This window comes from Aythya ferina, assembly GCF_964211825.1.
Source record: "Aythya ferina genome assembly, chromosome: Z".
NCBI lineage: Eukaryota > Metazoa > Chordata > Aves > Anseriformes > Anatidae > Aythya > Aythya ferina.
The window spans coordinates 60824264-60896352 of NC_140299.1; the positions used below are offsets into that span (position 1 = coordinate 60824264).

Consider the following 72089-nt stretch of genomic DNA (forward strand, 5'->3'; position numbering starts at 1 on the left):
GAATTTATTTCATAAGTTGTAGGTACCTGGAAATGTGAGACTGGGCTTATTGGTCTTTTTAAGTGTTTTCAGCTTCACTGTTAATGGACCTGTGAGCAAAACAGAAACTGTAGAAGTAACTTAAGTAGACAAAAATCACATAATTTACAAGTATATAATCTTACTTTGCTGCAGTGTGGCAGAAGATGAATCTTTTGCTTTATACAAAATAAAAACTTTTTTGGGGATAAAGTTGCACAGAATGTAAAAATGTGGCTGTCTCTGTCTGTTCACAAGGCTTACAGTAACTAAAGTGTGTGAATAAAGAAAATTAGAAGCTATTGTGTGCATGTGTAAGTGCCATTCTTAGACCACTTTCTACTCATAACTTCGGTTCAGTTTTACTCCATCTAAGAGTAGAATAATCTTGCAACTGTATTTAGTATCAATGTTTGAAGTGTAGTGAAAGGAAAACGATCAGTTGGCCATTTCTGAAGTTTCTCTTTTGCTAGATTGGAGGGATATGTACGAAATTACCTACTTAAAATTTAGCACTCATGTTCTTTGCTTAAAGTCTCTGATGAATTAGATATTTTGTGAAGCAGAATTCAGTCTGTTCATGTGCAAGCAACTACTGAAATGTAACATTTTTGCACTCTTCACCTAGTAAAAAAAAATAAAAATAAATCAGTCTGAAAATGAGTTTTGATCATTCTAAATAACTTATTTGTTGGTTTTGTCAGTGAATATAATGAAAAGTGTTGCAGGGGGGTGTGATTTTAGCAAATAAAGCAGGCATGTGGACAGTCACTTTTAAATTATATGAGAGGCTGTTGCCTTATTCACACTTCCCTGTAGTAAGTCTTTATCTTCAAATACTGTAAATTGATGTGCATTTAATCTTTAAACATTGTATAGTAGCTACCATTTATGGAAAGAAATAATGGCAAAACAGTGAAAGTGTTGCTGTTCATAAGCTCTGACTTGAAATCATGTGCAAGTCTGCTTTACTATTAAAGTAACTTTCATGTTCTTTTTAAATACATAAGCATTGAAATTGAAAGTGTAGTGATCTTGGGAACTTGTTTTGGAATATTGTTAATGGAAAATTTAGTGTATAGAATGCAAGCAATCAAATAAAGTGAGAATCCACTGTAAAAATTTTGAAGTAATTCACTGAAGAGGCACCCAAAGGAAACCTGGTTTGTATGTTATGCTTTGTTGTATATACTTCATAATGGCTTTTTCAAATTCCTCAACCTTCCTAAGTGCAAGACCATGTTGAATTAAAACTACATGCAAGAACATGGGTAAAATACTTGTTTCTTTTTTTTTTTTTTTTTAACTTTTCAAAAGTTTCTGTAAGTATGAAGAATGAGCCATATCTGAGAATCATCCAGTTTGGAAAGGATTTTGGCAGGTCATCTACTTCAAATTCCTCCTCTAAGCAAGGACGTCATTGACTTCAGACTAGATTGTGCAGGCTCTTCTCTGTTTTTTAATTCTGCCTTTTAATACGTAAAAACAGCCTTTTTGAAGTTAAATTAAACTGATGCCAACTAGAGTTGCATTGAAGAAGTAACTAGGTACATGTTGGAGACCAACAATTCAGATGTTTCTGTGAAATGGGGCAATAATATTTTTCAAGGAAAAAAAATCTAGGGAAGGCATTTTGTTGAATGAAATGGAGGACATGCTATTATATGTTCTGCGAGAGGGAAGATAGCAAGTTCTCAGAACATTACTATATATCTAATATAGCCTATTATATCAAATACTTATGCTTTCATTGCCAAGAGTTCACAGCTCTAGTTCACATTGTCAGGCTGAGATCTGTAAGCAGGGTGAGAAAGAGTGCTGTCAACTTTCTGCAGCTGTACTGTGGTGGCAAAGCAATTTGCTTTAGGCTATTATTTTTGGTCTTCTTCCCATCAATTAGAATTAACATATTTTGATCCTTCATGTGTATGTGCTTTAGCTTCCAAAAAACCTAATTCATTATGTTGTCAAAGTTGCAATTCTTGCCCGTGCTAAAAAGAAAAATGAATGGGGGGAGTCTCTTTTAGCCTTTTAATCATAAGTATTTTATAAATGTATTTCTATTTTCATTTGGTTCTGAAATCTAGGTTTAATAGAACAGGTAAACAGTTCTAATCTCAAATGAGTAGACATGTCAGTGGCTTTATCAGGATTTATTACTGAAAACTATAAAAAATTATAAAATACTGAATTGCTGTTGGAATTAAGCTTTTAAGTTTCATGAATTTGAAAATTTTGTGTGTATTGTCTTCTTTCTGATACAAACAATTACTTTTTTTTGTATATTATTTTTCTTCATTTTTTTTTGAAGTGCTGATTTCAAGAAGATGAATACTTCTGAAGAATGACTCAATGTTCCCACCCAGTGAAGAATTACTTGGCTTCTTACCTATACATCTTAAAAAGCAAATTTTGTTGTGAGGTAACAGATAATAGATCAGGCAGGAAATTTCAGAGGTTACGCCTGCTGGAAACCATTTTCTGTGTTGTTTCACAAACTGCCTTACTGATCAGCCTTAATTTTTGGCTTTGTTAGAACAGAGCTTTTTATATGTAGTTTAGATGCTGGTACTACAAGTCATGGAAAAATACTGTATTCTTCAGCAAGGTTTCAGCTAAATTCAATCCTTTTAGCAGATCTATTTTGCTGCATGTATGAGTTGATATAGCTCTGTGTCCAATTTCTAGTACTTGAGATGTGGAGCATGTTTTACAGACCTGCAGAATTTGAGACCATCAGATTATATACTTCTTTTAGCTCTTTTGGATCTAGTAGGAGGTTAATGGAAAGTACAAAACAAGTATGTAAGCTAATGTTATTTTTGCTGCTTGTTCCGTCTGAGATGGTCCTTAAGTTGCATACAGTATTTCAGCTATTACATGAAAGTGCAGATAAGGCTTTTTTTGCATTGCTATACAATTTCTTGTGTCCAGTAAGATTTTTGTTGATATAATTAAGGGCTAGCAGTGGTCATTTTCAAACTGTTTATCCTTTTTGTGAGTTTTAAGGAGAAGTCACACTAAATTTTCAGACAAAGTATTTGTGCTGCTCTTGAAACTCAGCAATATAATGGCAGCATTCCTTCCTCTGTACAGGAAAAAAAGTTGCAAAACCTGAATAAACCATTTGTATTATGTCTCCTAAAACAGAACAAGACAAATCTCCAGCAGGAATAGAAGAAGGTGAAGTCTTTATTTAATAATCAAGGACTGCTATCATCTGTGTTTTAAAAGCAAATCTGATTTTAAGGAGTTGGGTAAGACTTCATACTTTCCAACTACTTTCTGATGGCATAAAAACTATTTGCTCTTCATTCCTGTCTCTTCATAGACAGTTTGACAGACGATGAAAAAGCTTAAGGGTGGGAAAGGTGCAAAGTTGAAAATGGAATGTGGATATTGCACAAAAATGCTGATTTAAGATGGTTGAAAATCAATGTTTACAGTTTCACCAAATTAATAAAAAGTAGAAATGTCCAATGTCTGTTTCTTTAAAGTTTTAAGTTAAAATCACAGAACATTTTAAGCCCAACGTGCCTTTTTTTCCATGGTGGAAAAAGTTGAAATAACTGGCTTTTCCATATGAAACAGGCATCTACATTTTCCCTTATAATCAATGCACCCTTTCAGTGAATGTAAATACCAACATACAACAGTATGTCAGTCTAATACTGCAGTTGTTGTGTTTTGCAGCTTATTCTGGATGAGATATTTTAAGTGTTCCCTCCCTACTTTGAAAGCAGGAGAAAATATGACCTGTGCCCACCAACGTAATAACAGCTGCACAATCCTTCATGATTTTATCTGAAGTTCTGTCTCTTGCTCTTATTTCAACCTCACACTTTGAAATAAAATGTGTCCTGGATGAAAGGACATGTTGGGCAGGACTTTACTCCTTTCTCATCTCTTTCTCATCTGTGGCCTTACATCTTTGCCCATGCAATTTTTGCAAGTATCAGTCAGGCTGTAGTGTGTGTGTGTGGCAAGGCTTGGGTAGTGGGCAGCCACAGGTGTGGCTTCTGTGAGAAAAATCCAGAAGCTGCCCCATGGCAGATAAGGGGCCTACTGCTGCCAGAGCTGAGCCAATAAGCTATGTTGTTTGTGCCTCTTGGAGAGCAGATTTAAGAAAGGGAAAAAAATGCAGTGGAACAGCAGCTAGGAGAGCAAGTAGTAAGAGACATCCTTGCAGACTCCAAGGCAGGTGCAGAAGGAGGGAGGGCAGGAGGTGCTGCAGGCAGGCAGCAGCAGTTCCCCTGCGGGCTGTGCAGGGAGAGGCCCCTGGTGGAGCAGGCTGTCCCCCTGCAGCCCATGGGTCCCACATGGAGCAGATCTCCACGCTGCAGCCCCCCCATGGGTGGAGGAGCCCCTGGTGGAGCAGGTGGATGTGGCCTGGAGGAGGCTGCGGCCCCCGCAGGAGCAGGCCCCGGGCCGGAGCTGCAGCCCGTGGAGAGGAGCCCACGCAGGAGCAGGGGGTCTGGGGGGAGCTGCTGCCCACCCGTGGGGGACCCATGCTGGAGCAGTTTGCTCCTGCAGGATGGATGGATGGACCCCCCGCAGGCTCAGCTGGGGAAGGACGACATCCCTGGGAGGGACCCCACGGCGAGCAGGGGCAGAGAGGGACTGTGAGGGAGCAGTGGAGGCAAAGTGCTGTAGACTGACTGCAGCCCCCATTCCATGTTCCCCTGCACTGCTCAGCAGGAGGAAGTAGAAGAGGTAGAAGAGTGTGGATGGGGGGAAGGTGTCATTATTTTCTTTGTTTCTCACGTCTCTAGCTTGTTAGGAATAGGCAGTACATTTTACTATCTCCCTACTCTGTTTTTCCTGTCACAATAATTGTTGAGCAATCTTCCCTTCCTTATCTCAAAGTTTGAGCCCTTTGCATCGTATTTTCTCCCCCTTTCTCTTTGAGGAGGTGGAGTGAGAGAGCAGTTGTGGGCTCAGCTGCCCACCCGAGTAAAACCACCATACAGACTTAAAAATTTTTATTCCTTGTTCTTGATTTTAGGGTTCATCCAGAAAAGCAGTAAACTTGCACTTACTGCAGCACTGAGTATAATTCACTGAAATATTTGATCCCTGAAATGGATCTTGAATTTGTGTATTCAATATATGAGCTTTCAAGCAGATAATGGAGAAACAGTTAGGTGCCTTGGGTTGAGTTCCAGAAGCACCAATATGCACAGTTGCCCTAATTCCTGGCTCCTAGCTGACATTAGTCATATTCAGTGCTATTCAAAGTCTGTGTGACACATTTGTTGTCCATTCAGATGTGTTTTGTAGGCTGTACAGGCAAGGTAATTAGTCCTAAGAAACAAACACAGTTGGACTTTTAGAGAGCCTTATCCATAGCCTAACTTTATGTATACAAAATGAGACAAGGGACAAAACAAACATGAAAGGACTCCAAAAATTAACTGTATGCTTACCAACGTGAGCACCTTAACAAGGATGTACATGTAACTTTAAGTCATTAGCACATAGTGGAGGAAGGAGGCAACTTCTCATGTAGCTACATGTTTCAGGAACTTAAATATTCCTTCAGTGTTTTCTTTCCAGTTATCCGAAGATCCAGATGAAGTCAAGTGCATGCAGTGAAACCACGTGGTGGAAGTCTGCATGAAGCACATCATTGCCATATGCCAAGTCATTGGCAGTAATGACCTAGAAAGAGGGACAGTGAGTAAATTGAGTGGCCAACTCAGAAAATATGAACTGTCTCTCTTCCTCCCTACAGACCTGCATGTCAATTGTAGAGAAACTGGTTCAGCAGCTTGGAGGGAGAGTAAGTTTACTCCTCTACCCATAAAGGCCAGTGTCTAAGCTATTAGTAGTAAGTGTTCCTCTGGTCAAGAGAGAGGATATAGTAAGTACACACAGTGTGCAACTGTGTGGTTTTATCTATTTGGTCATAGGGAGGATATGAGGATGGAAAATCTACCTCAATGCTAGAGGCACAGGTACATGAGTTGCAAGGAAAAACAAGGGTAAGAAGAGGTTCTTCCAGGAAAATGGCTGCTCTAGTTTCCAGTGAGAGGTTCTACAGAGAGAGAGTAGGTGGGCTGATCTTTCTGACCTTAATGAAGGGATGTCTGATTCACACTTACAAGAATTGAGTAATGAATTTGAATGCAATGAAGAGGACTAGAGGAGCAGTGCCTCCAGCCAAGTGGAGGTAAGGCACAACCAGGTTTATTGAACTGTGTGGATTTGATGGCCTGGCACATAAGACATACAGGCTCTAGTGGATACCTGTGCACAATGTATCCTGATGCCATCAAGCTGTAAAGGGGCAGAACACATCTGTATTTCTGGAGTGGCAGGGAGATCCCAACAACTAACTTAGTTTGATACTGGAGGTCAAAGTAAGCCGAAGTGGGAATGAGCAGTAGAAGCAGCACATGGTGACTGGCCTGGAGGCTCTGTGTATCCTTGGCATAGACTGCCTCAGGAGAAGTTGCTTCAAGGACGCAGAAGTGTACCAGCAGGCTCTTGGCATTGCTTCCGTGTACATGGAGGGAATCACACAGCTGTCTACCTTGTTGTGTCTCTCAGAGGACCCTTCTGTTGTGGGCTGCTGAGGGTTGAAAAATCGCAGGTGCCAATCACTCCCACAACAGTATGCTGCTGGCAATACTGCACCATCCGAGACTGCCTGATTCCCACCTATGAGCTGGTTCATGACACAGACAGTCAAGGAGTGATCAGCAAGACTCACTCAACCTTTAATAATCCCATACAGCCAGTGTGAAACTAATGGAGAGTGGAGGCTAACAGTGGGCTATCACGGCCTGAATGAAGACATGCCACCATTAAGTGCTGTCATGCCAGATGGGCTAGAACTTCACTATAAGCTGAAGTCAAAGGCAGCCAAGTGTTATGCCAGGACTGACATCACTAATGCATTTTTCTCAAACCCTTTGACAGCAGCATGCAGGCCACTGCTTGCTTTCACTTGAAGGGGCATCCAGTTGCCATTCCAGGCATACACCTGGAATCTACTGCCCCAGGGTTGGACGCACAGACCTACCATTTGCCATGGACTGATCAGTCTATTTTGGAAAGGGGGGAAGTTCCTGAACACCTGCAGTATGTTGATGATATATGTGGGGTGACACAACAAAACTGTTTGAGAAGGGGAAGATAGTAGTCTAAATCCTTCTGATAGCCAGATTTTTCACAAAACAAAGTAAGCTCAAGGGACATGCACACAAGATCCAGTTTTAGGAATAAAATGGCAAGACAGACATCATCAGATGCCAGTGGATGTGATCAACAAAGTAGCAGCTAAGTTTCCACCAGCTAACGAAAAGGAAATGGAAACTTTCTTAGGCATTGTCAGCCTTTGGGGAGTGCACATTCCAAATTACAATCTGATTGTAAGCCTGCTCTGCCAAGTGACCTGGAAGAAGAATGATTTCAAATGGGGCTCTGAGCAACAACAAGCCTTTGAACAAATTAAATAGGAAATAGTTCATGCAGTTCATGGGCCAGTTCAGGCATGACAAGATGTAAAAACGTGCTCTGCAGGTAGCCTGTGCTCTGTGGAGAATGGCTCTACCTGGAGCCTTGGCAGAAAGCACTTGGAGACACTGAACATCAGCCCCTAAAGGTTTAGAGTTTGGGATACAGAGTATCCAAGCCCTGCTATACTCCAACCGAAAACGAGACAATGGCAACATATGAAGGGGTTTGAGCTGCTTCAGAAGTGGTTGGCACTGAAGCACTGCTCCTCCTGGCAGCCTGACTGTTAGGGCCAGGCTGGATGTTCAAAAGGAGGGTCTCCTCTATATACCATGCAATTGGTGCTACGTGGAGTAAGCAGGTCACTCCGATCACACAACAGGCTCGAATAGGAAACCCCAGTCACCCAGGAGTCTTGGAAGTGATGGTGGACTGGCCAGAAGGCAAATATTTTGGAGTATCACCAGAGGAGAAGGTAATGCCTGGTGAAGAGGCCCCCCTGTAAAACAAGCTACCAGAAAACGAGAAGCAATATGCCCTGTTCACTGATGGGTCCTGCCGCATTGTGGGAAAGCATCAGAGGTAGAAGGCTGCTGCATAGAGTCCTACACAAGTTACAGAAACTGCAGGAGGAGAAGGTGAAACAAGACAATGTGTAGAAGCAAAAAGCAGTCTGGATGGCTTTAGATAGCGCTGAATGGGAAAAGTGGCCAGTGCTCTCTCTATATACGGACTCATGGATGGTGGCAAATGCCCTGTGGAGGTGGTTACAGCAATGGAAGCACAGCAACTGGCAATGCAGGGGCAAACCCATCTGGGCTGCCACATTGTGGCATGATATTGTCACCTGGGTAGAGAACCTGGCTGTAAAAGTACGCTACGTAGATGCTCACATACCCAAGAATCAGGCCACTGAAGAACATCAAAGCAACCAGCAGGTGGATCAGGCTGCTAAGACTGAAGTGGCTCAAGTCACCTTTTCAGAGGAGCCCTTCCTAATTCTTCTGGGATAATTCACAGATATTTCCCTCTTGCTTCCTAAAATGCGGTGATCCCAGGTTCACTTCCATCACTCAGAGGTACAAACCCTTCCCCCACCACCTAGTTTAAATCCCTGTTAATAAGCCCAGCCAGCTTGCTGCCCAGAACACTCTTGCCCCACCTGGTCAGGTGCTCCCCATCTGGTGTCAGCATGCCCAGTCTCTCAAAAGCTCATCTGAGATCATAGAACCCCAAAAATCCTGAGTGAGGCACCAGCTGCACAGCCACTCATTGAGCTGATCTGTTTGTCTCTTTCTTCTCTGGTCCCAGTCTCCAGCTGGGAGGATGGTTGGACCAGATGATCTTGGAGGTCTTTTCCAACCTTTATGATTCTATGATAAAGGAGAGCACTATCTGCATTTCCAACCCTTTCAACATCTTTCTGAGGGATATAAAGTCCCTTTTGATATTTTGGAGTTTCTTTGTTGCAGGCTCATTTGACCCTACATGAAAGAGTAGGAATGGGTGGTAGTTTCTGGCCCCACCAGCCTTGTTAGCCTCTTCATGATAGCACAAATGCAGACCCAAGGCAGGCAGCAAACCTCTCTGGAGAGATTACCTGTATGGCAATGGGCGCCTCAGTGCCTCTCAGCAAGGAGTCTCCAATTACTAACGCCCTACCTTTTTTTGGTTTTTGTTTTTTTTTTGTTTTCTTTTTGATGGGGATAAAGTCCTTGTAGTACATGTAAAGAACATGAAAGGGAAGATAGTCTAGGTTATTCTTGCCTCAAGCAAAGGCAAACCTATCTGTGGGACTGCTTCTGCTCAAGGACCTGGGAGCATTTGGTGGATAATGCAGAAGGATGGGGAAGTGTGATGTGTGGATTGGATGAAGTCCAATTGTCCTGATTGTCCTGGTTCTGGCTGAGATAGTTAATTTTCTCCTTAGTGGTTTGTATGTTAATGTATTTTGGATTTAAGAGAAAAATAATGCTGATAACACACCAATGTATTTAGATGTTGCAGAACAGTGCTTGCATAGAGCCAAGGCCTTTTTAGCTTCTGGTGCTGCCCTGACACTGAGGAGGCTGGGGGTGCACCAGGAACTGGGAGGGGAGACACCTAGGATAAGTGACCCAAAGAGTCCAAAGGGATGTCCCATACCACGTGGCATCATGCTGAATAATAAAAAGGGGAGGAGGGCAGAGCTTAGGGATGGGCTGTGCATCAGTTGGCCCGTGGTGATCAAGTGCATTGTGCATTACTTGTTTTGCATATATATTATTATTTTTATTATCTCTTCCTTTTCTGTCCTATTAAACTGTCTTTGTCTTAACCAACAACTCCTTCCTTTTCTTTCCCTTTCCCTTTCCCTTTCCCTTTCCCTTTCCCTTTCCCTTTCCCTTTCCCTTTCCCTTTCCCTTTCCCTTTCCCTTTCCCTTTCCCTTTCCCTTTCCCTTTCCCTTTCCCTTTCCCTTTCCCTTTCCCTTTCCCTTTCCCTTTCCCTTTCCCTTTCCCTTTCCCTTTCCTCTCTCACATCCTACTGTGGAGGAGTGAGCAAATGGAGCAAATGGTTGTGTGTTGCTTAGCTGCCTGCAGGGTTAAACCACAACACTTTCCACTGCAAGAAAAAACCTGGCAAAACGGCTGCTATTGTAGAGATAATTGTTGTGTAACCAATCTGACATGCTTTGAAATGTACTGAATTACTTTTGGTTTGGCTAGTATAAAGAGAAGCAACTACACATCAACTTTATGAAGCCTGCTATTACCAAGAAAATGAATGTGTCATGCCAACATGTATATTCTGTGGAAATTTACTTGCATGTTTTCCCCTAATGTTTGTGTCTGATAAATATTCTCTAATAATGGTGTTTTCTTTGTTATGCCTTTCAGCCTTCAGAAATAGACTGCCACTGAAAAGTGTCTCTCTGGTTACTCCGTAAAAATGAAAATAGTTGTGTATTTTATACCAGCTTCAGCACTTCTCAGTGGAAATGGTAACTGACCCTGCTTGGGAAATTAATGCTACTGCTTCTACAGTAAGAGAAGCATAAGCAATGTGGTCATCTCATGCATGGAGGCAAAAATAAACCCTGACTATGATGCTGTGGAGCATGCCTGCCTTTGTATTCTCTAGCTGCAAGTTTTCAGTCTCCTTGTCAGTTTGTTTGTTTGTTTGTTTGTTTGTTTTGTGTGTGTGTGTTTCCTTCTCTTTTAAATGAAATGTCAATAGCTACTTTCCAAATTTTCAGATTATAAGTAGACTGTAGGGAGTTAGCAGATCAGTTATTTCACATTTAATAATTATCTGGAGAATGATGTAAGGTGAAAGGGAGAGATTTCCTGAGATTGTTACAAAGTTGTGGAGTACAGTAGATGAGGTGGGTGCCAACATTTCCAACATTCTGTGTAGAAAGTCTCAGATTTATTGAACTACAGACTTCAAGTAATTCTTTTGAAGGGAGTAATTTATACTTCACAGGAGACAGTTTTCACACAGAAGTGTTTTTCTTCCTTTTCTGGGATTACTTTTTCATTTCCTGCCTGATTTTTTATACCATTTCTGTGCTTATTTATTTAGCATCTTGTCTACCTTCTATTTTAGTTCATACCTACCACCTTCTCCTCTATCCTGTCTTTTCTTTCTCTTTATGTTTTTTATATCTGCCTTGTCATTTATGTCTTCTGTGAGATCTCCAGCCCTCCGCTCCAAGTGTTACATTTTCTTTGTGCTTTCTTAGCCATGAAATGTCTCACCTGTGTTGTATGAACAAATAGCTGAACATCATTCTGGGTACTCAAACATTTTCATAATGCTGTCCATCACATGCATAGAGTACATGCCAAAATTTATCACCAGAAGATACAAATTGGACTTTACATTGAGACAGTAACATATGCTTTGCACTGGTGAACTCACAGGGTGAGGAATCTTCTCTTACCAGATCAGATGGATGAGTTTGAAAGTTATGTAGCTCTGAGATATTGCTCTGTTGGCAGCTCTTGTTACATTTTTAACATACATATATATATATATGTATATATAAATATATAAATTATAACAGACATTTTGTAGAAATATAGCCTCTGTATAGGGATAGGTGTGCAGATGGTCAGACTTAAAATGTTTGTTTCCCGTTCTTTGTAGTTCATGAAGCAATTTTCTAAAAGGTGCCCAGCTTTATATTTACACAGCTTTTCTGTGATAGTTTTTACTTTCAGCGCTGACGCTAATGAACCATTCATTAGGAAAGGAATTAGCATTTCAAGAACTGGCTCACAGCCATCAAAGCTTCTCATCTGGGTTTATTAAGATTTGACTGTGGTATAGAAATACTTGCTGTGCCTAAGTGACAAAGGTTCTCATCTGCCAAAAGTTGTTATACTAGCATTTTATTCTTAAGATCAACAGAAAGGTGAGAAGTTACCTTTTGTGTGACTGCACCTGTGAAAAACAAGCATATGGAATGGAGTTAGAATGCTAAGTTTTTGTTTTGTTTTGTTTTGTTTTTGGTCTGTAGTTGCTTTTTCAGATCTACATGAATTTCCTACAAGGGTGTCTTTGCAATGCCTTTGTACTTAGTACAGAGTCTCTTTTGGCTTACTGCAGCTGGCAGGGTGTTCATGCATCTCTTACATTCTTGGCTTTGCTGAAGCAGTGTTTTCTGTCCTCTGTGTCCATTTCACTTTTTCCCACTGTTGCTGAACACCTTACAGCTGGCTACTTTTCAAGTACCAGAAGCAGTGTCTCTCCATTAACAGAGCACTTTGTCCAGGCTCAGTCACTGCTGGAGAATTACCAGGGCAACTATAATAGTATAATCAAATTAGGTTATTAGGCTAAGCAGAGCAATGTTGCAATGCTGCTACACTGATAATTTTTGGCAACTGTTTCTGGCTAATTATAACATGACTAATAATTAAATTTAAAAGTGATTTAGCCTTGGTAATTGGTTTGTTACATAGCTAGTAATAAATTATCAATGCTAAAATTGAGTAAGATGAAATGTTACTTTTTTGTTTAAAAAAAAAAATTATGCAACGACTATATAACAGGGTAATTTTGCATTATGAGAAAGAATGTTTCATTGCTAAGTTAACTCCAAGCTCTTCAATGTTTCATTAATATAAAGTTTATGTGCATCCAGTATGTGTGTGGTACTGCTTTGCTCAATTCTCTAGAATGCATGGGTGAGAAAGGACCTTAAAGATTATCTAACTCCACCCCCCCTGCCATAGACAGGGATGCCACCCACTAGATCAGGTTGGCCAAGGCCCCATCCGGCCTGGCCTTGAACACATCCAGGGATGGGGCATCCACAGCTTCTCTGGGCAACCTGTACCAGTGACTAGCTACTCTCTGAGTAAAGAATTTCCTCCTAATGTCTAGTCTAAATCCATTCTCTTTTAGTTTAAGACCATTCCCCCTTGTCCTATCAAAAGCTGTCACTTTAACTGGGTTTCAAAATTTCTATCAGAGATCTTTGAACTGAGGCTAGCACTGGCAGACTCCTGCTCAGATTACCCGTGAGAGAAGAAAAAAACTTTTTCTGGGAAAATCTTGACTGCTTTAGGAGACTGTGACCTGCTTTAATGATCTTAATTTGGATGTGCTCTTGCTGGTGATTCCTAGGGAGAGGAATTGTGATGCTACCTTGACCTTTCTTTAACAGTTTAAAGAGTGAGTTCAGATCTTAGGCTGCTAGATGCAAAGTGATCAGGTATGTTGCAGATTTTTCTGGTTAATCCTTTTTGCATTTCTCCTCAATAATAAACTGAGAAGGATATATCTCAGTATTCCCTCTCTCTAATGTTCAGAATGGGCGCTCAACTGCATTATAGGGATATTGCCTGGGTCTACTTGTCTACTAAAACTGCATCTCATGTCCCTCCTCCTTGGTCTCTTACGCACAATTGGACTTCTCCTACATGTCAAGACTGACTCTATACTTCACGATGCTAGGTAGGCAGAGCAAGCAGGCAAAGCTGGAAGTGGTGACCTCGACGGTAAAGTGAAGAGCACAGATAAATTTCCAGACAGTTGTTTTGTGTTCATCATTTTTTTGGTCTTTATGCTCTCAAATGCTTGGAGAGAGAGTCTGAAGTGGTGTAGTCCTGCTTGTTGAAATTACATCTTCATTTTAGGTCTGCATTTTCTTGATTATCCTGTAACTAGATTCAAAAAGAGATTGAGACAACTGCTTTGTGATGCCAATCTGTTGCCCTCGGCTGAGCAGATAATTTCATTTTCTTTCTGCTAAAGTGCCAGTTTGTGTGGCTACATTTTACAGAATGACAACAGCATGAGTAATCACCTGGGAGCACTTTCTTGTAGCCATACCTCTCTTTACGAGACCCTGCATCAGGAATCAGATCCAGCTGTCACATAACCATGACCCCAAGAAGATCAGTGTATGCTCATCTCCATCCAAAACAGATATATTTTCCAGCATAGAACAGTTTCTGAGCTATCAATATACCTTCAAATACATGTGTACTGGTGCTTTGCCTTTCCCTCACTAAGCCTAGCCATAAACAAAGTACTAACTAGTTAGATATCAACTGATATCAACTCTTTTGTTGTTTTTTTTTTGTTTGTTTGTTTGTTTGCTTGTTTTTTGTTTGTTTGTTTGTTGTTTTTTTTTAATGAAAGTGAACAGGATGGAAGCTTCCTTTTCTGTTCTTTGTTTATGCGTAGAACCTTGACAAAATCTGCGGACAGCACACTAAACAGGTAACATGCTGATGATCTGAATACGATTCATATTAAAGCATGGATGGGCAGTCAGGTATTTACAGCCATGTCTTGCTGCAGGATGAATGAGAACAGCTGTAACAGAAACAGCCCCGGGGAATGACTATTTGTTGCTCTAGAAACACGTTCAGAGTCAGCAGCTAGGTGGAGAGCAGAGCTGCCAGCACTTGCCTGGAAGGGAGACAATGACAAAGGATACATGCAAGACAGCTTCATGTAGGTCCTTCTTTATCAGCATAGGGAGCAGCAGCTGATCAAAGATCAGCAATCCACAAAGTTTGTTCCATGACAGGTGATTGTCTGGTGCCACAAGGAATACTCATCACCTGGTAGGTACCATGTTACCTTTCTGCTTCAACAGAGGAAAAAGTGTCTCTGATATGTTTGGTTGCTGTTTTTTGTTTGTTTGTATGTTTGATTGACTTTGTTTTTGTTTTGTACTGGTAGAGGGGAAGAGGCAGGCACTGGTGTGACAGTCTGTGTGGAAGTGAGGAAAGTGCTTTTTTAGATGCAAGAGAATAGGAGTGGCATCTGCTTTTATGCGAGAGCAGCAGCACGCTATCTCAGAGGTTGTTTTGCATTCTTATATTGCTGCTCTGAATTTATCAAAATAAATTCTTCCATGATCAGCTTCTCAAAGTGACATGATGAGATTCATAGTTCAAGTTATCTCTTCAGTCTTATATGTATGGAAAATACTATTCTATATGTCCGGGCAAGCCATTTTGAAATAAATCAAACTAATAACTCCTCCACTCTTACAGCCCCTTTCTCTTTCCAGCCCAATACGAGCACTAGTCTTCTTCCTTATATGCCATTTCCCACATATGTAAGGAAGAGCACCAGTCTATACCTATATTCAGGCAGGTGCTTCCTACTTTGCTTGGAAAAGGACTGTAGCATTATGATTAGCACAGCTTTGTGGTTCTGTCTTCTTGGCACTGGAATATTCAAAGCGACTCTATCATACTGTATTATACTGATACCTTCTTGTCAGTAGCTGTATAATTCTTGACTTTCAGTGTGAGGGTGTTATTTAATGGAGGAACAGCAAAAGCATAGGAAGGACTCCTAAGACCACTGTTAGAGAGAAAATTTGTCCTCCAGCTTTTTGCAACACATGAATAGGCAATCACAGAGAAAGATATGCTGACTTGCCAATTTCCTCCAGAGACTATGATGAAATTTGATGTTTTAGCTTTGGCATTTAGGTAATTTATAAAATTTGCAAAAGCCGACTGCAGCATGGTCTTCAGAGGATGCTGAGGGAGGGTTTCCAGACAACTGTCTGGTCTGTTATGACTGTTGGCCAGTGCAATTCGTGAAAAGGGAGGCTGAAAACAACCATCAGTGCTCCAAGAGATGAAATGGCCTCAGCATCACTCTAGTGGGACCTGAATGCAATACCAGCTGCACAGGCCTGAGCAGTGAGAGCATGAGCCTGCTCTAGCAAGACAGGGTCAGACAGGAGGCTGAAGCAGGGAGTGCTGTCTGAGTCCTGGTCACCAGCCTGGCAGCCTGGCATCAGGGGGACAGCCGAAACCTCCTGCGTGGGAGCGACACCCAGCTTCTGCAGGGATAAAGCTGCACCGTGCACATAGGTGGTGGGCTTGTCTCTGCTTACCATTGTGTGGGATTTGCAGATACTACAGAGCAAGCTGTACTGCCTGTCTTCTGACTTTTCTTTTTTTCTGCATTAGGCTTCTCTGCTTCCCTCTATGGTCATTTTGACCCCTGAATTTGTTTTGCAGGTGAATTGTTTTCGTTGACATATTCTGGAAACAACTAAATCAGCAAAGGAAGATCAGGTTTTCCCAAGTCACAACTGACTCAAATAGCTCTTTGCTATGTTAAGGGAAAACCCTACCTTGATTCCTGCTCTCTGTGGACATCAATACTTGTAGACACAGGCACTTACATTGTGCTGGATGGCATTCATTCTCTGGATTCCCTGACCAGACAGTAGTGTGTCTTTGTTTGTAAAACTTGATGGTACAATTAGTGGTAGATCATTTTGGAATTAATTTTTTAATAATTTGGAATCAATAAAATGGGAATTGAGAAGGTCCCCAAAATAGACCTAATAGGTGCTGAGGATATACCCAGAGACTTGTATTATTTTGGAAACATTGATGGTAACGTTATATAGGTCAGTAGCATCTTTCTTTAGTAAGAACTAGAAAAACTGCATACTCATAGGTACCTATGTGATTACCTATGGATGTAAGAATAGTTTCACAGTTCATCAGAATGTATGGGTAAAATACAAAAGTAAGTCCTAGTAAGGACTAGCTTTTTCACAGATATCTTTGATAAGGCAGCTCCTTACCCTCTGATATTCTTGAAGAATGCCCTTGAACTTCAGTAATCTTGAACAGAGATTCAATTGATTGTCTCCAACAGAAATCTGCAGCTTGCATCCTGTGTTGATGTTTAGGCTGTGGCCTCTAGCGAGTACAATAGTTTGAGAAACAAAACTGTATGGTATTCTCAAGGCCTTTTGAACCAGGCTGTTGTTATGGCAGTTTCTGAAAAGTATGAGTACCAGGCATGTCTCAAAAGGCAGCCAAGAGCAGGTGCTCAGGGGAGAATGGGGCAAGTGTTACTGATAAGTATTTTCCAATACTTAACTTCCAGCAAGTATTTTCTCAACTTCTATCAATTACTAATTCTGGTTCTGCCTAAGCCACGAGTGACTTCTGTGTATGTCTTAACCTTTTATGAACTTCTCTGCCATGGGCTAGTCTGTCACTTTGCATGTATGTACAATGGCATATTCTTATTGTCACTCCACATGCCATTTTTCAATTACATCCTGTTCCGAGACAATCTCTGAATGTACTGATAAAGATCATGGGCTTGAAGGACAGAATATCTGTGGAAGAATCTGTCAAAACTTCAAGATGAGCCCATGTAGATGCCAATGTACAACTTTTCTGTAGAGTTTTGCAACACCTTAAAAAATAATAGTAACGAATAAAAAAAGAGATATTGTGAATTTTATAGGAAGTGTCTGGCCTCTACACTGGCAAAGCATACTGCTTGCAAGAACTGTTCAGTGCTCAGTCAAAACTCATAGAAATAATTTGCAAGTATAGTTCTTAAAAGAAAACCCACAAATAACTACTAGAAATTTTACAAGTTTGCTTAATTTTTGAACTGTAAGTTAAACATATATATACATAGATATATATATTTATTTAATAATAAATATTTAAGTGGTTCTGTCTGATTCTATTTACAAAGCAGTCCAAGATTTCTAGGGAAAAACAAATAAACAAACAAAAGAATTTCTTTTGTAAGATAATATTTTTCTAACTTGGAAAAGCAAGTAAGTCAGTAACATCTTAAAATATAGTCTAATTATCTTAATGTTCCTAAATAAACTGATGAAAATAATGATACGGCAAACAGTTTATAGTGTATTGATTAATGTTAAGTCAACATGCTCTCATGGGTTTCTTACCTAGTGAAGGTCATATGATTTCAAAAGCAAAATTCCAAATGTAAATGCTACAGAAATCATCAGTCTGATATTGAATTGCTAAGGCAATTGACATACTTCCCTCTGTTCCCACTCCTACCTATTCTAAAAAGCTTACTGAGTTAGCAGCATGCCGACTGATACAGATGATATTAAAGGAATTAGAAGCTAGAATCACCCTGAAAATCAACAATAAAAATATGAAAATGTAGATATATATATATTAAATAGGTATTTCATGCATTTGCCCAAACTTTTGCTAAAAATCATATTAGCATAATAATTTCCAGACAGTCAAGGACTGATAAGAAATTGGAAAGTTGAATATGACTACTATGTATACTCTTTCCTTAAGGTTTCTGTGAGCCAGAGTGCAGCTATTTCTCTCCCTCTCTCTCTCTCTCCCTCTATCTATCTCTTTCTCTCTCTGTCTTACTCATTGTATTCACATAAAGCAATTGCTCAAGCTCCTCAGATTTTTTTCATTTCTCGTTTGACAAATGCTTCTCTCCAAGATATGTAGAGATAAACTTTGTTTACTTAAAGTAATATACCTTATTAAACTTACTAGTAATTCAAGAAAAGGATCTCAAAGTTTGAGTGTAGTGGATATTAAAGGGAACAAAATTTGAATGTGCAAGTATTTGCTAAAAAAATCTTCTCTTTCCATCAAAGATCAGAACTACTTGGGTTTCATGTTACTGAGCAGGCTTGGGGGCTGGGTTTGGGGTTGTTTGTTGTTGTTGTTGTTTGTTTTTCTTTTTAATTGACAGAACTTCTGAAAATCATTGTGAGTAATATGGCAGACAAAAGAAGTGATATGACAAAAGGTAACTTACCATAAAGCAGACAAGCTACATATGCAGTGGAAGACAGGCCAATAGCAGAAGCATAAACCTTGCTATTCTTGCATTTTGAGCAGAGAAAAGCTGAACATTACAAGCACGGAAGACAAGGTGAACTAAAGAGGTGGAAGAACATCGCACAGCAAGCAACTTGGATGGATGCCTTCATGGGGAAGAGAACCAAAACCCCAGATAACACTACAATTTGGAAACAATATGTGAATCAATGAAGAGAGAATTTGTCTTAGTTTATTAGCCTTTGTCAGCCACGTAGTAGTTGCTGTGTAGCCTTATCCTTCCACAGAGGTTACCCAAAACAGTACTGTGGTTTTGCCTCTGTTTCCCCAGCCAGCTGCAATGAATCCTGTCCATTACCAAGAGAGTTGTCTTGCTGACCAAGACATGTTAGCTCAGACTCATGGGGTCATATTTCTTTTTAAAGCAGGATTTTTATAACAATCAAGCAACTCTTCAGCGATGTCAGTAGCTTTGGCATGATAAGACTCAAAAATTTAACATTTTTACTCCATAGCTTGAGGTGGTTTTTGTTGGTTTTTAAGTTGGAAGTTAAGAGGATTTATGCTTATTTATTAAGTGAAGTGAATCCAATCTGAATGTTATACTAGAATGTAAATGAGAAAAAAATAATGAAAGGTGTAAGAATGACAGCAGAATTCAATAGTAGTCTATTACTAGAAGATTTTTTTAATGTATTAGGTTGTATTTTTAAAATTTAGAATTGATGATAAACTAGATTTTAGCCACTCATTTATACAATTAATTACAATAGCAAAAGAAGTATTGTGTTATGACAGTAGACATGGACTCATCTCTCGGGATTTCCTGTTTGACACCTCAGAAACCAGAGTAATTTCTCCACGTGTTGTGTGTCCCCACAAGCAAGTGGCAGCCTTTTGGATGTACCAGTGTGCATCTGGAATGAGGACGTGTTTCTCAGCCCACAGGTGGAGGGCACACCAACCAGGCTGTGGTGGGTCAGTCTCCCAGGGCAAGTGAGTTGCTAGTGCACCTCAATACGCTGCATGTCAGGAAAATGTTTGTGTATGTATATAATTCTCATGCATTGCTCTGTCTGCATGTTGCAGGCAGCAAAAAGCTCGGCTGTTGTTCTATTCCTATTCCATTCCATTCCATTCATGCATTACACACATATGTTCCATCCTTCTCTCAAGAGCTGATGGATGTGGTGGATGATGTCCTTTGGTCTTAGCACCTCTTCTCCCCTATCCCAGAGGATGTGTGTTTTTAGTCTTCTTTATGTCTTCATCACCTCCTGTTCAGTGACTGTCCCTTGTCACTCCTGAAGGTGGTGGCATATTGCAACAGTTTTCGCATGCTGCAGCCTGTCCAAATTGCTAGATCAATGAAGGCAAGATGCTGCACTCCACTTCTGTTGTAAAAAGTCCTAGTTGTTTGTTGGGGTCCTTGCAAGGAAATGAAGACCTGTAGACAAAAGAGAAGAGGCTAAAAAAAATGAGAGAGAGAACCAGTATTTTTACTGAAGTCTGGTGAGTGTTTATGTCGTGAGAGCAAAAGAGGCAGTTCCGTCTTTTTCTACTGCCTTGGAGTTGGGCAGACCATGTGATTCTGGAACAGTTGCTTGCAGAATAAAGACAATCATGGTAGTCACCATTGCATTCATGGCATATTTTTGCTGGTAAAAGGCAAATATGGTGATATTTGAAGAGTGGGAATCCACATGGAGCCTTGGTACCCTAGAGGTATCATCTGTGGTGGAGGTGTTGTTGCCACAGTTTATTCTCTTAACACAGAAATAGTCTTCCTGAAGGATCCTGAAGGCAGTGTCCTGGCTGATGCCAATTCATAGTTTGGCCATAATCTGAAAGAAGCCTGGCTACTTATGTTGGTGTGCAGTGATGCCAGCCTGCATGAGCAAGTGTGTCCCAGGCAAAGTTATGACCTGTGGTCACATGTGGCATAAGACTGATAGGCAAGAGAAGTGACTTAGATGCTGAGGGACATTCAGACATCTAAACGCAGAGGCCCATCAGCTGCACACATCAAGTGCATGGCTGAGTGTGGGAAATGAATCCCGGGTGCTCCTGTATGGGCTCAGTAGTGCACGTAATACAGTGAGGTGAGTCTGGTCAATGAATCATGGAATCACAGAATCATAGAATATCCTGAGTTGGAAGGGACCCACAAAGGATCATTGAGTCCAACTCCTGGCACCACACAAGTCTACCCAAAAATTCAGACCATGTGACTAAGTGCACAGTCCAAATGCTTCTTAAAAAAGCAATTTCATTTTGACTGTCCTGACACAGAGCAGTACAACCTCCACACTGTAGTCATTATAGGACATGATTATTTTCCTACAGAAGTTCTGCTATAGCTTCAGCTTCACCCTGCACAGGACAAAAAAGAGACTGTGCTGTTGTAACTTCACATGCAGCTAGAAATGGGGTGTTTCTGCTACCTTTCACCGAAGGCAGTTCCATGAATGTTGTTCTGGATTCCTTTAATCAGTCTTCATGAGGGCTTGTTTCCTAGGCATTGGAAAAGTTTTGTGATTTTTTTTTCCCTTTTGTTGACTCCTAGATTTTTTTCTTAAGAATTTAGAACAATTTTAAGTCTAGTTCCAAGTGGCATATGTTATCAATAAAAAATCATAATGTAAGTTTATACACAATAACCAAAGCATTGGTGATAACAAATAAATTTCTCTTTTGGCTGACAGCCTTGAAATGTGTTAATTTTTATCCTTAGCTTTTGTTTATCAACAATCTTAGGATCTATTTTTGAGAAGCTGTCAGCAAACACTTCTCAGCTTCATGCTGTCCCACACAGACAACATGAAGTTTTGTTTTGTCTTTTTTTTTTTTTTTTTTTTGGCATTTATAACATAATTGTTTGGTTATTAAGTGAGCACTTTTGTAATTATTTTGAATTAAAACATCTTGGGTTCTGAGCCAGAGCTTCAAAAGTCCTTGTTATTGTATGCTAACATTTCACCATTACTGTTTTGCTAGCATTACTATTTGATCACGTTGCTTTGTATGTTTTGGAAGAACTGAAAGGAAAAAAGGTCTCTAAATTAATCACAACTTATGCAGTTATCAGAAATCATTTATTGTATAAAATGTACTCCCATGTGTCTTTTTTAAGTGCATAATAACTCTTCTGAAAAAAATGTCTTTTTTGTTGTTGTTGGTTTTGTGTTTGTTTGTTTGTTTTTTAAAAAAAAAACAGGTATTTAAAAACAGGTATTTAAAACAGGTATTTAAAAAAAAAACAAAACAGGTATTTAAAAATTAATTTATTAAAATTAAGACACATTAGGGTTAAAAATCTGAATTAAGTAACTAAAAATAAATAAATAAATAAAAAGTCAAACACCTGAGATGGAGATGGTGAGAACTATGGAGAATATTTTTATTAATAATAAAAAAATAGATTTATCTTCATTTGGTTAATGCTTCTGACAGAATGATCTTACAAAGGGAGTCATTCTAAAAAACACTGCACAGTAGAGTTCTGTTCAAAAATAAGAAATACTGGAAGTCACCTTCCAAGATGTCTGTTGGAATTCTCCAAGGGCAAAGCAGAAATCAGGAATTTTCTAAATGAAACAAAAACACAAACTGAAACAGAAAAACAGAGCGAGTACTAATCGAGTTGTGCAGTTTTCCAATATCTGATTTCTTTGAGAAAAGATTTCTTCAAGCAATATGTAAAATTGCTCAGAAAGCAAACTGGAATTACACTTTCTCCCTGGTGATTACTTAGAGTGTTAATTGTGAAAAAATGCTGATGCTAATTCTGTATGAATTAAACTAACCACTCAAAACTGCTATAGAAGAGTCTTGTGTGTACACATAAAGTTCTGACCATTTGAATCTTATTTTATATCCCATGCAAGATTCAGAAGTTGTATGTATGTTTAGATCTAGAAGGTGTCACCTGATGGAAACAGAACTTTAAGACAGAAATCTTTTTTATTTTGTGCGAGGGATCTGATTGTTAAAGGTGATGTCTGCTTTCCTAATGAGTTAGTGAAGCTACTTCTGGGACCATTTTTAAATAAGTAGTGAAAAACTGATAAAAATGTGTGCATTGAATATATTTCTTTAGATGAAAGTGTCTCTTTTTCACTAAAAAACAATTTTGGAATTTTGCCTGGTTTTATTACCATATAATCTTGGAAGTTTTTATAATGGAAAGCCTACCTACCCCAGAAGTACACATATATAAACATACATATATATATATATAAATATATCAATAACTAATTAATAAATATATATATATATTTTAAAGGTGCTAGGGTTTAATATTCTGTAATTTTATTTTGACACTCTTCAAGAGAAAGAACAAAGGACAAAATTTCAGGTTTCACCATTTGGCAGGCAGGAATTTTAGTATAGGAAAAAGATTACTTTGTTTAAACATCAGCATTTTGCCATCTAAGCTTGCCCACAGCATTAAACATTTTGAAATCTGTGAGACTGAGGCTTTCCCTGTGCATTCTGTACCAAACAGGGAGATGAGGAGCCACAAGCACATACCTGTTTGAGCTCACTCTACTGTTCTGGACTCTGGACAAAAACACTTTACAAAGTCTCTTCATAGCTTTGCAGAGACATTTTGCACCATACTCAAGCATTCATCCTATAACCTGCTGGGAGCCATTGCTAGTACAGATAGCAGATATGTATCCAGCAACATGCACGACTGGCACTCAGCACTTTGTGGCTGTTGCGGAAAATGCAGGGGTCTTCCCTGGCAGGTGATAGAGATGCAGCACTTTGATGAAGCTAGCAAAGTCTTCATAGAGTTATGGTAATTCTTGTGAGACCTTTCACAACCAGCCACAAAATAAAGTCAGTGCTGTAGACCGGATGAGTGAAACTTCACATGATCAAGCTGTAGCTCTTAGGGGATTGGCAGCCAGCCTCCCTGAGTACATCAGGACTTGGAATTACACAACACGAGCACAAATCTGTGGGTGGAATCCAGTGCATGGGACTAAAACAAGGATTAGGTTAAATGGACACCTGCATGCTGGATGTTTACACCAGGAAAATAAATAAATAAATAAATAAATAAATAAATAAATAAATGCAGAAAATAAGAATAAATAAATAAATAAATAAAGGCATCTCAGACTGATTTTTAATATTTTGGTAGGGTGACAAATTTTCTCTTTCATGCTCCTTTTCTGAATATGTTTTTTAGGTCTCCCTTCAGAATAAGGACAAAGATCAGAGATACCACACTGTGAGGGTGAGTAACAGTTTCTCCCTGGCAAGTGTGTGTTTCCTTTCTCTCATTTCTCATTCATTTCTCTCATGTGAGTTGAACATGTTGTTATTGTTTGATTGACTTTTCACTTAGTTTTCATTATAGGCTATTGTGTAAAAGAACAAAACCCTTATCTCCTGAACTGCTCATGTGAAAGAGTGCCTTTTTCTTATCTGCTGAAATCTGCTTGGTATTAACTGGTGGCTTACAGTGTCACCAGTGCTTATGTATGCACAATATATGTGTTTAGATGTTCAGCTGCTATTCCGGCAAGCTCTCTGCCTGAACCACTCCCACAAAAATCATATCCCAGCCATGTTGTCATAACCCAGCATATTGACCTTTTTTTTCTTATTCAGATGTTTACTAAAGCACTCCTACCCAGTTCTGTGGACAATTATTTTTGTTCTACAACATGATTCACTGACAATAAATATAAATGTGTCATAGGTCTGTTCTGAGGAAATCGCCTCATTATCCGGTTCTCTTCAAGAGATCGTAAAATCCTTTTACCCGTTCAATAGTTCATTGCCCTTTTTATAAATATTAAGATAACAAGGCAAATTTGGAAATATAAGCAAAGTGACTTTGGTAAAAAAACTGAGAATCCAAGTTTAAAGTTAGATCCAGTATGTGTAAATATCTGCTGAAAGACTTTCACTTTTAAAGTCTCTGAACAAAACTTGGATGCAAAACTGAGAGAAAAAGCCATGCTGTGTAATTAAAGATTTTTATTGCAAATTGAAAAAGAGAAACAAGTCCAGACCAAGCCAGGCTTTGCAGTGATAACAGTAGCTTCCATGACCTAGTACTAAATCAGGAATGACACACTGCATTTTTTAAATGCTGGTGATGATTAGAAGTGAGTCAGTACATGACAGTATTTGTACTGATATTGAATTACCAAGTAATTACATTTCACAAAGCCAATAGGCAAGTAAAGAAGCATATGGTAGTAGTATATTTTAATCTGAGAAATTCAGAAATACAGATGCTGCTGGGTTTTAAACATCTCTTAAAGGTCATAATGGCAAAGAGTCAACAGAGGTGACAGAAAGTGACTCATGGAGTGTGACTCGAGCTATTTCAGCTCTGAAAGCAAATGACCTCTGTAGATTCCAGGGATCTTGGGTTTTCCACATTTTTTCTGGCTATAAGTTTTCCCACATGGAAAATGGTAATTGTTGCTCAATGCTCTTATCACAGGACTGGTAAGGCTTTATATTTGAAAAGGATTAATAACTCATTGTTAATAAGAAACAAAATGTCTGTGTTAACACACAAATATGCACACTTCTATTCTCACTGTTTGGCAGGGAAAAAGACTCTGGAGAGACCCTATAACAACCTTCCAGTGATTAAGGGGGACCAACAGAAAACACGGGGAGGAACTGTGTGCATAGTTCTTTTATCAGAGTATCCTCTGATAGGAGAAAAGGTAGTGGTTTTAAATTGAAAGAGAGTAGTATTAGCTTAGATATAAGGAAGGGATATTTCATCCTGCTTACTGTATCTTAGCACCTTTTGTTTTAAGACTATGTGCATATAGAGTATTTTAAGATCAGGGTGAATTTCAGTTTCTCTTCTCTCTTTTTCTATATTTTTTGTTTGTTTGTGTGTTTTTCCTTTGCCTAGAGAAAGAGTATTTTGGGCTGAAAAAGCCAAAGATATGTTTTCAACCAGAACTGTTCTTGTGTGACTATTTGTACAGTGCAGTGAGCATGTGAAGTAACTGCTTGACATGGGATCTCAGACAGCAGGGTCCCTTCCAGTCCTACAGACTGCAGCTTTGCTGCTTCTTCATCTTTTCCAAGCACAAATACAGGCTGGATGATGAATGGATAGGGAGTAGCTCCAAAATTTTAACAAAACAACACAAAGGCACAGCTTGTCAACACCCTGCTTTGGTCAGGCATGGCAAGAAACTGTTTTGTAGCAAGCTGTTTCTAGGATTAAAATTAGGGAGCTCCCCATAGCGAATGTGGTACAGCAGTATTATTATTACTTAGCTTTGAGCTTATGTCTTCATTCAGTCTTTTGTGATCTAAATCATCTACATTTTTTACTTATTCCTGGGGGGGGGGAATAAAAAAAAAAAAAAAAAAAAAAAAAGAAGTTTTACAAATTCATCTCTCTCTTTGCAGTTGCCTTTAATTACACTGATAATGTCAAACACAAAGCAAGTTTTGTTTCTGATCCTGTTATATTTAACAGAAATATGTTCCCGTGAAAACATTCTATGATTCTGTGATTGTATGAAAAAGGAGTGCTCAGGTCACTACCAGGGAGGTGTTGTTCGGGTGACCAAGTGGCAGACACAGTGTGTAAGTGCTGTCAGGCTCCCTTGAACATGTGGGCTGAGGAAGGAGAGAGTCTGGTAGAAGCTACTATCAGCCCTGTCTTCTTCTGCAGTGGAAAAAACATTGGAAGATGTTTATTTCTCCTGTTTTTTCCTAGTTTTTTGGGGAGTCCAAGAGGATAGCACAATTTTTCTTGAAACTTTGAAGTTAGGGTTTTAATTTTCTGTGATGTAATCCTCAAATAAGAGGCAGCATGTCTTGACGTCTATGAATCTGTTCGCTTTTGGCAAGCAATATGGCAACCTTCACCCACAGTCAGTTTAGGAAGTGTCCTAAGTTAAGCAGTCTTTACCTCTCTAAGCCACAAAACCTCAATCAATGAACCCCAGGAATGTCAAGGAGCAGAAGGAAGCTGGAGTTTTTGTACTCATAGAAACATTCTCTGGGTGGCTGGAAATCTAATGAACTACCATATCATGGTACCAATCTAATGAAATATCATATACCAATCTAATATCATACCAATCTAATGAAATATCATGTCATAGGCAGAGAGGTCTTTAGTAAGCACAACCTTACTTGTGGGCAATACCTTGAAAATAAATTCTCAGTATGTAGCCTCAGGACAGTGGGAGAGATAAATGTAGACAAAGAATTTAATATTCTCTTTAGGGGGTGAATAATTGTCCTTTTCCCCCCGATACATCAATACTATCTTATAAAACTTTTCTTAGAGTCAACACGTAGAAGTAATGGTATTTTACAATAATAAGAATAATTGGACAGGCGAAATATATTTGGGTGGGAACAGTAAAGAGGAAGGACAATTTATTCAGAGATGTGAGCAAAGTCTGTAGAGAAAAAGAGAAATTAGACATATTAATGCATAAGAAATGGTGAATATTTTTTTATGCTGCTACAAGACCCATGTTTTAAAACAGGCTTCCAAAGTGCTTTTGGCTTGCAAAAATTAAGTGAGTGGTTGTCTTACAGAACTTGTTTTCCTGTTTATTCCACCACATTACAATTCTGAGATACCCTTTAGAAGAAACACATATTATACAATGCTCTTGCAGTTATATTTGTAATAGAATTCACGAAGGAAATGTTTAGAATCTTGTTTGTTTTGGTTTGGTTTGTTTTCCTGTAATAATTTCATGAAGTAAACTCTACTAATATTCATGTTCCAGAAGAATAGACATTATTTGTCCCTTTGATAAGGAGAATAAAGTTTGGCTTAGATTAGGAAAAGAGAAAGATTAGAAAATATTTATTATGTAGCTGATAGTAATTATCAGTGTTGCTGTGATAAGAAGTCCCTTGGCTGGATTTGACAGGTAGATCCATCAGCATTTTCCTCGTAAAGCAAGTGAGCACTCTGATACCTCCAAGCTCAGTTTTGCTAGAACTCAAGCTGGAGAAGATTTTAACTACAGATGCCTTGAAGTGTGAGAGACTGGAAGCACTGGCTTTGCAAGTGAGTCTCCACACCTGTGTCTTTGAAGGACAGGTTGTTCCCAACCCATATGTCCTTATATCTCATAGGGATTTCTTCTCTTTGTTGTTTGTGCCTTCACTGTTTTCCTCCAGGCAGACGAAGCTGGTGAGGGGCCTGGAGAACAAGTCCTACGAGGAACAGCTGAGGGAGCTGGGCTTGTTCAGCCTGGAGAAGAGGAGGCTTAGGGGCGACCTTATCGCTCTCTACAGGTACCTTAAAGGAGGCTGTAGCGAGGTGGGGGTTGGTCTATTCTCCCACGTGCCTGGTGACAGGACAAGGGGGAATGGGCTTAAGTTGCGCCAGGGGAGTTTTAGGTTGGATGTTAGGAAGAACTTCTTTACCGAAAGGGTTGTGAGGCATTGGAACAGGCTGCCCAGGGAAATGGTGGAGTCACCATCCCTGGAAGTCCTCAAAAGACGTTTAGATGTAGAGCTTAGGGATATGGTTTAGTGGGGACTGTTAGTGTTAGGTCAGAGGTTGCACTCGATGATCTTGAGGTCTCTTCCAACCTAGAAATTCTGTGATTCTGTGATTTTGTGACTCTGCATCCCATGGACAAGGGATCATGGAGCAAGATACTGTCGGAGCATTTGTCCTCAGGTTGATCCTTCTGAAGAGTGAGCCTTTGGCAGGACAGAGTCCACATGACTTCAAGGTAAGTCATATGCTTGATTTGTCCCAGGAGGGCAGGATGAAGTGCTGCAAAAATCATAAACCATAAGATCCACAGGCCAGGGAGCTCCCCCTTGTGCGTCAAGACATTCCTTGTCCTCTAGTGATGTGTTAAATATTTTATTTTCTTCTTTCTTTCCTCCTCCTTTTTGCTTCAGTAGCTGAGAGATACTAGCTGTTTTGATAGTGATAGTCAATTTTTAATTTTCTAGCAGTTGCCTGTTAGACCCTACACTGCCAGGCCAGCTCAGATGCTACACAACCTGTTTGCATCTTTCATGCTCCCAGAGACTCCCAAAGCAAGAGAAGGAAGGAAAACTGCTTTCATTGAATGCTGTGAGGAATGACTACAGCAGGCATGTTAGCAAAGGGCTCATTGGATTTGATGACCTGCTGCAGCCCCCTGCTGAGAAGATAACGAAGGTGAGTCTAAGCTGCAACTGAAGGGGACTGAATGTGTTAGCCCTTTGGGTTCTGCAGAAAGGAGTGCTCTGTGCTCTGTTGTGGGGAATATATTTGCTGCTACATGTTGCAGGAAGGTTGATTTTATCAGCTGGCTCTGGCAGCAGCTATAGGACCAAGTCCTCTGTGGAGAAAGCTGGAGGATCGCTTTCTCTGTGGAGGGGAGTGAGGTATTTTTATGGTGATCTTTGCTGAGATCAAAGTGTTCCCTGGAAAACATAGAAATTGAAGTTTAGATGAAGTTGTAGCAAAATGTAGAGTGCCTGTGAAGCTTGTGTGCCTCCGACTCTGTTAGCAGCTAAAGATTGGTTTTCCCAACAGCAAATCATTACTTGTGCCTCAGATCTGGTTTGCATCTGAGGTAAGCTGCTTGAATTAAATTCTTGAATTAAATGAAATGGGAGAGAAAGATTCCGTTCAAAATGCTTAACCCAATGTTGATATGCAGATGTTTAAACTCCTTACAGCTTGAGTATTTCTTCCCCAGAGAGCAGTTTGCACTCCTTTGAAAATAAGTTTCTTAGAGAGAAGTGTTTACCTGTGTCTATAGACCATTTGCAAAGAAACACGCAGTTGTAGACGGGCAGGATTATGAGAAAAAAATGGACTTTGCAGGCAAGGGGTTAGTTCAGCAGACCAGCAGGCAACTAACAGGGCAGCAGGGCTCAGAGTTTAGTGTCCCTCTGGTGCTGGCTCCCTGTGCAACCTGCAGGGTAGCTAGGTGGGAGGGCTTTTATTAAGGCATATCACACAGCCTATGCATTTCAGAATTAAGTAATATACTTTGCTGATCTCATCTTAACTTGATTTTTATTAAATACAATGTGCATGGTTAAACTAAATTAACTTAATTTGATCAAAATTTTTGAGTTAAACACTTTCCAGAGGCCAAACCATCAGCCAAACCATCTAAGATACTGATGGGCCTGACTCATCAGCCTCTGAGTCACATGCTGTTACAGTTCATGTTTAAATTGTATTGGAAAATTGTGCAAGGTCTTTTGTTGCTTTGCTGACTTTTAATGTAGTTAATCAGTTCGGGGAGGGGAGGGGGGGGAAAGGGGAGGAGGGAGCAGGTGCCATGAAATTAACCAGTGCTCTGGGGACAGACAACATGGAGAATATTTGATGTCAAACACCTGGGACGAAAGAAGTGTTGCACATACCAGCAAGCAGTCACACAATTTTCACAGCAATCAAATGTTTTCCATAGCCTGTTTTCCTTGGGAAATCAGTCTGCAAGTGGGATTTCAAAGTCCCTTCAATGTATGCGGTTAATTTTTCTCCTCTTCGCACTATAGGCATTCAGGGTATGACTGCTTGGCTAATTACTCATGATGTTCTATTTACTTTTAAACCAGGGCAGAAATAGACATTCCTTCAACACCCAAAAAGCACATAGGGACACTTTAATATGGTTCCTACACTTTAAAAAAAAAAAGGTTCTAATGACAAAATACATACAAAATATAGTCTGAGAAGTTCCTTTTAAGACCTCAGCATCTTGAAATGGTGGGTGTAACTGTTCATACTTCAAAGACAAGATTCTTTGAACAGTAATAATTTCTGCTGATACCTAAACACTGCATTGATTTATGATACAAATTGTCAAATAAATTTATTTAAAAAAAAAAATGGTTAAGAGCTGGCTTGTATACAGGTTTTTTTTTTTTTTATTTCAATCTGTGTAGAGCTTAGGTTCGCAGGGAATTTAGTATGAGTCAGCTTTGTTTTACTACAGATGTCACAAAAAGACAAATTTAAAGAAAACTAAGACAAAATATGATTTCCTTTACCAGACTTAAGACCTTGGATAAAGTTTGTTAATCAGGGCTAAAATAGTGGCTAATATACCTCTGACTCCGCTATGAAATACAGAGTATAGAATAATAAAGTATGAAGAATATGAAAAAATCATATTTGAAGAGTATACTACATTATTGTATGAAAAGTACAGCTTAAAATGCTTTCTGTTTTGATGCAGAAGGTTTAGAAGCAAGCACTCAAAGAACTTTTCTCCTTCTTCCTTATGAGGAAACTTCTTTATGAGGATATTGAAAACTGCTGCATATCATCTGTTAAGAAATTAAAAATAAATAAATAAAATTTAAAAAACTATGTTGTGACAAGAAAAATGTCAGATATAGGGAACCTAATATCCACATTCTATTAAAAAATAAAAACAAAATAAAAATTCAAGTATCTCTTTAAATTAAGGTAAATAAATGATCTTAGCATTTGATCTATTTTTTTTTTCACATTCAAGACAAAGTGCTGAGAACGGACTGTTACATGTGCTGAATGTCTTCCTTTAATGAGAACTCTCAGCAGTTCTCATAAGATCATAAGAAGAAACTTTTTTTACTGTGGGGGTACTGATCAAACACTGAATACCTGAAGAAACTGTGTCATTCCTGGAGATATTCAAAACTCACCTGGATGCAGCCCTGGCCAACCTGCTGTAGTAGCACGGAGATTGGACTAGATGGTCTCCAGCAGAGCCTGCCAGCCTCAACCATGGTGTGATTCAGTTATAATTAGGAAAATATTATTTTGTCCTTTGGTTTTAACACCAAGAGTAATATTGATCTTGACAATAAAATGAGAAATTTTGCTTCACTGTTTTCATCTCCTCGTGTACATTGATAGAGATGAAAAACACACACACTGCTTCTTTGATAGAGTTTTCCTCTCTCCTTATTTTGACACTCATATTAATTTCTCATTTATGCAAACTATTCCATCAGTGTACAATGACTCTCCATATTTAATCACTGATGTAATGCATCTTGTACCTATCTCCGCCCTCTTTTGCAACTTGTCATTTGTGATGTTGTAGAAGTGTTTTATCCATGTATACAGTACAAATGTGCAGCCAGCACCATCTAGGACCAATTGCTGCAATTCTGACAAGAATAGTTGCTAATAGCATATTATTATACATTCTACACTGTTATACGAGGAAGATGACAGGATAAAGCTTTTTGTTTATGTAAAACCTTTTGTTAAAGAAGTGGTGGAGAAGGCTTTGATGCTTCAATCCTGAAAATGGCAATTTAAGAGTACAGTATAATCATGCTGTGCAGGACGAAAATAGATAGACCACCTTCCTGCCTAGTTTTGTTCAGAGCAAGAACTTGGGGTCATCAAAGAAAATCAATAGGAGCCAAGTTAAAGAAAGTAAGTAGAGGTGGTTCTTCATGCAATGGTTAAGCATCTCTTGTTCTGATAAATGAATGTTACTTTTTCATATACTGACTCTTTCAAAAATTAATTTTTAAGCAACGTACTAAGCTGCTCAGTTTCTGCACTTAGAATGTTAATCACCTTAAATAAACAGTACTATGTCCAAACTACATTCTTTCTTTTTTTTTTATTTATCCAATTAGTTTCTGTCCTCTGTTCACTGGAGTAACTCTTTAACTCTTTGTCAGGTTATAGAATTAACCAAAGCAAAGCGAAGACACACTTCAGCTACTATAGGCATATTTTCTATTGTCTCCACATCTGCAAGGGGGGAAACCCTCACTATCTTGGCAAATTTGGCAAAGAGGAACCATTTTGCCTCACAACTGCAGATGAAGGACTAAAAGAAGTAATACCATATTCATTATATTTCCAAGATAATTAGCAATAGGACCAGATGGTATCAGAGTGGGAGGGGTTTTTTTGCATGCTGCTGTCTTTCTCTTGTTTTTATCTAAGTCCTTAGACAGTAGGTTCACATATCAAACTTCGTGTGAGTAAAAGGTTTGCATTTATTTGGTGATCTTTACATCAAAAGACAATGTTGAGCTTCATCGTTCCATAAATACATATTATATGGGGCTGCACTAAATTTTCTAGAAATTGTGATGGTTTGTAAAAGGCTCTGTGGAAATCCCACAAGGTGTTACTGACAGCTCTCTTGTTGACTGAGGAAGTACCCAATTGTCAGACAAATATAACAAGACAACTCAAGACCTGGTCCCACAAATTGTCATTTAAAATTTCATCAAAATACTAATGATAACGTGATAAAGTATCATAGTGTTTTGTTGTGAATTGTTCTTATTACAGTTCTGTATATTAACACATATTCAATAATTTTAGCTTCATGGTATCTAAATGCCTAATCCCCTATCTACAGTAGCGAAAAAAAATGCAGCAACCAAACAAGTATTCTCAACACTTGGAAAACAGTTCACAAGTGCTACAAAAACTGTTTGTGAGGTCATAAAGAAGAAGCCAGTAAAAGCAAGAAAAAAGTCCCAGATAATTTTGGAATATTCAAAAGAGTTTTTTCCAGCTGTGTGTTAAACAGTGTCTGCTTCAGTTCATTCAACTTCTCTGTTATTTTTACAGTTAATTTGTACTATGGGAGTACCACAAGACCCCGATCTAAGAGGGCTCTTCTGGTCTGGCTGTTGTACAAATACAGAGTACAAAAATTATCTTCCAAAGGAATTTATCACTGTAGTGTAAGAAACAAACAAAAAAGGAAAAGGAAAATGAAGAGGAAAGAGCAAAAGAAATGGAAAATAAAAAATAAAAAATAAAAAATGGAAAAGGAATTAAAAAAAAAAAAAAAAAAAGAAGAAGAAGAAAAAGAGAAAAAAAGGGAAAAGAAAAAGAGAAAAATTGAGACACTAATTCAGGAACGCAGGTGTAAAGGTAAAGCAACATGGGTCTGCAACATCTGCAATACCCACAATGTAAGAAATGATGAACTCTTGAAAAGACACCAAAGATTTTAGCACAACAGTGTGCATTCAGGACACGGAAGACGTGAATACACACTGTATATAAATTCAGGCATTAGCTTCCTAGTGAGCTATCTGTGTCATTTTCAACCTGAATGGCAAACCCTGGAGGCCACTGGCATTTGTTTAATAGAATCATAAAATCATAGAAATTAATGTTGGAAAAGACCTTCAACATCACCTGGTCCAACCATCACCCTGCAACCAGTATCACCCCACTAAACCATGTCCCTAAGTGCCAGGTCCAACCTTTCCTTGAACATCCCCAGGGATGGTGACTCCACCACCTCCCTGGGCAACCCATTCCAAAACCTGACTACTCTTCCTGAGAAGAAATGTCTCCTCATTTCCAATCTTAACCTCCCCTGGTACAACTTGAGGCCATTGCCTATTGTCTTATCACTAGTTGTCTGTGAGAAGAGGCTGACCCCCAGGTCCCCACAGCTTCCTTTCAGGCAGTTGTAGAGAGCAATGAGGTCTCCCCTGAGCATCCTCTTCTGCAGAGTAAACACCTGCACTTCCCAAGGCTGCTATTCATAAGACTTGTGTTCCAGGCCGTTCACCACTGAACGTAAACTCTCTTTTTCTCTCAGACACACACCAAAAGTTCCCTGTTCATCCACACCGGTCTTCTTCCCCAACAGCTCATCCTATGGCACGTGGGCACAGCCTGCTCCAGCGCCCTTAAGACTTCCCTGAAGATTGTCCAGCCTTCCTGTACCCCTTTACCCTTCAGGACTGAATCCCAAGGGACCCTCCCTACCAATGTTTGCCCTCCGGAAGTCCAAGGTAGCAGTTTTACTGACACCACTCCTGACTTCACCAAGGATAAGGAACTCTACCATGTCATAATACTGGAGAGACAGGCAGGAAGAAACCGAATGAGCTCTTTACTAAGAGCAAGTGTAGAGTTCTGCACCTGGGAAGCAACAACCTGGCGTGAATTAAAAGGAGCATGACCAGCAGGTCAAGGGAGGTGATCCTCCCCCTCTACTCTGCCCCAGTCAGGCCTCACCTGGAGTAATGTCCAGTTCTGGGCTCCCCAGTACAAAAAAAAAGACAGAGATCTCCTGGAAAGAGTCCAGTGGAGGGCCACAACGATGATACAGGGTCTGGAGCATCTTTCCTATGAGGAAAGGCTGAGAGACCTGAGTCTGTTCATCCTGGAGAAGAGAAGACTGAGAGGGGATCTCATCAACGTGTATAAATACCTGAGGTGTGGGAGACAGAGGGATTTGGCCAACCTCTTTTCAGTGGTTTGTGGGAATAGGACAAGGGGCAATGGCTGCAAGTTAGAACACAGGAAGATCCGCACCAACATGAGAAAGAACTTCTTCACGGTGAGGGTGACAGAGCACTGGAACAGGCTGCCTAGAGAAGTTGTGGAGTTCTCTGGAGATATTTAAGGCCCATCTGGACACCTACCTGGGCAGCCTGCTCAAAGGAACCTGCTTTGGCAGGGGGGTTGGACCCAATGATCTTTCGAGGTCCCTTCCAACTCTTACAATTCTGTGATTCTGTGATTCTGTGATAATACATATTGTTAGCATGTGAATAACTGTATGATTGAAGGCACACTTTGTTTTACCTGGTAAGACTATCTTGTCCTAATAGCCATTGTTTGAATTTCTCTACACTGTTTATTTTTCATTGTTCTATATCATTTTTACTTACTGCTAAGTGATAGGACAAATCACTTCTCATCAGCTTTGAAGTGAGTCACAATCTGTTCTCCAAATTATTTTTGTTTGTATGCAAGTATTACTTGGTGTGGTCATCTCTATTGCTCAGATGAAATTTGTTCTAATAGACTTTTCCTAAATATCAGATTTTGGTGGTCCATATTTCCAGGGAGCATTTAATCTGGAAATCTTTTATTATACTCATATGTAAAATACTCTCCTGAAAGTTGTTGATCTCATGTGAAAGTAGCTTGATCTTTGCTTTTTTACTCCTAATGACTGGAACATAGCTCTAGATTGCATACTGCCCAAGAGACTGTTAGGATCATTATAGAAAATAACATGGCATTGATGTAAGAGTTTATACACAGTTATTTATTGCAGTCATCAACTCTTGGAGCTTCTCACTGACAAAATATTAAATCCTGGTCAATTCTCTCTTAGGTAATTAAAAGCTTCTTGTTTAAGTTCCACCTGAGAATTTAAATGGAATAATTAGTGTTTCCCCTTTTAAATTAATGATGAGAAGAATCAATCTATGCAGGATGAATGTCAAATATTCCTAGAGAATATTTTTATTAACTCCTTTGCTTCCCTTCTTCATTTCAAATTTATCCCTATTGTATATTTACAATTTATTTCATGGGTCAGGAAGAAAAAGAAGACAGTCAGGACTTCAGTTACATTCTGATTTGTACTGTTTCCACAGTCTGAATCTATTATGTCCTTGCTTCTCAAATACAGTGGTAGTGACAGATATGTTTTCCAGGTAAAACACTAGACATTTTTTGCTTTTTTGAGAGATTCAGAGGGAGAAAAAGAAATAAGGGTTGCTATGAATTATGCTGTGAGAAAGACATTTCACCCAGTCTCAGTCAGATGAATGTCTAATTTTCAACAATTAAAAATTAAGCAACTAAATACATAACAGAACAGATACAGATCTATGACTTCTAGGGGCACTGCCCAATGATGGCTTTTATTAAAGAGCAAACATGGATTAGAATTGGTGCATACATATTTAATATATATACATTTATTTATACATGTATGTGAGTATATATATACTCACAACCTTCTGAGCATCTCTGTTTGGTCTGTCCCTATGAACAAATTTTGCCATGAGAAAAAAGGAAACTGCCATAAGGAAACTGAACATTCATACATGTCTTGCAGATGTACAGGGAGCAATGTCTGTGTGTTGTCTTTGCAATACTTCTATAAGAAGCTCCCAAAGTAATGCAAGTATTGTTTGTTAGTTTTAGTTCTTTGTGTATCTGTATATTAAGATATGAGTGATTTTTAAAAAAGCAATTTGAAGTCTTTTACTATTTGCTTATGAATCTTATTTATCTACTAAAATCAGACTTCAAGTTGGGAGCTTGGCAAATGCTCTGGGTGTGCTTTAGCATTATTGCCAAGCAACAGCATGACTGTATCCCTCAGAGAGTGTCTGCCATTCCTGAGGTTATAGTAAAATATCTCTTTTAACTGTCAAATGGAAAAGCAGGGTCCTTCACAGACGTGGTTGCCATCCTGTGCTTCAAAGAAATTGAGCAGAAATGGCAAGAGACTTTGCCACAACTCTTTCCTGTCTTCTTCTTTCTCTGTGCCGTGGACCTTATGATGCTGGGTGCAGCAAGATGGGACCAGACACCAAAGGCCAGAAAAAAAAGAAGTCAGCAACTGCCTGCTCTAAGCTAGCAACTAGGGAAAAGCTGAGAACCAAAATACCTGTTAATAATCCTATTCCCAAGACTCCTGAGACAGAGGACACCCTCTCCTCAAGTGGATGCTCACCACCTTAAATGCAGATTTGAGATGAGCTGGAGGCACTTTTTAAGAGCAAAAAAAAAAAAAATGCACCACTTCTCCTGTTGTCCATCCCCAGAAAATATTCACCTGAGCATGTGAGAATCATAAAGTCATGGAATGGTTTGGGTTGGAGGGGACCTTGAGGATCATCTAGTCCAATCCCCCTGCCATGGGTGATGACACCTTCCACTAGACCAGGTTGCCTAAAACCCCATTCTGTCCAGCATTGTACACTTCCAGGAATGGGGCATCCACAGCTTCTCTGAGCAACCTGTTCCAGTGCCTCACCACCCTCTGAATGAAGAACTTCTTTAAGTAATAAATAATAACTAATCTAGATCTACTCTCTTTTTCTTTAAAATCATATCCCCTTGTCCTACCACTACACTCCTTGGAAGAATCCTTCAACTGCTTTCCTGTAGGCTCTCTGTAAGCACCAGAAGGCTGCTATAAGGTATTCCTGGAGTCTTCTCTTGTCCAGGCTGAATAACTTCAACTCCCTCAGCCTGTCTTGATAGGAGAGGCAATCCAGCCCCCTGATCATCCTCATGGCCATCTTCTGGACTTGTTCTAACTTGGCCATGTCCTTCATGTGCTGGGGGCCCCAGAGGACTCCAGGTAGGGTCTCACAAGAGCAGAGTAGAGGGGTACAATCACCTCCCTCAATGTGCTGGCCACACTGCTTTTGATGCAGATAAGGATATGATTGGCTTTCTGGGCTGCAAGCACACATGCTGGTTCATATTCATTTTTTTTTCATCCACCAATACCCCCAAGTCCTTCTCATGGCTGATTCACTGTTCACCCAGCCTGTATTTATGTTTGGGATTGCCCCAACCCAACTACTTGGCCTTGTCAAACTTCATGAGGTTTGCATCAGGGCCCACCTCACCAGCCTGTCAAAGTCCCTCTGGATGGCGTCCATGGACAGAGGTTGTTTTCTGTCCTTGTTGATGAAGCCATACATTTGCACAAAGGAATAACTCATTGAACTCATGAAAGACAGTGAAGAGGAACCATGGCTTTACTTTACATTGGTTTCATTTGGGAGAAAACAAGTAGGGTGTACTTGTTTTCCAGACACAGCTTACATAAAAGTATTAGACATCTTACATGAAGAAAGAAAAAAAAAAAAAAGTGAAAACACAGTATTTCCCATCATCTTTCTTCCGGCTTTAACACTACAGTCTGTGAGGACCTGAGACTCCATGAGCACTAAGTGGAGTATATGTGCAACAATCAGTCTAATCTTCTCAGGGGATTTGGCTGGGAGAACATCTTGTCTCTGGATTGAGATGAGAGTTAAGCACAAATTCAGCCTACGGCTGCCATGTGTAGCTAAGACTGGGACAGCAAAGGGGAGCCTGCATAGGAGCATCACCTCAGTTGTCTGTCAGTAAAAGAGGGTCTCAAAGAACAGTAGTACTTCAAGGGTAAAGTTACACATGTTTTTGGTTTTTAACTATCTTGATTTTATGTCTTTAAATTCTTCTTGTGTCCAATTTTCTGTCTTAGGTCTGTGCTGGATCTGATCTTGTTTCAATGTCAGTCCACTCCTAAGCTGTGATACAGAAAAATTGAATTGTTACTATCTTTAGCTCTGGCTTTAAGCAGTCCAGACTTCCAGGATCACCTCTACACAAAAGTTTGTTAAAATATTTATGCTGAAATTATTGGCACAAAAATGCTGTTTAAAGTTTGCAAACCTTACAAGTTAATCCAAAGCATTATAATTACATGTCTTATACACAGTTTGTATTTGTGACTTACTGCAAGATAAATTAATGGCAAGCTTAGTTTTTATGACTCTTCATGCTCCTTAAGGACATTGAAACATAAAAACTGAGCCAAGGATAGCTTCTGAGAAACTTCTGCAATAGATATGAAGAAGAGCAGGCAATATCTGAATCTAAACAGAGTGATTCATATACTACTTTGTGTATTACAGGTTCTTTTCTACTGGAATGGGCAAGTGAGTCAAAACTAACAGTTTTGTTACGTATTCTGGTATTTGCTGTGTAAAACAAACACGGGAAAATACAAGTATTTAAGAAAGGTATTTATTGTCTTGGTTTTATCTGATAAGATTACACACATACTTGTAGTCTCTATTTACAAAGAACAAACACTACGGATAACACCTGGATTTTTTTTTCTATTTCCACAGTATTTGCTGTGCTTTTATTTTTTATTTTTATTTTTATTTTTATTTTTATTTTTATTTTTTGTGTGTGTGTGTTTTAATTAAAGAACTAGATAGTGGAATTGCAAGATTTGTATTTTCTCTATTGGAGCAGTGCTCATGACTACAGAGAACAGACTCGGAGAACGATTAAGCTAAAACAGACCTTTGGAGGCCATGTAGTCCAACCAGCTTGTAAGTTAGACCAGGTTGCTCTAAGTTATGCCCAAGGGAGTTTTGAAAATGTGCAAGGCTGGAGGTTTTGTGGTATATGGATCACCTTTACCAGCATTCAACCAGACTTACTCCAAAAATCTTGCATTATGCTCCTATGCAACAGAAAAAATATCTCTTAGGGTAGACTAAACGGTAAATTGAATGAATCCAAAATAATAAATTAATTCTTATAAAAACAAACAAACAAACCAAAAAAAACCCATAACATTTAGAAAACATGGAGACAGGAAAAAAAGGTATCAGCAGAAGTCAAGGACCTGTGTAATGTGATGATTTTCATAGCATTTTCATAGCATTTGTAGAAGCATTCATAGCATGTAGAAGCATCCACCCAGCTGGAAAGCAGCTCTGCAGAAAAGGCACTGGGGACTCTGGTAAACACCAAGTTGAACATCAGCCAGCAATGTACCCTTGCTGCTGAGAAGGTTAACGGTGTTCTTAGTGACATTAGGCAAAGTACTGCCATCAGGTTGAGGGAGGTGATCCTTTCCCTCTACTCAGCTCTGGTGAGAAAAGGCATAAAGACCAAAGTATGCACTCTCTTGTGAACTCTCAAGAATCAACAGATGCTTAGCAATGAGTCAGTACCTGCAGGGTGAAAGTAGAAAATAAAAATCTTAAGAGCTGGGGAAGAAACATATACATTTTCACAACCCTAAGCAGCAACAGGGTATGCCCTTCAGTGAAAAGAATAAATGCAAAATCTCTGAGAATTGGTAAATAAATAGTAACAAAATCTTATGAGACTTTAACTATAAGGAAGAGATACATTTGCCTCTTGTTCTCAAGAAGTAAATATGCCCAACTGAAACCGGTACTTGAGTTGCTCCAAAAGCAGAATCTCTGAAAGAAGATAACCAGAACCTTCTGCTCCATGCTAGAAGGACAGGACTAGGCCTGAAACTGGACAAAAACACTGAAATTACAACTGTTATCAGTACAGTACATGGCCACTTCCTTACTGATACAACATAGCTAACCCATAGGAAGGAAGAGCAAAACAGAACTATTGATGACTAATAAGTTTAAATTATCTGAATTTAAATTATCTTGGACTCAAATTATCTGAAAATATTTCTTCTAAACATCACAGATACGGAGGAAAATAACTCAAAGGAAATTACTACCAAAATAAACTATGTAGGCGTGGCTTTTCCAGCATTGTGTCAAAATACATCTCCAGAAGCTGCTTGCTCTTACTGAAATACTAAGGATATGCAGATAATATAAATTCATTCATTTTACAACATAATAGCAAGGTATAGATGAAATCTCACAGGTTTACACAATAACTTAATCTGGAAGAGACTTCTCAAGATCACACAGTCTAAGCACCCTGCTCAAGAAATATCACCTAGACCTATGACCATGTCTAGTTGGGTTTTGAATATCTCCATGAATGGAAGCTCCATAAACTCTCTGTGCAACCTATGACAGTGTTAGACCATGCTCAGAATGAAAAAAAAAAAATGGGTTTTGTGTATTCGGTTAGAATATTTTGTGTTTTCACTTGTGTCCATTGCTTCTTGTCCTGTCAGTGGATGCCACTGAGAAGAGTCTGTCTCCCTGACAATATCCAAAAAGCACCAAAAAATAATTAGTCTTGGGAACATTCATCATTCTGAAAGGATAAGACTGTCAGTGAGGATTGTATCCAAGATACTTAATATGCAAGCATGCAAGTTTGCCTAGTATCAGCAAATCAGATTAGCTGAATTATTGAGAAAAAGTATTCCATTAGGAGTCCCCATTATGGAAAAGACACAAGTTTATGAACCTTAAGGATATCATATACTAGCCAAATATGAGTCAAGACATTCAAAACTTAGTGTGCAAATATGATGCATATAGAAAATTGCAAAACCCTTTTCCTGTAAACCAGAAATCCTACATGAGCTGCTTCTTATTCATGGAAGCTACTCCAAGGGAAAATAATACACTGCCATGGTTAGACTGTGTCAAGTACCTTGTAATTGCAAATAAATCTAGTCAAAACATCATCTAGAAAAATCTCCAAAACCTTATTCAATTACCTATGATTACCTACTTTTAGATATATTTTTGGGGGGTGTTGTTTTTCTTTTGTTTTTGTTTTGTTTGTTTCTGGTTTTGTTTTTCCTAACAGTCATTCAGTTATTAATCCTTCCTTCCTTCCTTCCTTCCTTCCTTCCTTCCTTCCTTCCTTCCTTCCTTCCTTCCTTCCTTCCTTCCTTCCTTCCTTCCTTCCTTCCTTCCTTCCTTCCTTCCTTCCTTCCTTCCTTCCTTCCTCCCCTCCTTCCTCTCTTCCTTTCTTCCTTTTTCTTATGGTGCTTTAGTCATATGAACAATGCCTTAAGTTCTTAGCATTTGCCTAGTGACTGTCAATTTTATATCAACTAAGTTGTTTTCCATTACAGGAATATTTATGCAAATGCTAACATGCTTATGTTTTATTTTCTTTCTGACAAATTTAATTAGACAAAACTTTCTTCATCTGTTCCAGACTAATACAGCTGGCCCCAGCTTGTTCACTTATTTAGTCTTCTAAGCCTCACATCTTATACAACAAGGATAATTACATTTGTTATTGAGCCTTATATTAGTGTTCTCAGATTTGGGGAGTTAATGTTGGGCAGAATTTGTTGCAGCAGTTCATTCAAGAGAGGAAAAATGATAAAATCTTTGCTTCTTAATGTTCTAAGAAAACACAATCAAGAATGGAGCAGGTTTGTTCAGTGAAGAAAAAATAACCTTGTCATTTAACAGGGAAACCGTAAGTGTTCTGAGGCAAAAGATCACAAGTCAAACAAATTGTGAGTGCTGTGTTGTGGCAAATGCTCCAGCTCTACCTCTGGGTCTTGGGGGTTCCTGCAGGAAGGTTCGTGCACACTGATGACATTTGCTGACATTTTAATTTCAGAGAAGCATGGATGTGTTTGCTCCTTGTGCTGGCTGCATTCTTCATCACCAATGTAACTGTGTGGTCTATCTCCCCTCTGACTGACTCATGATCAAGGAGAAAAGAAAATGTATCACACAGCTATGTTCTCACATTTAGATTTTACGGTGAAACAATGACTCATCAGTGTGGCAAAAATGCCACAAATTTGACTCATCAAAGGGCAAAAGTTATCACAATGTGTTAAATATTTTCTTATATTCAGACACATTTTGAGCAAAATATGTGTCTTGTTTCTTCTGACTATAACTTAGAATGTGCAGGCCCTTCTTTGCATTTGGTTGCTCTGAAGATTTGCTTGGGTTGTAACGTTGCTCTTTGGTTCTGGTCAAATACTTATTTTTCCATAGTTGTATCCTGTATTCTTGATTCCCCAAAACTGCAAAACTAAAAGAAAGATTGAATTCTTCCTCTTTCTAGATGCATTCTATGCACTCAGAATGTCTGTGCCCCACTTGTGTTAACTAGGTGTTAAGCAGCACTTCTCAGTTGCCAGACCAAAATGGTGGCTATCAGTCAGGAGCTCCTGCTGGAAATTTGGCTCAGAATAAATTGTTGAGAAACTGTTGAGAAACTTATAGCTTTTTCCCTGACTTGAAATTCAAAGGTCATTATTTGCCCTCCAGGTCACAAGCTGCCAGTTGCCTAATGCCCAGCAAAGAGTTGCTGCAGAATTACTTGGGAGGCAGTCCTGAAGGGCAAAGGAGTCCAGAAAGGCTGGACACTCTTCAAGAAAGAAATCCTAAAGGCAAAGGAGCAGACCATCCCTATGCGTCCAAAGATGAGCCAGTGTTGAAGAAGACTGCCTTGGCTAAAAAGAGAGCTGTGGCTAGAGCTCAGGAAGAAAAAGAGGGTTGATGACCTTTGGAAGAAGGCACGGGCCACTCAGGAAGACTACAAAGATGTCATGAAGCTGTGCAGGGACAAGGCTCAGTCTGGCTATTGCTGTTAAAGACAATAAAAATGTTTTTATAAATACATAAGAAAAGGAAGACTAAGGAGAATCTCAATCTCAATCCTTGTTTTTTGTTTGTTAGTTTGATAGTTGTTTTTTTGGTAGTTTGTTTGTTTGTTTGTTTGGATGTGGAGGGAAAAATACTAACAAGAGATGAGGAAAAGGCTGAGGTACTTAATGCCTACTTTGGCTCAGTCTTTAGCAGAAAGACCAGTTGTTCTCCAGGTACCCAGCCCCCTGATCTGGTAGATAGGGACAGAGAGCAGAATGAAACCCTGATAATCTATGAGGAAATGATTAGTGGCCTGCTACTCCACTTAGATGTATGCAACTCTATGGGGCCAGACAGGATCCATCTAAGGATATTGAGGGAGCTGACAGAAGAGCTCACCAAGCTGCTTTCCATCATTTATCAGCAGTCCTGGCTATCAGGGGAAGTCCCAGTTGATTGGGAAATGTAACACCCATCTACAAGAAAGGGTGGAAAGAGGATTGGGGGAACTACAGGCCTGTAAGTCTGATCTCAGTTCTGGGGAAGCTTATGGAGCAAATTATCTTGAGTGCCATCATGTAGCAGTTACAGGACAACCAGGTAATCAGGCCCAGTCAGCATGGGTTTATCAAAGGAAGGTCCTGTTTGATGAATCTGATCTCTTTCTATGAAAAGGTGATGTGCTCAGTGGACAAGGGAAAGGCTGTGGGTGTGATCTACCTAGACTTCAGTAATGCTCTTGACACTGTTGCCCACAGCATTCTTCTGAAGAAGCTGGCTGCTCAAGGCCTAAATGTGTGTACACAATATTGGGTTAACAACTGGCTGGGTGGCTGGACCCAAAGAGTTGGGAGTGAATGGAGTTAAATCTAGTTCAAGGCCGGTCACTAGTGGTGTCCTACAGGGATCAGTACTGGGGCCATTTCTCTTCAACATCTTTGTCAATGACCTGGATGACCAGATCAAATAAGTTTGCACATGACACCAAGTTGGGCAGGAGTTTTGATCTGCATGAGGGTAGGAGGGGTCTGCAGGGGATCTGTATAGGATGGACCTATGGGCCAAGACCACCTGTGTGAGGTTTAACAAGGCCAAGTGCTGGGTCCTGCACTTGGGGCACAGGAACCCCATGCAGCACTACAGGCTGGAGGAAGAGTGGCTGGAAGGTTGCCCAGCAGAAAGGGATCTGAGGTTGTTGTTCAACAGCTGGCTGAATATGAGCCAGCAGTGTGCCCAGGTGTCCATGAAAACCAACAGCATCCTGGCTTGTATCAGAAATAGTGTGACCAGCAGGACTAGGGAAGTGATTGTCCCCCTGTACTCTGCTCTGGTGAGGCCGCACCTTGAGTACTGTGTTCAGTTTTGGGCCCTCACTACAAGAAGGACATCAAGGTGCTAGAGACTGTCCAGAGAAGGTCAACAAAGCCAGTGAGGGATCTAGAAAATAGGTCTTATGAGGAGCAGCTGAGGGAGCTGGATTTGTTTAGTCTGGAGAAAAGGAGGCTCAGGGAAGACCTTATGAAGCTGTACAATTATCTTAAAGGATGCCATACTGAAGGGGGCTGCAGGCTCTTCTCCCAGGCATCAAGTGATAAGACAAGATAAGAGTTGCATTAGGGGAGGTTTAGGTTGTATAATAGTAGAAATTTATTTACTGAAAAAGTTGTGCAGTGTTGGAATAAGCTGCCCAGGGAAGTAGTTGAGTCACCATCCCTGAGGGTCTTCCAGAAACTTGTAGATTTACAGCTTACTAGTATGGTATTGTGGTAGACTTTAGTACTAGGTTAAAGGTTGGACTAGATGATCCTAGAGGTCCAACCATTCCCCTTTATTACCCACTAAACCATGTCACTAAGTACCACATTCAACCTTTCCATAAATACCTCCAGGGACAGTGACTCCACCAGCTCCCTGGGTAACCTGTTCCAGTAGTGCTTCTGTTTTGGATCATGACATTTAGCATAACAGGAATTGAATTCAAATTAATTTGAAATACTTTTAAATTTTTTTCTAGGAGTTGACTTACCTAGTAAGAAATTATTTAGTTTTATTACATTCCCCAAGGGCCTTCCTGAGATACAATGTTGGTGCCATGTGGCTCTGCGTTGCACCTAAATGCTGATTGGTACTTAGCTTAACTGTATTTTTTCCTCATCTGATGCGATGTTGAATTGTACTGAATTATGTTTTTTACTATTATAAGCATTGTTCAAATAATTACAGAATCACAGAATTTTCTAGGTTGGAAGAGACCTCAAGGTCATCGAGTCCAACCTCCAACCTAACGCTAAAAGCCCTCCACTAAACCATATCCCTAAGCTCTACATCTAAACGTCTTTTGAAGACTTCCAGGGATGGTGACTCCACCACTTCCCTGGGCAGCCTGTTCCAGTGCCTCACAACCCTTTCAGTGAAGAAGTTCTTCCTAACATCTAACCTAAAACTCCCCTGGCTCAACTTAAGCCCATTCCCCCTCATCCTGTCACCAGGCACGTGGGAGAACAGGCCAACCCCCACCTCGCTACAGCCTCCCTTGAGGTACCTAAAAAGAGCGATAAGGTCACCCCTGAGCCTCCTCTTCTCCAGGCTGAACAAGCCCAGCTCCCTCAGCCGCTCCTCGTAGGACTTGTTCTCCAGGCCCCTCACCAGCTTTGTCGCCCTTCTCTGGACCTGCTCAAGCACCTCGATGTCCTTCTTGTAGCGAGGGGCCCAAAACTGAACACAGTACTCGAGGTGCGGCCTCACCAGAGCTGAGTACAGGGGGACGATCACCTCCCTAGCCCTGCTGGTCACGCTGTTCCTGATACAAGCCAGGATGCCGTTGGCCTTCTTGGCCACCTGAGCACACTGCTGGCTCATATTCAGCCGACTATCCACCATCACTCCCAGGTCCTTCTCTGCCTGGCAGCTCTCCAACCACTCATCTCCCAGCCTGTAGCTCTGCTTGGGGTTATTGCGCCCCAGGTGCAGGACCCGGCACTTGGCCTTGTTGAACTTCATGCAGTTGACCTCAGCCCATCGGTGCAGCCTATCCAGATCCTCCTGCAGAGCTTTCCTACCCTCAAGCAGATCGACACACGCACCTAACTTGGTGTCATCTGCGAACTTACTGAGGGTGCACTCGATGCCCTCATCCAGATCATCGATGAAGATATTAAAGAGGACCGGCCCCAGCACCGAGCCCTGGGGGACGCCACTAGTGACTGGCCTCCAACTGGACTTGGCTCCATTCACCACGACTCTTTGGGCCCGGCTATCCAGCCAGTTTCTAACCCAACAAAGCGTGCGCCAGTCCAAGCCAAGAGCAGCCAGTTTCTTGAGGAGAATGCTGTGGGAGACGGTGTCAAAAGCCTTGCTGAAGTCAAGGTAGACCACATCCACAGCCTTTCCCTCATCCACCCAACACGTCACTTTGTCATAGAAGGAGATCAGGTTCGTCAGGCATGACCTGCCTTTCATAAAGCCATGCTGACTGGGCCTGATCGCCTGCTTCCCCTGCAAGTGCTGCATGATGACTCTCAGGAGGATCTGCTCCATGAGCTTTCCTGGCACTGAGGTCAAACTAACAGGCCTGTAGTTTCCCGGGTCTGCCCTCCGGCCCTTTTTGTAGATGGGCGTCACGTTTGCTAGCCGCCAGTCGATTGGGACCTCCCCTGATAGCCAGGACTGTTGATAAATGATGGATAGTGGCTTGGCCAGCTCCTCTGCCAGTTCCCTCAGTACCCTTGGGTGGATCCCATCCGGCCCCATTGACTTGTGCACATCTAAGTGCCGTAGCAGGTCACCAACCAGTTCTTCATGGATAATGAGGGCCACATCCTGCTCCCCATCCCCTTCCACCAGCTCAGGGTACTGAGTATCCAGAGAACAACCGGTATTGCCGCTAAAGACTGAGGCAAAGAAGGCATTGAGCACCTCCGCCTTTTCCTCATCTCTTGTAACTAAGTTTCCCCCCGCATCCAGTAAAGGATGGAGATTCTCCTTAGTCCTCATTTTTGTGTTGATGTATTTATAGAAACGTTTTTTGTTATCTTTAACGGCAGTAGCCAGATTGAGCTCCAGATGAGCTTTGGCCTTCCTAATTTTGTCCCTGCACAGCCTCGCTACTTCTTTAAAGTCCTCCTTAGTGGCCTGTCCACTTTTCCAAAGCTTATAAACCCTCTTTTTCCTCCTAAGATCAAGCCACAATTCTCTGTTGAGCCAGGCCGGTCTTCTCCCCCGCCAGCTCGTCTTTGGGCACGTGGGGACAGACCGTTCCTGCGCCATTAAGACTTCCCTCTTGAAGAGCGCCCAGCCTTCCTGGACCCCTCTGCCCTTCAGAACCACCTCCCAAGGGACTCCACCAACTAACTAGTTAAAACTAATTAAAAACTTACATATGTATACCAGCAATGATAATGCCTTTACATTGTTTATAGTTTGTTTGTCTCATACCCTTTCTGCCAAAAGATTATCTTACCAATTTCTACTTCCAGTATTTTATTTCATGAATTTGTTGTGATGGAGTTATGTCCCAGTTGTCCACGTATTAAATTTCATGAAATTTCTTAAGCTGTCCTGAAGACACTAATTCTTACTTCATTGTACCATTTCAGCTCTTCAACAGCACAGTGAGAGGTCAAAAAACACAGAACTGATCCTAATTTAAAATGCTGTTTTTCTTTTTTTTTTTTTAGTCCAAATTAATTTATTGAATCAGTTCACTATAGATCCTCTTGGAATTAATGTCTTTAGGTGCTTTTTATTTATTTATTTATTTATTTATTAGTGTAACATTAAGAATGACTTTGGATTTCTTAGGTAATCTGCTTGTTTCTGCCAGACGTAGAACAATTTCCCACTTCTTCCCACACATTTCTGCAGATTTTCTGGAGAAATTCTATGAGGATGACTTTCTCTCTTACAGTATTAATCAAGCAGTCCTTCCCTGATTGGTACAGAATAAAACACAGGCACCTACAATAGCTTCTGTATTTCATTAAGTAGCCACTTTCAGACACTTCAGACATTTAATTAATGCAGAATCGTCAATTAAAAATATGAAGCTTTAATTTTATGTTAGTAGTTCTGACTAGTTCTTTTGATATAATTCAAACGAAACATTGTCCAATATTGCCCAGAGCAGGAAAGGATAGACAGGATATCTGTCCTACCCAGAAAAAACTCATAGACAGATTATGTTGGTTCCTTCTTTCAAGAAAGAAGTAGTACCTGACTTCCCATTTTCCAGACTTCAGAACTTACATTACATCAGATTTTCTGTAGTTACTGACTGATATGAAAGTTGCAATATCTATTTATATGTTTTATATAATTTCACTCTTGGTTTTCCATAAAGACAATATGTCTCATAACAACAATATTGATGGTTGACTCAGAAACTGGGCTGTCTCATTTGATCCTTTCTAGAAATTTGGAGTCTTGGTTGATTGCTTCTCAAAAAGTGACATTGCATTCTTCTATTCAAGCCAAGTTTAAAAACCACAACGTATGAACTACTAGAAAAAAAGATTAGGAGTATCCATCTGCAGGTAGAATGTTCAGAAGAAAATGTACACTGCTCTCCCCTCATCCATCCAGCTAGTCATCTCATCACAGAAGGCTATAGGGTTTGATTAAACATGACTGCCCCTTGATGTATCCATGTCGACTGCTCCTGATCACCATCTTTTCCTCCATGTGCTTAGAGATGGCCTCAAGGATGAGTTGCTCCATAACATTTCCAGGGATGGAGGTTAGGCTGACTGGTGTATAATTTCCTGTTTCTTCCTTCTTGCCCATCTTGAAGATTGGAGTAATGTTGGCTTTCTTCCAGTCCTCAGACACCTCTCTTCTCCAAGACCTTTCAAAGATGATAGAGTGGCTTAGCAATAACACCTGCCAGTTCCCTCAGCACCCTCAGGGGCATCTCATTGGGGCCCACAGATTTGTGGGTGCCTAGGTTGCCTAAATAACCTCTATCCCAATCCTCTTCATCCAGGGAAAAGTCTTCCTCTCTCCAGGTTTTGTCTCTTGTTTCTGGGCTCGGTAGTGCGGGGGGAGTGGCCTTAGCAACGAAGACTGAAGCAAAGAAGGCTTTCAGTAACTCTTCCTTCTCTGTATCTGTCGTCACCAAGGTTCCCACCTCATTTAGCAGCACACCCACATTGTCCTTAGTCTTCTTTTTGCTGCTGATGTATTTTAAGAAGCCCTCTTGTTATTCTTGATGTCTCTTGCTAAATTTAATTCTAACTGGGCCTTGGCCTTCCTCATTGCATCCCTGCATTCTCTGACAATGTTCCTATATTCCACCCTAGTGGTCTGTCCTTTCTTCCGCATCATCTATGCTTTCTTCTTCTGTTTAAGTTTTCCCAAGGGCTCCTCGCCCATCCACACAGGTCTCCTGCCCCTCCCTTGCTCAACTTCTTTCTCATAGGGATACACTGATCCTGAGCTTGGAGGAAGTAGTGCTTGAATACACGTATTAGCTATTAGCCTGTAGAAGGCCTCATCCACGTTCTCTTCCCAACCCGGTGGCCTGTAGTAAACACCCACCACAATGTCTCCCTTGTTGGCCTGCCCTTTAATAGGAAACCCATAGGATCTCAACTCACACTTCATCCCCTCCCCTAGGCTGAGATGCATAGATTCCAGTTGTTCACTCATGTAAAGAGCAACTTCACCACCTCACCTTCCTGCCCTGGCCTTCCTAAAGAGCACAGAGCCATCCATGGCTACATTTCAGTCATGATAACTGTCCCACCATGTCTCAGTAATTGCAATGAGATCATAACCCTGCAACTGCACACACACCTCCAGTTCCCCATGCTGCATGTTTTTTTCCTATGATGCATGCATTTACATAGAGCCATTTGAGTTGAGCACCCAATGCATCTGCCTTCCTAGATGGGGCAACTCTAACTCATCCATGTGGTCCTACAGTAGCTCTCCTGTTTAGCTCTGTTCTCCGTTTAGGCTCTGGGGATCCTTTGCTGGCTGTGGTGTTCAGCTGGCATGAATGGGATGGCATGTCATCCCATACCTTATCTCCAGCATTCTTCATGATACCCTCCTCCCCATCCCCCCCACTGAAACTAGTTTAAAGTCCTATCAATGAACCCTGCCCACTCATGACCAAGGACCTTCTTCCCCCTTTGGTAGAGATAAATCCTATCTGATGCCAGCAAGCCAGGTGCCATGTAAAACTTCCTATGACCTAAGAACCTGAAATTTTGGTGATGACACCAACCATGGAACCACATGTTAATGGACACTATCCTTCTACTTGTGACACTATCAATACTGGGAAGAATGGAGAAGAAGATGACTTGCACCCCTGAGTTCCTTATCATCCATCCTAATTCCTTGAAGTCTGTTTTGATTGTTCTCAGGTTACATGTTGCCACTTCTTCTCATCCCACATGTAAGAACAGCAATGGGTCTGAGGGTTGAACCAAGAAGGGATGTCTCCTGGTGACGTCCTTAGCCTGGGACCCAGGAAGGCAGCAGACTTCCCTTAGAGGAGGATCCTCATTTTGGAGCTTGTTGTAGGGTCCATAATCCTTGTAGTACCCAAAACTACATATGGTGATTCACTGAGAACTAACCTATAAGGTAGTGGGGGTGGGGGGTGGGGAATAAAATCTAAGTAGTAATAGGCCACATAATGGTTGATTTCCTTCTTATGATTTTTCATATTATTATGAAAATATTATAACAATGGGATGCCCCAGTTGTCCCTGTGTTACTTTATAAAAAAAAGAAAGAACGTGTTGGACTATGACTGAGGGACTGAAATTTTAGACACAATGAATTGTAACTTCTTGGAGCAATTTGTCAGAAAATTCACAAGAAGAGAAATGAATTTTGATTAACTATTAAAAAAAAAAAAAAAAAAAAAGACCTGGCTCAATATCTGTTTTATATGTCACAGGATTTAGCATAAATTGTCCAATTGCCATATCCTTACAGAAAGGAAAAAAAATCTACTGAGCTAATTTTATTTAAATGAGATGGGAAAGGATGCTTTGATTAACATTAAATTAATAATAATAATAAAAAATAAAAAGAGAGAGAGAGAGAGAGAGAGAAAAGTAAACTTGTTAAAGGGAAATTGGGGAAATTGGAAATAACAGATTAAAATATATAATTCTCATGAGTGTTCTGGATACATAGAATCATAGAATCATTAAGGTTGGAAAAGACCTCCAAGATTATCTGGTCCAGCCATCACCCTACTACCAATGTCACCCACTAAACCACGTTCCTAAGCACCAAGTCCAATGTCTCATGTTATCTACCATATCAAATAAATGCTTGTAGTAGATTAAGAAGAACTATAAAGATACCATGTACACACACACAAACACGCAAAAATAACTCTGTGTCCATCCAGATAACATCCAGATTCATCAACATCCAGATGACAGTTATCAGTTGTAACACAAATAATATTTTAACACAGGAATCAAGTCCAACTGAGAGTCAAAGTCAACAGTGAACTCTTGACAAATTAGACATTAAAAGCCTGTAAGGCATATGAGGAGCAGAATAAATACATGAAGACTTTAAAATAGAATACCTAATGCATTTGCATTTATGCTGGAAGCTGAAAACATGTTAGGGAATCTGTGGAGCTAACAGAAAAACAATATGTGAAGGTGTTCTAGGAAAGAAAGGGAAAAAAAATAAAAATCATAGCTGTTAAGTATTGCATTGTTTTCTAATGCAGATACATATATCAGAGCCATATTTGGCAGTGGGAAGTCTAAAGAGTTGGCTCAAAATAAAATTCCATCTTTCTCAGAAACTCTTTTGAATGAGAAATTGAACAGCAACAAACAGTCCAGCTGTTCCAAACTAGGTGCAGTTGGTATTCACCCAAGAGACCAAGATAAGAAATAGCCAGCAAAGCAGTGGAAGCATATAATAGTGGCTAAATAAACGCTGGTGCTGAAAGACTGGATAGTGACCACTGTGACACCAGATTTTTAATGGGGCTTCAGGAGTGGGCCAGAAAATTAAATAGTTATACTTTCAAAAAAGAAACCTTGTTTTTGTAAGTAGGGGACATGCCTTTCAGTGTACTGCATTAATTGGAATCAAGAATATATATAACACAAGACAGCTCATCTAGCATAGTTAGATTTACCAAAATCTTTTGAGAAAGTCTCCTGTGACAATCTCTTAAAGAAACTAAGTTGTTGTGCTGAGTAAGGTTGGTTAACAAACAGTTAAAAGTTGCAAATAAATGCCTGGAATAAATTAACAGGTTTCACAATGAAAAATGCTTTCAGTAAGTTCTCCCAGGAGTTCATACTGATCCAGTCAGATATGATATAGAAGAATGGGATGAATGGTGCAATGACAATCTTTGCAGATGGTATAATAATAATTGTCAGGTTTAGGAACAACGTCTGGCAACAAACTTTATGCTTGACTAAGATTTGCATGTATGAGAAGAAACTGCCCTACCTACACAGTTGTGTTTTCTGGGTCCTGGATGTGTTTTTCAGGTCCTGGATGTTGGACCATTTTAGATCATAATCCAGAAGAATTTAAAATGCGTATAAAATACTGGAAGCCATTGAGGAGGCAAGACTTGAGGATAATGACAATATAATTTAACACATCACCTGGTTTTAATTAGAAGCTTTACCTTAGCATCATTTGCTACAATTGATACAGTAGCATAGGTAGGAAAAGAACTGAAAGTACGATGATAGTATGTTTCTTCAACTGTATAAATTCACAATAATATAAATACATTTTGAATTTCACTATAATTGTGAATACCAATCCAGTTCTAGTTCCCTTGTTTCTTTTTTTCTATCTTTCTTTTCTTTTTTTTTTTTTAAATACCACTTAAAAAAAAAAAAAAAAAAAAAAAGAAGGAAGATGGGGAGAATGCAGAGGATGGATTTTCCGTGACAAGGGAATAAATAACTGAGCCTTTTCTGCCAGATAGAGAAAACCACAGAGGGCTGTAATGGGTGATTCACAAAATCTGGATAGACATGGAAAAGTTTACTGGTGAATGAATAGACACTATTTGTTACAACAAAAGTGACATGACACTATCATTTAAAATAGACAATGGAAGTGGGATTTTTAACATAGATGTACTACACAATGCTGCAGTACAAATTGCTTGGAAATCATGGAAAGAAAACAAAAAAAAAAAAAAAAAAGGTAGGAATGAAATCAGGTAGGACTTAGGGCTGGTCCACTGAGGGCTATTGAACATTCCTTCCTGATGGTAGCCTCCAGCCGAGAAAGTCCCTGAGCCAAAGATTGTTAGAAACTGGATTAATAAGCCTAGGCAGCATTCATTTTCTTCTTGACCTGCTTCTAATACTCTTTTCCAAAGTATTTGAGGCAGTATAATAGAATAAATGTTTCATGATGAACTTTAAGTTTTGTTTTTCTTCTACTGGGTCTGTTTCAGGCCCTTGCTGGGCAAAAGAGACCCTTAGAAATCATGTTTGGGCTTGGGACTCTTTCCCACCATCCACCAAATGTTGGAGGTTTTTAATAAGACTCTTGCTAAGAGTTTAGCTCACAGTGGAAATAGAGGGATGATTTCTGGTGTTCTTATCTATGTGCACAACTTTACTGGATCTCTTCCCATTGCTTCCCATTGCAACTGGGAATTTGCTCTGCCCAGTTTCTTCACCTTGACAAGTAGGTGACCCAGCTAAGGTGGGAACAGGCCATCCTCTCTCTCCAAATGTCAAGGAATCCCATGATTTCTCCACTAGGAAGGATAAAACAGGGCTGACAATATCCTGAGAAGTGCATGCAACTGCTGTAGTGCCTTCCTGAAATGAGGGGTTTTGCTGCTATACAAAATAAGACCTCAAAACAACAGCAAGCATATGCAAAAGGGTTGGCCCAGGTAAGAAGTAAACTTCAATACAATCAGAGCCATGAGAGTAAGCTCAAAATTCGTATATGGCCATATGAATACAGCTCATTCTCTAAGCAAATTATATACCATAAATTCAAAGTGTATAATGATATGCCACAAGAGGAGTACCAGTGTCATACAGTCTTATGTTCACACAGAATTCCTCTTCACAATTATGCTTCCCACAATCTTTACTGTTTGTGTCTTGTTATACTAACCATTATCCTTCAACTTACACTATTCAAGGGACTTTTATTCCTCCAAGTTTCTTTTGTACTTTCCACTTCTGGAAGCATTTTCCTTCAGTACCAATCTTCTTAAAATTCCGTTTTAATGATGGAATTATTTTGAGTTTGAAGATGAAAATGTCAATTTAAAACACATATTTTGAGTTTTTTTTTAAAGAAAGAGAGAACAGAACAAGAATCAGAAGGGGAAAATATGTATCATTTGTGAAAACCCTAAAATTTATTTATCTTTCTAATGAATTGAAACAACTCTCCTTTAGCACCCTTGACACTGGGTGGAAGGCAAATAGTAAACATAATACTCATTTTTAAAGAAGCTGGAAATTACCTTCCTTGATTTGTTTTCAGATATTATCTTTACTTAATTTTAATTACTTTAAATATTTAGCCACAGCTTAACATTTTTTTTAGGACCAAAAAAATAAAAAATACTATAAACACTGAGCATGATTCAGTAATGTGAGACTACACTATATATATATATATATATGCATGTATATATTAAAAGCAAACAGCATAATATGATTTGTAAACTCAAATGTCATTATAAAGTCATATGAAATTGATCATTTCTCATCTGCCACGCTGAATCTAATTTCTGTTGCAGAAAAATATTGACCAAAAATTATCTGAAGTTTAGGGGGAAAAAAAAAATACCTTTAAACCTTTTAGTTTTTCACTCCAAATACGAGAACCCTGAAGGGAAATAACATCCCTTAAGAATATAAAAAAAAAAAAAAAAAAAAAAAAATCTGCAATAAGCAGAGAACTACCATGTTCTCTTTTTTTCAGGTAGAGAAGATAAAAATTAATGGTCTTAAACTGTGCTATGGGTGGGATAGTATAGACATTATAAAAAATGTTTAAATTGTAGCACTACAGAAGCTTGTTTTAAACATGAACAAGTCGTGTTATTTTCATAGCTTGATGTAAATGAGCATGCTAACAGCCCTTCTGTCAAAAACAATGCAAATATGACAGTACCTTGAGAAGGGATTTAAAAGGCCACCTCTTGACAATTTTTCCAGGTCTACATGTTTTTTATGAATAATAAGGTGTCACCATTATTTATGTTCCTCTTTTAAGTAGCTTTCAGTGCTTTCTTCCCTCCTTCACTGAATGTGAGTAGGATTGTAGAAATTGCTTCCTTTGCCTGTAGTAATCCCTGACAGTTGTAATCCATATAGAATCTTGGCCATTAAAATTTTATCCAAAAACAATCAACAACAACAACAACAACAAATCTTATTCCTGTGTCTTTGCCCTTAGTTATGATTAAGTACTGATTCCAGACAGCCTAAGGCAGAGTTGTGTCTATAAATTGGTTCCAGAGAGACTAAGATAGAGCTGTGGCTGTAACTAGTAGTGTCAAAGGAGGGAAGATGACCAGAACTGCTGTCCTTGCTCGACTTTGACTTTTGTGCTCAAGATGGTTTCTATCCTAGCTTCTACATTAATTTTTTTGTTTGTTTGCTTGTTTTTGACAAAAGCTAACTGCCCTTTCTCTAGGTAAATATTTTATTCTGTACCCTGATTCAGCAATGGGGTAAAAGTCTTTCTCAGAAGGGTAGAGCAGTCCCAGGGGACTTCCCTGAAAATCACTCTGTCACTCTCTGAACGGGACAAATATTTACAGAGGGAGAATATCACAAGCTCACTACATAATAACCTTCTGACTTTTTTTTTTTTTTTTTTTTTTTTTTGGTGTTGAAGATCATGTTGGTTTAATCAGGGACTTACAGAAAGTTCATGTTAATATTTCATTAAATACATCCACAGCTCAAGGCCTGTCCAGGGTTTTTCCTGTTTCCAGAAACATTCTCATCACCCTGTGGAAGACGAGGTTCCCAACAGGTGAGGTGTTGCCCTGGAGAGATGCACAAACCAGTGCAGATCTGTGCTAATCAGCCTGTGGTTTCTTCTTTCTTGCTTGTATTTTCTTAACATGTTGTCAATAATGACAGACTCAGAAACTACATGGGCTATGCTACCTTCTCTCCTTCTTGTGCTCATCCAATACTACATTCCAAAAGCAGGAGTTTAGGGTAGAGTGAAGAAATCTGAGTGTGTGGCTGGAGCTTTTATGACATTTCTATTTGTGGACTAAAAGTGTTACACAGAGGTTACATTACCTGTGGTTAAATAAAGTAAAATGGATTTATTTATTTATTTTTTTAACTCTGATTGTTTTACCTTGTTACTCAGATAAATCTTATTTTATACTTAATTAGGAGGCTGAATTTTCATTTTCATAGAGTGATATAAGCAGGCTCACCAAATGTAATTCAATTAATGAAATATGTATAAGCAAGACCTATCTCATTTCTCTTGATTGTACATAGCTTTGATAACACTAGTTTCACAGTAAACGTTTAAATAAATTGTCAGTCCATAACATAGTTGCAAAAGCTGTGATGATATCACTGCAAGTAGCCAGGGAGTTTCAAGCCAGTTCAAAAATCATGATGCCTTCTGCATCCACTTCAGGAGCTGCAGTATGATTTCCTTTTAAACCAGTGCCATAGCTACCTCGTCAGCTGTGTCTAGAGATACAGTCAACTTCAAAGGATTACTCTTAGGGGCTTTGCTTCTCATTCTCAGCAGTAAACAACAAAATTGACACAAAACACACAGTGACTATGACTGAAAGTATAATTTGTGGGTTAGCAGGCTGTAGCCACGCTGAGGTCAGTATAATTAAAAGGATTGTGACCAACAGGTCAAGGGAGGTGATCCTCCACCTCTACTCTGCCCTGGTCAGGCCTCACCTGGAGTAGTGTCCAGTTCTGGGCTCCCCAATACAAGAAAGACAGTAAAAAGACTTCTCCAGAAAGAGTCCAGCGGAGGGCCACAAAGATGATACAGGGCCTGGAGCATCTTCCCTATGAGGAAAGGCTGAGAGACCTGGGAGTGTTCAGCCTGGAGAAAAGAAGACTGAGAGGGGATCTCCTCAGTGTATATAAATACCTGAGGGGTGGGGGACAGAAGGATGTAGCCAACCTCTTCTCAGTGGTTTGTGGGAATAGGACAAGGGGCAGTGGCTGCAAGTTAGAGCACAGGAAGTTCCGCACTGACATGCAGAAGAACTTCTTCACGGTGAGGGTGACAGAGTATTGGAACAGGCTGTCTTGGGAAGTTGTGGAGTTCTCTGGAGATATTTAAGGCCCGTCTGGACGCCTACCTGGGCAGCCTGCTCTGAGGAACCTGCTTTGGCAGCGGGGTTGGACTCGATGATCTTTCGAGGTCCCTTCCAACCCCTACAGTCCTGTGATTCTGTGATAATCTGAGTGTTTCTGACAGTTAGCCAGAAGCTAACAGGTAAAATACTGCTCACATAGTATTATTGTAAGCAGCATTGGATACAGTCATTTAACATCCATAGGAATGAAGTTTGAGTTGCATATGTATGCATTGGACATTGTCTACATAAATGTGTTCCAGAAGATATTATGGTGGTTCAAGTTTTCCATGAGGACCAAGATCTGCTATCATGAAGCTTCTGCCAGCTGCTTAGGGAGAGTTTCAGCCAGCTCTTTCTCTTGACTGGGTAGTCAGTAAGGGACACCACCATTTTGTCTTCACCTCTGGTTCTGTCTTCTGAGCTCTCCACCAGCCACTCTGCAGCAAAGTTTCCTGCATCTGAGACATCACCTTGTACACTAAGTATAAATACATCATGTGATAACATACTGCTCAGCTGTTCAGTCAAATACAATTTAGGATTAGGGTATTAATTCCACAAAATACCAAGTTAGTGACGAGGAAGAGGGAATGGCTTATACATAACTTCTTATGCTACTACTTCTGTTGATTTCCACTGGATAAGAGGTTGCTAGTGTTACTCTGGTGCTTTCTAAAAAGCAGTAGCTGTTATCAGGATTGTAATCAGGCACTAGCCACTAGTTTCACTTTTAATTGTGGCAAGGAGAGAGTGTACAATATATTTATGCAGGTTTAGCTCACAAATGAGATATATTCCTTTCTAAATTGAAAATGTATTACATGCAAATTCACATCGAATTAATGATAAATAGGAGAATAATATGATGAAGATCTTTTTCAACTGATATACTTCTGTTACGTTGAAAACAATTTTTTGTAAAAATTGGTAAGATACCTTCCTCGTGGGTAACTTGAGCTATTTTACAGTCCAAGTAACTTTAGAAACCATTTGGTTTCCATTCCTAACAAACAGTGGAGTTAAAATAGTACACTTTCTTTTGCAATGCCTGCATGACAAGCTTTGGAAGGTCTGCAATCAGTTATTTCACAATCTGGACTCATTAGGGGCTAGTATAGTTCCTGTTCCTAACAAATGATAGCTTGGGAATGGTATGCTTTCTTTTGTAATGCCTGCCCAATATGATTTTTAAAATTTAACTGTGCTTCCAAATAACTGGTTTTCTTGTGTTAGCAAGTGGGATCTAACACAATTTCTTCTGCTGATTAGTTGCCTACGGTGGAAGATATTTTGTGATTTATGTGTATGGAGTAACCAAACATTTTTCCTTTTCTTCACAACTACAAAGTAATAATGACATAAGAAGCTTATCATGAGTTATCAGTGAAAATGTAATTAAGTTCTCTTTACTGCAAGAGAGTGATTACCCTTTAAATCTGATCCTTACAAGTAATAAAATACAAACATCCTCCAGAAATTGTTAACCCCTCATGTAAGATGTAGAATTTAAACATTAGGTCTAGGAAAGTCAAACTTGTACACCCCCTCTCTCTCCCTCCCCCCCCCCCCCCGGAAAAATAAATAAAATAAAATAAAATAAAATAATAAAATAAAATAAAATAAAATAATAAAATAAAATAAAATAAAATAAAATAAAATAAAATAAAATAAAATAAAATAAAATAAAATAAAATAAAATAAAATAAAATGTGGAAAGCAATGTCTAGGTTGCTTGTTTTTTATTATTTTTTTTAATTAGTATTATTTATTTTCAGTATTTGGAGTGAAATACTTGGATGTCCATCTGAACACAGGAATGTTTGAATGCTCAGGATGTACACTTTGCCTCTTGTATAATTGTGTTCAGGCCAATGGTTGCTCAGGCACTCACTTGTTCTTTCAAAGTTGAAATCTTAAGGAAGATCAAGAAATGATTCTTTCTGTTAGCTACATTCAATTTGAAAATCTAAGCAGGTAAAAGTGCTCTTTATTTTTTTATCCTATCCAAATTATCTCAAACATTTCTGTGGTCAGTTAAAAATCAAAATACAATGTTATTCTTCTATATATATGCGTGTGTATGTGTGTGTTCTGATAATTAGTATTTCACTGTAAATATGACCTGCATGACCTTAATTTTGCCAGATTTTATCTAACTGAACAAGTCATTTCCTGAAAACACAGTAAATACTCTTTCTGTCAGAAACATACAATCTGTAGCAGTCCTTTCTGTGAACCAATGGAGGTTTGTAACCACTGGAAATAGACTGAGATCTCTGTTAACAGAGAGTAATTTTACCCTCTAATTTCCTGTTTTATTAGTGATTTTCTCACTCCATTTATTTTAGAAACTCAAAAAGAGAAGCCTGGAAAGGATGGTTTTATGTGATTAGACTGTCAACTCAGGCAGCTCTTTTCATATGCTTGTCTCTGAAAGAACAACTTGATAGTCTGGTATTAAGTACCACCTCAAGGCAGACAATGAAGTCAAACTCCCCATTTTTAATCCCAGATTCCCCTGGATGTTTAACACTGTCTTGGAGGTGCTCTTGGAGGCACAGTGTTGGGGCAGCTGGGGCTGGAGCCTGCCACAAGCCCAAACCTGGACTCAAAGTTCTCCAAGTTCTTGGAATGGCCTGATTTACTAGGCTTACTTGAAATGCAGTTGGACAGATCTTGGTAATCAAATATGTGCTCATGCTGGAGGAGTACAGAGCAGGAAGAAATAGAAGACGGTGCCTGATCATGCTGTTCAGGTGGTGGGCAGATCTGTGTAGTTCACCCTTCTTAGACAAAAGAGTTCGGACATTTAATTAACAGGTGGCATAAGTGGGTAGCTCAAACATTTTCAGTCTCTCTGCTACAGTGAAGTACCTAATTTTTAGGTCAAAACCAGTGAGAAAAACGTAAACTAGTATGTCACAAACTCAAAAGGGGTTACCTTCCTCATGGTGTTCAGAGTTTGCAGTACAGCGCGTTTGACAATACACTGAATTATTTATTCAGTTTGTTTCCTAGAAACAGACCAAGCAGATACTTCATACTTCTTCATGAACTTCAAGAAAGCCCACATAAGACAGCTGTGAAAATGAGATTTCCAGACAATCAGTATACATGGTACCATACTGATGAACTGGCAAAACTTCAACAAGACTAACATTCACACTTAGAACAAAAGAAATGGTTTGGGGTCCACCAAACCTTCTTTAAGTGCTATTTGGAGGATGATAACAAAACCTAATTACATATCACATCTGAAGGGGCAAAGAAAAATGTGGTTTTGATGTTTCCATATTTAAAAAAATATTTCCTAGAAAAATTTTACTGGCAAACCAAATATGATGCTGGGATGTTGAGAAAGACCAATGACAAAATCTTTTCAGAGGAGTGTGCAGTTTGTCATGGAGTGTAACTTTTTTCCTCATCTCAGGAAGAAAAAGAAGTACTTTCCAGTGTAAGTGATAGAAGATAGCTGCTCTGAATCCAGAGAACTCAGGCTTTTGTTCAAAACACAGACAAAAAAGCAGGAAATGGTTCTTGAACATTGCCTTGTTGGAGTTTTAGAAACATTAAATGTGGCTTGGGAGCCTAAGAACCATGCAGACATAGAAAGAATAATTTAAATAAAAGCAGTGCTGGCAGAAAAGGACACAAGAGAAAGTGAACAATCTTGAGGAGAATCTTGACGGAGTAATCTAAAGCAGGAACACCAAACCAGGTCATCAAAGTTTATGAGTTAAATAGTTGGCCCTCTTGATTTCCTTTTGACTTCAGTAAAAAGATGATTAGAGGGTTAGAGTACCTCTCCTACAAAGACAAGCTGAGGGAGTTGGGGTTATTCAGCTTGGAGTAGAAAAGGTCCAGGAGAGACCATATAGTTGCCTTCCAATACCTACAGGGGGGCTACAGGAAATCTGGGGAGATACTATCAAGGAGTGTGGTGATAGGACAAGGGAAAATGTTTTTGAAGTAATAGAGGGGAGATTTAGGTTAGGTATACAGAAAAAAAAAATCTTCACTTGTAGTATGGTAAGACACTGGAACAGATTGCCCTGAGAAGCTGTGGATGACCCCTCCCTGGAAGTGTACAAGACCGGACAGGCTGGGGCTCTGAGCAACCTGGTCTAGTGAAAGGTGTCCCTGCCCATGGTATGGGGGTTGGAAATAGATGGTCTTGAAGGTCAATAAAGGTGACATTATAGTGTGTGTATGACAAAGACCACTGGAGCAGGAAGAACAAGCAGATAAATACCTCTGCAGACAGGAAGGAGCAACTTCATGTTCATAGGTCCTGGTCCTCATGGGAGACTTCAACCACACCAGTATCTGTTGGAGGTACACACAAAAGGGTATAATCAATCTAAGAGGCTCCTGAATTGCATTATGATAACTTCCTTCTCCAACTGATAGAGGAACCAACAAGAAGAGGCATTCTGCTGGACCTTCTACTAACCACCACCATGTGGTTTATTGAGAATGTGAAGGCCAAAGGCAGCCCAGGCTGCAGTGACAGTGAGGTTGGGGAGTTCAGGATCCTGAAGGCAGGGATGAAAAGCACACTCAGAACCCTAGACATCAGGAAAATATATTTTGGCTTCTTCAAAGATCTCCTTGGAAGATTACTGTAGAATAAGGCTCTGGTGATAGGAGGGGCCCAAGGAAGCTGGTTAATATTCAAGACTCACCTCTTCCAAGCTCAGAAGAGGTCCATCCCAACAAAGAGGAAGTCAGGCAAAAAATGCCAGGAGTTCTGTGTGAACGAATGAGGAGCACCAGGCCAAACTCAAACAGAAAAATGAAGTATAGAGAGAGTAGACGCAGGGACAGGTAACCTGGGAAGAATACAGAGACATTTGGATATGAGAGTATAATAGCTAGACCCCAGCTGGAATGGAATCTGACCAAGGACATCAAAGGCAACAAGAAGGGCTTCTGTATGTATATATGTACTGGGTGTGGCTGGGATGTTAACTTTCCCTGCAGCAGCCCATACAGTGCTGTGCTCTGCACTTGTAGCTAGAACAGCAGTGGTATCACACCAGTGTTGTGGTCTACTGCTGAGCAGTGCTGGCACAGCATCAGGTCTCCCTCCAAACCCTCCAAGAGCCAGCAAGCTGGGGGTAAGTAAAAGGTGGGGAGGGGACTTCACCAGGACAGCTGACCTAAATCTACCAAAGGGATATTCCATGCCATATGGTGTCACACTCAGCAATAAAAGGTGGAAAAAGAGAAGAAGAAGGGAGGGATGGGCTCTCATTATGAAAACATCTGTCCTCCCGAACAACAGCTATGCATATTGAGGCCCTGCTTCAGCAACATGGTCAAGTACTGCTCGTTGGTGGGAAGTAGAGTAATTTCTTTCCTCTCTCTCTGTGCTTCCACAAGGCCTTTGCTTGGTTGTTTTGTTTGTTTGTATGTTTTGTTCCCCCCCCTTTCCTTTTTCCTTTAGTAATTTTTTTAAATTTTCTCTTAATAATAATCTTCCCTTAATAAATATTTTTCCTTTAATTAAATTGTCCTTATTTCAATGCAAGATTTTTATTTTTATTTTTATTTTTTTTACCTTTTCTTCTTCCCTTGCTCTTCTGAAAAGGGGGAGTGAGAGAGGTTGTGGTGAAGCTCAACTGCCTAGCAAAGTAAAAGCACCACAACATAGGTGGCAAAAGGAAGACTCAGGAAAATTGAGGCCTACTGCTGAAGAAGATGCAGGACATGGGAATGGCTGAGGTACTGAATGCTTTCTTTGCATCAGTCTTTACTAGCTAGACCAGCTTTCAGGAATCCCAGGCCCCAGAGAACTTGGGGAAAGACTGGGACGAGGAAGATGAACCCTTAGACAAGGGATCAGGTCAGGAAATACTCAAGCCATCTGGGCATACATAAATCAATGGGTCCTGATGGAATGCACTTATAAGTACTGAGGGAGTTGGTAGATGTTATTGTAAGGCTACTCTGGAAAACTGTTGATAGGTCATGGTGCCTGAAGACTGGAAGAAAGCAAATGTCACTTCTAACTTCAAAAAAGTCAAGGGAGACCCATGGAACTACAGGCTGATTAGCCTCACCTTGATCCCTGGGAAACTGCTGGAGCAGCTAATCTTGGAAAACATTTCCAGGCACACAAACTGCAAGAAAATCATCAAGAAAGTCAGTATGGATTCATCAAGGAGAAGTCACGCTTGGCTGACTAGACAATCTTCTACAATTAAGTGACCTGCCTGTTAGATCACAGAATCACAGAATCACAGAACCACAGAATTGTCTGGGTTGGAAGAGACCTCAAGATCATCAAGTGCAACCTCTGACCTAACAATAACAAGTCCTCCACTAAACCATATCGCTAAGTTCAACATCTAAACGTCTTTTAAAGACTTCCAGGGATGGTGACTCCACCACTTCCCTGGGCAGACCATTCCAATGCCTCACAACCCTCTCAGTAAAGAAGTTCTTCCTAACATCCAACCTAAAACACCCCTGGCACAACTTAAGCCCATTCCCCCTCATCCTGTCACCAGGCACGTGGGAGAATAGACCAACCCCCACCTCGCTACAGCCTCCTTTGAGGTACCCATAGAGAGCGATAAGGTCGCCCCTCAGCCTCCTTTTCTCCAGGCTGAACAAGCCCAGCTCCCTCAGCTGTTCCTCGTAGGACTTGTTCTCCAGGCCCCTCACCAGCTTTGTCGCCCTTCTCTGGACCTGCTCAAGCACCTCGATGTGCTTCTTGTAGCAAGGGGCCCAAAACTGAACACAGTACTCGAGGGCAGCCTCACCAGAGCCGAGTACAGGGGGATAATCACTTCCCTAGCCCTGCTGGTCACACTGCTTCTGATACAAGCCAGGATGCTGTTGGACTTCTTGGCCACCTGAGCACACTGCTGGCTCATATTCAGCTGAATATCAACCAATACTCCCAGGTCCTTCTCCGCCAGGCAGCTTTCCAACCACTCATCTCCCAGCCTGTAGCTCTGCTTGGGGTTATTGCGCCCCAGGTGCAGCACCCGGCACTTGGCCCTGTTGAACTTCATGCAGTTGACCTCAGCCCATCGGTGCAGCCTATCCAGATCCTCCTGCAGAGCCTTCCTACCCTCAAGCAGATCGACACACGCACCTAGCTTGATGTCATCTGCAAACTTACTGAGGGTGCACTCGATCCGCTCATCCAGATCATCGATGAAGATATTAAAGAGGACTGGCCCCAGGACCAAGCCCTGGGGAATGCCACTGGTGACTGGTCTGCAACTGGATTTGACTCCATTCACCATAACTCTTTGGGCCCAGCTATCCAGCCAGTTTTTAACCCAAGGAAGTGTACGCCAGTCCAAGCCAAGAGCAGCCAGTTTCTTGAGGAGAATGCTGTGGGAAATGGTGTCAAAAGCCTTGCTGAAGTCAAGGTAGACCACATCCACAGCCTTTTCCTCATCCACCAAGCGCGTCACTTTGTCATAGAAGGAGATCAGGTTCGTCAAGCAGGACCTGCCTTTCATAAACCCATGCTGACTGGGTCTGATCACCTGGTTGCCCTGCAAGTGCCGCGTGATGACACTCAGAAGATAATCTGCTCCATGAGCTTCCCTGGCACTGAGGTCAAACTGACAGACCTATAGTTCCCTGGGTCTACCCTCCGGAGATGATGAGAGAGCAGTGGATATCGTCTACTGTGTATTCAGTAAGACCTTTCACACTGTGCACCATAAGATCCTCAGAGACAGGCTGGTGATGAATGTCCTGGATGGGCAGTGTGGTGGGTGGAAAACACATTGAACAGCTGTACCCATAAGGTGGTGATCAGTTGCATAAAGCTTAGAGTCCAGTAACCACCCCCAGTGGTGTACCTCAGGAGTCTGTACTGGGTCCTGTCCTATTTAACATCTTCATTAATGAGATGGACAATAGGGTAAAGTGTATCCTCAGCAAGTTGGCAGATGACACAAAACTGGGAAAAGTAGCTCATATACCAGAGAGCCATGCCGCCATCCAGTGGGATGTGGACAGGTTAGAGAAATGGGCAGACCAGAACATCATGAAGTTCAACAAGGGGAAGTGGAAAGTCCTGCACCTCAGGAGGAACAACACCAGGCACTAGGACATGCTTGGGCCACCCAGATGGAAACAGCTTTGCAGAAAAGCCACTGAGGACCCCGGCAAACATGATGATGAACATCAGCCAGCAACATGCCCTTGCCACTAAGAAAGTTAATAGTGTTCTTTAGTGACATTAGGCAAAGAACTCCTGGCAGATCGAGGGAGGTGATCCTTCCCCTCTACTCAGGAATGGTGAAACTACACTTGGAGTACCGTGTCTAGTTCTGACCCTCCCAGTACAAGAGGGCCATTCTGTCTAAGGAAGGACCATGAAGAAGATGAAGGGACTGCAGCACCACTACTGTGAGGAAAGGCTGTGAGAGCTGGGACTGTTCAGGCTGGAGAAGAGGAGACTCAGAGGGGTTCTCATCAATATGCATTCATAAGCCAGGTATATAAATATCTGAAGGGAGAGTGCAAAGAGGATGGGGCCAGGCTCTTTTCAGTGGTGTCTAGTGCCAGAAGTAATGGACACAAAATCAAAGACAGGAGGTTCCCTCTGAACATCTCAAAGCACTTCCTTATTATGAGGGTGATAGAGCACTGAAATAGGTTGCCAAGAGAAGTTGTGAGTTACCCTCCTTGGAGGTAACCAAATACACACTGGGCATGGTTCTGGGCAACCTGCTCTAGGTGACCCTCCTTAAACAGGAAGGCGGGGATCAGATGTCCTCTAGAGGTTCCTGCCAACCCTGACCATTCTGTGATTCTGTACAGGACATTGAGCAAGATGAGAAGATTTTTGAAGTTTCAGTTTGGTAGAAATACCCTAACAGGACATGAAATATAAATCACATAGTTATGTTTCCAAATAATTTCAGACCTGCAAACAAGAAAAGTCAACTTTAGAAAGTCAACTTTATAGTTCAACTGAAAAAAAGAAGGATAGAGTTGGAATAAGGTATGATATTATAATAAAAATATAGTTATTTCTGCCACACAGATGGTTTTGGGAGAGAAAAAATATAAAAGGAAAAAAAAAATGAGAGAGAGAGAGAAAAAAATGGAGACTTGCTTACATATCTTTCTCTGAGGTCTAAAAGAAAAAATAGAAGTTCTGAGACATACGGAAAATTTGAGGGTTCAGGCTCCTGTTCTGACATCTATCACAAGTTAAGAGCAGAGTAGAGCTATGGGATTTTCAAGCTTTCTGTGGAAGATGAGAAAGTACAAAAAACACTGGGGATAACAATGGAAGGTAGAGGACAGAGCTTTTGGGAAAGTATGACCACAAGAAATATACAAACACTTATTTTCTTTTCTAAAACTTTTTCCAAAGCCTCCAGGAAAGTGAGGTTGTACTTCCATTCCTTAGAATGGAATAGGAAAAGGAATAATTTATTTGTTTTTTTCTCCTAAGCAACCCTTAGAGTTCAAGTAACTTGAATATTATAATAAGTGACAAATACTGCATTTCAATATGTAAAATATCTGCTTTAAATTTTTTTTTTTTTGAAATTAACATCTAAATGGTTTCATCTAAATAGGAGTTATATATCATTTATCTCCAGAAAAAAAAAAATAACCTGTAAACTGAGAAACTTTAAAAATGTTTTTATCTGAAAAGATAAAATTCCCTGGTTTTTTTTTTTTTTTTCTTTGACTCTTGAAGTTTTAAATATGAGTACATTGCACTGGGAAAAACAAACAAACAACAACAACCCAAAAAAAAAAAAAAAACACAGTACATTGAAACAGTAAATTTAAAGTCTCTGCTGTGTATCTTTCCCATTAAAATACAAAATGTTGTACTTCTATGTATTAATGTTACATTTACACTACTGCACTCCATACATCATGATGTTAACCTTTATATTAATCCTTCCAAATCTATTTTTTAGGAATGTTTCTGCTTGCTTATTGTATTTTAGTACCTTTTTGTATCAAGACTTGGTGTGTATACAGAATATATGAAGATCAGACTGAATTTCAGTTTCTAGCCTCTCTTTTTTCCTTCCTCCACCCCTCCCCCCCACAGGGAAGGAGTATTCTGAACTGAAGAGCTAAAGATCTGTTATCAATCAGAGCTATCCTTGTGGATGACTATCTGTATGGTGCAGTAAGCATGTAAAGTAACTGCTTGATTGTGGGGTCTCAGGTAGAAAGGTCCCCTCCAGTCCTACAAACCACAGCTTTGCTGCTTCTCCGTCTATTTCCAAGCACAAATACAGCCTGGGTGATGAGTGAGTTGACAGCAGCCCTGAGAAGGACTTGGGGGTACTGGTGGATGAAAAACTGAACATGAGCCAACAATGTGTACTTGCAGCTCAGAAAGACATCTGTATCCTGGGATGCATCAAAAGAAACATGACCATAATGTCGAACGTCCACATCTTAAGTATGTGGAGCTCTTGGAACAGGTCCAAAGGAAGGCCACTAAGATGATCAGGCTGGAGCACTTCTCCTATACAGCAAGGTTGAGGGAACTGGTCTTGTTTAGCTTGGAGAAGAAAGGACTTCAAGGGAGACCTCATTGCAGCCTTCCAGTACTTGAAGAGAACATATAAACAGGAGGGGGAACACCTGTTTACATGTGTTGATAGTGACAGAACAAGGGGAAATGGTTTTAAACTAAGACAGAGGAGATTTAGGTTAGAAATTAGGAGAAAGTTTTTCACTCAGAGGGTGGAGAGGCACTGGAACAGGTTGCCCAGGGATGTTGTGGATGCCCCAACCCTGGAAGCATTCAAGGCCAGGCTGGATGCGGCTCTGGGCAGCCTGTCTTAATGGTTGGCAACCCTGTCCAGAGCAGGAGGGGGGGTTGAAACTAGATGATCTTTAAAGTCCTTTTCAACCCAGGCCATTCTGTGTTGATGGAATTGATTCTACCTCTTAACTATGATCTTGTGAGACCCTACCTGGAGCACTGCATTCAGCTATGGGGTCCCCAACATAAGGACGTGGATCTATTAGAGCAGGTACAGAGGAGGGCCATGATCCCTGGGGGATGATGATCAGAGGGCTGGAGCACCTCTCCTGCAAAGACAGGCTGGGGGAGTTGAGGTTGTTCAATCCAGAGAAGAGAAGGCTCTGTGGAGACCTTACAGTGGCCTGCCAGTGTTTAACAGAGGGTCTACAGGAAACCTGTTGAGGAACTCTTTGTCTGGGAGTGTAGTGACAGGAAAATTGGAAATGATTTTTAAGTAAAAGACACAAGGTTTACATCAGATACCTAGAAGGAGCTCTTTACTCTGAGGGTGGTGAGGCACTGGAATGGGTGGCCCAGAGGAGCTGTGGATGCCCCATCCTTGGCAGCGTACAAGGCTGGGCAAAATGGGATTTTAGGCAACCTGGTCTAGTAATATGTGTCCCCACCCATGGCAGGTAGGCTGGAACCAGATTGTCTTGAAGGTCTCTTCAACCCAAACCATGCTATGATTCTATGATTTACACAACTAGAAAATCCATGCTGGAGTTGGAAAGCAGTCTCGATCAATTTCTTGCAACATACCACAAAGGGAATCCAGTCTCACCAGACCAGAAGAATAATGGGCTCAGTTCCTTTCATCACATGTAAGGCTGGCTATGTGCATATGTCCACGTAGAGTGCTTTATACTCTTCTCCAAAGAGCCCTTGAAAGTGTTTGGGATATAGGCTGCCAACTCACAAATAGCTTTAGCTTTGAGATGGCTGGGTAAGTAGGATCTATCTGCTAATGTTTTTCATCAAGATGCATTAGTAGATATAGATTTGGACAAGTACACAGGCTGTAAGAACTATTTCCCCCACTGGGCTTTGTATGCCACAAGCCAGGTCCCACCCACTGACAGGGCTGACTCTCAGCTCCTTCTTAGTCCCTGTGTCCTATAAACTGGCATGGGGCAGCCAAATTTTGACAAACACTTGGCTTTTAATCTCCTGCAGGTCTGGGTAGGACACCAGGCTGTGGCGCTGGGCAGAGAACATACATGTAGCTGCCTTACCCAGGGCACAGGCCAGCGGCCCACCTTGCCACTGCCAGCCAGGCCTCCCCAAACCACCTCCTGCCAGGTGCAGCCATGGCTGCGCCTTCCCCAGGCTGTCTAGAGACCACGAGGCAGTACAAGGTGCACATCCAAGGCCATGAGGTGCATGGAGTCTGTGATGTTAATTGGGATGCTACAAGGAAGGCTTCTGGGCAGGGAGCGAGTGTCCCTGGAGCAGGCAAGAGCTGAGCAGCAGCACTGAGGGCTGCATTTCTGGGTGGAAGCACTTTAAATGAGAAGTACAGTGAGAGGTAGACATGTTCCTCATCCTAGGTAGTGGGAATTTCCATTCCCTGAGTCTGTCCTGCATCTATCTATTAACTCTGCCTAGTGATCTCTGCTGACGAAATACAATTCGTTGTTACTTACAGAACAGATATCTGGCACATTGCTCTTTTCAGAGTGATGAAGGAGAGAAAATTCAACTAAATGACATGTTTCTACAATAATATGTAAAGCATATTGTAGCTGGGTAGAAAACTATTCAGATGGTAATGAAGAAGGTTAATTCTGATCAGTTCTGCAGTCCTAGAAGTACCACAGCTAAATCACACTTCATTTTGAATGTTCCAGTACTGGAGAGACCAGCTCCAAATTTTTAACAAATCAACACAAAGGCACCGCTTGTCAACACCCTGCTTCAGTCAGGCATGGCAAGAAACTGTTTTGTAGCAATCTGTTTCTAGGATTAAAATTAGGGTGTTCCCTAATGTGAATGTGATATAGTGGTATTATTATTGCTTAACTTTGAGCTTATCTCCTCATTTAGTAACCTGTGGCCTAAATAATCTACATTCTTTGCTCATTCCTCTGAGAAAAAGTCTTACAAATTCATCTCTCTCTTTGCAGTTTCCTTAAATTACGCTAACAATGTCAAATACAAAGCAAGTTTTTTTCCTGGCCCTGTTATATTTAACAGAAATACGTTCCTGTTAAACAGCATGCAACTGAAATGTTCAGAATTCTTTTAGAAAAGAGTCGCAGCATGAAGCTGAAGTAAACAACAAAGTGCATGGAAAAACAAATAAAGGAGAAGAAACATACTACTGCCATTTTGCTGTTGTTTCTGCCGCTGTTTTAAGATGATCAGCTGGGATGAAAAACAAAAAGTTGTTTAGTAATCAGTGTTTCCAGTTGGATGAATTTTGACCTGCTCCAAAACCTGTGGATCAAGCATCTGCTCAATGGCAAGTATGTCCTTTCAGTTTCACTTCTTTCAACAGCAGTGAGGCAGACTTTCTCAAGAATTCACAATTATCAATTCAACATGCTACATAAGGGCCTCAGGGTTTCCTCCTTGACAAATCACATCAATAATCCAACTGTGTTTCTACTGAAATAATTCTTGAATGAGAAAAACCGCAGATATGTTAGTTGCAAATATGTTAGTGAAATATTTCAGACTCTTGGAACCGATGTGTCCTGACTAGTCATTGCTAGTTGGAAATTTTTTAGCTAACCTAGACCAATGTGGCTATATATCCAGAGTTTGAAGTAAAAAATGATTGAAAGTGAAAGGTCTGTTGAGTTTTCCAACTCTGCTTTGGTGATTTTAAAAATGTTTCACATACAGTCAGGCATATCCAGTGGTAATGACAGACAGCAGATACATTTTCTAATGCAAGGCAGGTTCATCCTATTCCTGCTGTGGCTGGGATTTATTTTGTTACCAGTCTGAAGTGGTCTCTTCTATTTGTTGAGATTTTGTGTGCACGCTAGACTTGACTGGAGCATTTTTGGGTATGTATTTTCTATTTCTCCTTTAATACTACATCTTGAAGAGCAGGGAAAGTAAGTTACCACATAAATATAATAAATTTGAAGAAGAAAAATAGCTGAGTTAAACCGGAGTAATACTGAAGGAAAAGGGTAATAAAATAACAACACTGTTGTAATGACCAATCATTAATTCATGAACATATTATCATAAAACATGTCAATAAGGTATGGACAAGCAAGACTAAAGTATTTCAACAACTTTAATTTAAATGAGCTGAGAAACTCCTTAATTATTACATTGTTATAATTCTGATATTTGAGCATTTGTGAACCTGATTATATGCAACTGATGTCTTAAGACATTTGTTTAGAATTTCGTCTGGGATCTCAGAAGATGAGGGCTGGGAGAAAGCAGAGGAGGAGTTAGCGTGTGGTTAAGAAGGAAGGGTGTAACTTGAAAATAAACATTTAAATGTGGACTTGGAAATGCTTGGGACAAGTTAGGAGTAGAAGGGTAAAAGAAGCTGACACTGAAAATATAGAGACAGAAGATTGCTGGACAAGACAGAAGGGAGAAAGATATTTAACCCACAGACTGTGATCCTTCAGGAGATCTAATATTAATCACAAGTGCACTGAATCTTTGCTGTCCTCTTCTGGCAGCAAAACAGTGTGACAACACTTGGGAATGTGTATT

At 40.2% G+C, this 72089-nt stretch overlaps 1 protein-coding gene and 1 long non-coding RNA gene across 5 annotated transcripts in view; both read left to right on the forward strand.

The window, feature by feature from the left end:
• Positions 1-320, forward strand: part of SLC25A46 (solute carrier family 25 member 46) — a 12665-nt gene extending 12345 nt beyond the window's left edge. The window contains exon 8 of the mRNA XM_084503521.1: positions 1-320. This exon is cut by the window's left edge and continues 940 nt beyond it. The gene's annotated coding sequence lies outside the window, so the exon portion shown is untranslated.
• Positions 321-14141: 13821 nt separating this feature from the next.
• On the forward strand, positions 14142-44902 carry LOC311426836. 4 transcript variants are annotated; one of them, XR_014687068.1, is made up of 7 exons: positions 14142-14547; positions 23768-23815; positions 27471-27610; positions 27724-27840; positions 28145-28286; positions 28592-28726; positions 42988-44902. It is a non-coding gene; the product is annotated as an uncharacterized lncRNA (long non-coding RNA). The 4 variants fall into 4 exon arrangements; XR_014687069.1 differs by lacking the exons at positions 27471-27610; positions 27724-27840; XR_014687070.1 differs by lacking the exons at positions 14142-14547; positions 23768-23815; positions 27471-27610; positions 27724-27840 and having other exon boundaries at positions 28075-28286.
• The last annotated feature ends 27187 nt before the right edge of the window (positions 44903-72089 follow it).